The sequence below is a fragment of the Phyllobates terribilis genome, unplaced genomic scaffold (genome assembly GCF_046119375.1).
Source record: "Phyllobates terribilis strain yellow unplaced genomic scaffold, ASM4611937v1 Scaffold_17__1_contigs__length_24005725, whole genome shotgun sequence".
Classification (NCBI taxonomy): Eukaryota; Metazoa; Chordata; class Amphibia; order Anura; family Dendrobatidae; genus Phyllobates; species Phyllobates terribilis.
In genome coordinates, this window is record NW_027362777.1 from 15,727,939 (window position 1) to 15,800,027 (window position 72,089).

The 72,089-nt window shown below is 45.2% G+C and overlaps 1 protein-coding gene across 1 annotated transcript; it reads left to right on the top strand.

Annotated features, from left to right (window-relative positions):
- Positions 1-17,177: 17,177 nt before the first annotated feature.
- On the top strand, positions 17,178-47,506 carry LOC141176115 (uncharacterized). The gene is made up of 7 exons (XM_073660109.1): positions 17,178-17,240; positions 34,788-34,871; positions 35,001-35,180; positions 35,263-35,386; positions 41,640-41,737; positions 41,933-42,023; positions 45,415-47,506. Exons 2-7 carry the CDS (start codon positions 34,794-34,796, stop codon positions 46,917-46,919), a joined length of 2,076 nt encoding a protein of 691 aa, XP_073516210.1. The 5' UTR covers positions 17,178-17,240; positions 34,788-34,793; the 3' UTR covers positions 46,920-47,506.
- Positions 47,507-72,089: the final 24,583 nt, after the last annotated feature.

Here is a 72,089-nt window from a genome sequence, read left to right on the forward strand (position 1 = left end):
AACTTATTCAATATGATGACCTAATGTTATCAAATTCTGTGTCGTACCTCTGGGTTCAAAATGTTCACTATACCCCTTAATAAAATCCTTGAGGGGTATAGTTTCCAAAATGGGGTTACTTGTGGGGGAGCTCCACTGTTTAGGCACATCAGGGGCTCTCCAAACGCAACATGGTGTCCGCTAACAAATTGAATGGAAAATCGGCTCAAATTGTTAGCGGACACCATGTTGCGTTTGGAGAGCTCCTGATGTGCCTAAACAGTGGAGCTCCCCCACAAGTGACCCCATTTTGGAAACTAGACCCCCCAAGGCACCTATCTAGATGCATAGTGAGAACTTGGAACCCCTAGGTGCTTCACAAATTGATTCGGAAAAATGAAAAAGTATTTTTTTTTCCACTTTTTAATTTTTACGAATCAATTTGTGAAGCACCTGAGGGTTCCAAGTGCTCACTATGCATCTAGAAATGTGCCTTGGGGGGTCTAGTTTCCAAAATGGGGTCACTTGTGGGGGAGCTCCACTGTTTAGGCACATCAGGGGCTCTCCAAACGCAACATGGTGTCCGCTAACAATTTGAGCCGATTTTCCATTCAATTTGTTAGAGGACACCATGTTGCGTTTGGAGAGCCCCTGATGTGCCTAAACAGTGGAGCTCCCCCACAAGTGACCCCATTTTGGAAACTAGACCCCCCAAGGCACCTATCTAGATGCATAGTGAGCACTTGGAACCCTCAGGTGCTTCACAAATTGATTAGTAAAAATGAAAAATTGGAAAAAAAAAAACTTTTTCAATCACTTTGTGAAGCACCTAGGGTTCCAAGTGCTCACTATGCATCTAGATAGGTGCCTTGGGGGGTCTAGTTTCAAGCAAATTTTACAATCAAAAAGTCAAATGGCGCTCCTTCCCTTCCGAGCCCTGCCGTGCGCCCAAACAGTGGTTTTTCCCCACATATGGGGTATCTGCGTGCCCAGGGGAAATTGCACAACAAATTTTGGGGTCCATTTTTTCCTGTTACCCCTGCGAAAATAAAAAAAATTGGGTCTAAAGTAACATTTTTGTGAAAAAAGTTAAATGTTCATTTTTTTCTTCCACATCCCAAAAATTCCTGTGAAGCACCTGAAGGGTTAATAAAGTTCTTGAATGTGGTTTTGAGCACCTTGAGGGGTGCAGTTTTTAGAATGGTGTCACTTTTGGGTATTTTCTGTCATAAAGACCTCTCAAAGTCACTTCAAATGTGATGTGGTCCCTAAAAAAATAGGTTTTGTAAATTTTGTTGGAAAAATGAGAAATCGCTAGTCAACTTTTAACCCTTATAGCTCCCTAACAAAAAAAAATTTTGGTTCCAAAATTGTGCTGATGTAAAGTAGACATGTGGGAAATGTTATTCATTAACTATTTTGTGTGACATATCTCTCTGATTTAAGGGCATAAAAGTTCAAATTTTGAAAATTGCTAAATTTTCAAAATTTTCGCCAAATTTCCGTTTTTTTTCACAAATAAATGCAAGTGATATCGAAGAAATTTTACCACAATCATGAAGTACAATATGTCACGAAAAAACAATCTCAGAATCAGGGGGATTCGTTGAAGCGTTCCAGAGTAATTACCTCATAAAATGACAGTGGTCAGAATTGTAAAAATTGGCCTCGTCATTAAAGTGCAAACCACCTTGGGTTGTAAAGGGGTTAATTCGCTGAGGTTATAATATCAAAAATGGAGTCACTTTATGGGGATTTCTACTGCTCTGGTTTTCTGCCATTTTGTCACATTAGGGCTTCTGCAAATGGTGGGTCCCATCTCCTCTGGGACCTGCTCCAGCGACGTCTTCTTCTCTCACCAGGAGCCTTATTCATTCTGTAGGCTGCGTTGGTGATGGAGGAGATGTCAGAACTAGAAGCTCTGGGTGGCGCAGGCTCTGTCCAGCCACTAAGATTAGGGTGCCTGGTACCTGTAGTACTATCCAGTCTGGCAGTATGGGTGTGTGCTGTCCAACTGGATTAATCTGCTCCCTGCTTCAGCCAATTGGAAAGCACCGCACCCTACTAAAGCTGGAAGCATATTGCCGGAAGCTGCCAGATACAGCCTTGTCCTCCTCTGGTTCAGTCCTCTGTGCTCAGCTCCCGGCTTGTGGATTTGTTTCCTGTTGTGATCTCGGCCCGTTTACTGACTACTCTTGTGTCTTCTGATTTTGTATTTTCTCTGCCCTCCTGGTTCTGACCCGGCTACCTGACTATTCTTCTTGTCATCTTACACCACAGAACATTAGATAACACTGTGGCCCAAGCTTAGGGGGTCTCTGTGTAAGTCCAGATCCATGTAGAGGGGTTAAAGGGTGATGAGCAAGGCAATTCGTGGGATCTGGAAAATGAAGTAGATAGCACCAAGCCTGTTTGTGGGGGCCATCTTTTGAACTGCCAGGTGACCATGAACAGTGCCCCCAATACATTGTGCCTGCAAACTATTCAAGCAAGATCTGCATTCAAATAGCTAAATGGCGCTCCTTCCCTTCTTAACCTGCCATGTGCCCAGACAGTAGTGTACAACCATATATAGAGGATTGTCGGATTCAAGAGAAGTTGGTAAATAATTTGTAAGGTCCATTTGTTTCCTATTATCATTTGAGAAGAATTCCAAAGTTATCACCACATAAAGTGACACGCGTCAGATTTGAAAAATGGGGCCTAATTAGGAACACAAAACTGGCTGCGGGAAGGGGTTAAATCAGAGTATTTGGGGAACTAACTACTGTAGTCAAAAACTGTGACTGTAGACAATATCACATCTACTGAAATGATCAAACTCAACACTTCATGAGTAAAAAATGAGTAACTAGTGGTGAAACCTCTCTGTGGTAATTAGAGTATGGGGCTCGACGGCTCTTGGCAATCTAAACTATCGTAAGGGACAATATTTTCTGTCAGATGAGTTTCAGGCTGCGTGCCCACATAGTGTTTTTCAAGCGTTTATGCTGCGGAATTTCCGCAGCGTAAACGCTTGTGAAAAGCTAGGTCATCCGCACCCCATGGTCCCCAAGGGGATTCCGCAACTTCTATGCACATGCTGCGGATTTTTCCGCAGCGTTTATGCTGCGTTCAAAAATCCGCAGCATGTTCATTCTTTTTACGTTTCCGCAAGCGGAATTGCCATTTCCAATGCATTAAAAAACGCAAGGCAATTCCGCATGTGGAAATCGCGCGATAAACGCGTGCGGAATTCCGCATGCGTTTTAACTTGCAGAAATAAAGCAGAAATTTTCTGCTTCATTTCTGCAACGTGGGCACATAGCCTCAAGAAGAAATATTAGACATTCAAAGAGAACTTTTTCTAATAGTGCAGAGCTGAGGTGTCTTAAATTTAGCCCTCGGGCATTGGGAAGACGTAATGGAGACCTTCTTTTAAAGACTACCAGGGAGTTACAGACTCACATAATTGAGGCAGGCCAATCCCACCACAATCAAACTATCATACAAAATGACAATAAAGAAAAAACATCCTCAACAAGAACATATGTATGAAGGGAGAGCTCCAACACTAAACTGGAGTTGCATTCAACCATTGCATGAGCTGGACCATTGGAGCTACCATGAGTCCTGACCAGAAGAGTAGAGAAAGCATTAGCGCCCCCATTTCAGGAGAGATTGTGCAGTAATCTGAATTCCTTAGAATAAAAAACATAATGTAATTTATGACGTGGAGTGATTCCATGAAACCAGGGCTCGAGCCATTTCCTGCAGGCGTGAATAAATGTATATTACAGCCATCAGCCAGGCACAGCTTAGAGATATATCATGGCACAGGTGTAATGTTTTTTATAATAATAATTTTTATTTTTATATAGCGCCAACATATTCCACAGCGCTTTACAGACATTATCATCGCTGTCCCCAATGGGGCTCATAATCTAAATTCCCTATCAGTATGGTCTTTGGAGTGGGGAGGAAACTGGAGAACAAGGAGGAAACCCACGCAAACACAGGGAGAACATACAAACTCCTTGCAGATTTTGTCCTTGGTGGGACTCGAACCCGGGACCACAGCGCTGCAAGGCCACTGTGCTGCCCTTTTTATTTTTTATGAAGTCTTATCACAATCCTCTTTGAAGTTAGTCAGTTTTAAAAGAAATTGAAAAGTATAAAGGGAAACTCTGTTGTTATTGTGCAGAAAATCACAATTGGCCCTCACTGCACATTTAATGTTGTCGATCATAAAAGTAAAGTTTGGTCAGAAAGACTGGACCTGGTCTTGTAGGGACCATATGAGAACATTCAGCAGCACAGAAAGGACTTTCAATGCCCGAAGTCATTTGAACAGTTTTGCTTTGGGTGGAGGAGAAAGTTTTGGTTTAGAAGCAAAATGGTGATCACACGATTGTGATACGGCCGGACTACACCACCGATAAAGCAGCCACAGCCTGTGACTGAGAAGAATCTGTGACTTCTCTGTATTCAGTGGTTACTACTCACCTGGACGGTTATCTGTAGGAATATCCTCTTTACACCGCTCATCACCCCTCACATATGTCTCTGTAGTATTAATATGGGTCAGAGCTTCACCCTGAAACAAATATTGTAAAAGTCACAGACAGATGGAGAAGTCACATCTATGATCAGCTCTAATCCTGCCATCTCCACCGTCCTCATTACACAAGTATAAAACATATAATACTGGTGGATAAAACAAGACTCAACACAAAAGTTTCACGGCCGTATACACATCATAGCGGAGATCTCATGACACCTTCTCTCCATCTACCTGATGATCCTGAGGAACATTGGGATCTTCTTGTTTACAGTCTTGTGGAAGAAGAGGACGGGGATATCTCTCTGGTGTTGTCCTCTTACTGGATAGATCTGGAGGAAACACATACAGGGACTGAATTCATTCTTTACATACAGATAATTATAGGCCGTGTGTATTCAGTCCTGTCTATTACCTGGTGATGTGAGGGGCTGGGGAACCTCCATCATGACGTCCTTGTACAGATCTTTGCGTCCTTCTAAATACTCCCACTCCTCCATGGAGAAATAGACAGCGACATCCTGACACCTTATAGGAACCTGACACATGCAATGATACTGTCACCCCCCCGATCCTTTCATAGCATTACTGTATAATGTCCCAGCATTCCCAGCAGTGTCACCTCTCCAGTCAGCAGCTCAATCATCTTGTAGGCGAGTTCTAGGATCTTCTGGTCATTGATGTCCTCATGTATCAGGTGATGAGGTGGAGGCTCTGTGATTGGGCTCAGGGGTCTTCCCCATCCCTCAGACACAGGGTCCTGAGAGCGTTCACTAGAGGTCTTCTTCACTACTGTGTAATCCTGGTGATGGAGAGACACATTAATAAATCTCACTCCAGACATTTCCAGAGTCCTCACCTCTCCAGTTCTGTCCATCTGTTATTCCCATAGATAAGAATGATGTAATGTGACGCCATCAGAATCTCTCACCTCTCCAGTAAGACGGAAGAGGATCTCTAGGGTGAGGTGTAATATCCTCTCCGCCATCTTGTCTATGTCCATATCCATCTTTGATGGGATAATCAGCAAAATTCTCTTATATAGAAGATCTTCACTGAGAGGATCTGATATTGTAGAGACCTGAATGAGAAGATGATGAGCCGATGTAACATCATAAAAATCCTGTGTAATAATACAATTACTGGAGATAATAAGGGAAACATTTGAGGAGATTTATGTTTTACAGTATTTAGTTTTCGGCTTTACATCTAGTAATAAAACCTATATATTTTAGGCCACAGACAACAAGCAGTTTCTTCCTCGGAGTCTATAGCTGAATACGTTTCTCACAAGATGGTGGTTTGATGGCTTTACGCGATGGTTGTTTGTTCTCGGCCCCGACCCTTTCACAATTCCTGTTTCCTGGTTTAATCGCAAGAGAAACACATAACGAGAACCTGGCTTACACCTCTGGGTTTTCACAAATGCGGCATTGATAAATGTCCACCATGTAAATATGCCGAACACAAGAAATAGATTTAATCACATTAAATAAAAACATTTCATTAAACAATTTATGTGGATGGGAACCAGCTAAGCCGCATTTTGTCCACAGCTATTATGTCACTGTTCACACCACACAGACCCCCTAAAAGAGTCTCCATGTAATGGGGGATCCCCACATACCTCCACCTGCAGAGCCACCACCACATATATGGCTGCTCTGTGCGCACAGGACCTGTGATGAGGTCACAGGAGGGGAGGAGTCAGGGGTCACATGATCAGGGGCCTCAGTGGATGCACAGTGTGAACTGTGCTTCTCCTGTACAGTGATATCCAGAGTGAAGGTGCTACATGGAGACGTCTCCACAGTCAGTGACATTTCCGGCATTATTTGCCCCTCACTACTGGCACAATGACCCCGCTCCGCCATGGACACTTCTCCGGCCAATTGGCGGCAGATTTAAAATAAGTACGCCACCGTCGGGAGACATATTCTAGAATACCCGATGCGTTAGAATCGGGCCACCATCTAGTATGTTATAAATGTGCACCCTTTAGAGCCTTTCATGTGGAACTAAAGGGTGTTTAGCCTAATAAATAATTTAAAAAAACGACATGGAGTCCCCTTATTTTTGTAGCCAGCAAAGGAAAAGCAGACAGCTGAGATCTGATATTATCAGATTGGGAAGGTCTCTGGTTATTGGTCCCTCCTCAACCTAAAATTACTTACGATTATGTCTTTTTGTCTTTGCTCTTCCTGATTGCCCTCATGCGTTGACAATTGGTGTAAAGTGTCTTGGGATTGATGTAAGCTGTAGTTTGTCAAAAATCACAGCTGGCATCAGGCCCTAGTGTTAGTAATGGAGATGTGTCTATCAGACAACCCCATTACTGACCTAGTAAGTGTTAAATAGTTAATTATGGATATTCATTTTATTCTTAAATCTGAGTTCTATACATCAGCCATCGTGTCTAGTTGACATGCGCTATTTGTGTGTGTATTTTTAGTTCACTACCATATGTAGAACAGGTGTGCCATACGACTGACTATAAAAGCCCATGGTGCAGAAAGGGGGGGCTCTCTCTCGCTCTTCCCATTCCACAGAACACAGAAGAAGGATCTGTATGCTGAGGAAGCAGCTGACATGTAGGCCCGGACACGTGCTGGACAAAGATGTGATTTACCAGCCAGGATCCAAGGAAAGATGAATCTCAACAATTAAGCTAATTATGGACAAATGGACAATTACTTTATAACTAATTATTGTATGTACCTGCTGCAATCTGATTCTTTTTAATGGACAATCCAAGAATAAATCGATACATTTTTTTATAAGAATATCGTGATATTGATACTTTGAGAAGTCCTCAGTAGAAAAAATAATACAGAAATGAGTATTATTTAACACTTATGAAAAATATTCCCCACATCCTGCATTGAACTACTGTACCCAATGTATTATATATTTTAGGAGTTGGAGTCGGTCCATTTTATAGCGACTTCAACTTCGACTCCACTAAAATGGGCTCTGTCTCTGACTCCACAGCCCTGGCGAGGACTGCCAAACACACACGGCTCCGCTCCGTACACCTCGTACACGCGCGGCTCCGCTCCGTACACCTCGTACACGCGCTGCTCCGCTCCGTACGCCTCGTACACGCGTGGCTCCACTCCGTACGCCTCGTACACGCGCGGCTCCGCTCCGTGCATCTCGTACGCACGCAGCTCCGCTCCGTACGCCTCGTACGCGCGCGGCTCCGCTCCGTACGCCTCGTACACGCGCGGCTCCGCTCCGTACGCCTCGTACACGCGCGGCTCCGCTCCGTACGCCTCGTACACGCGCGGCTCCGCTCCGTACACCTCGTACACACGCGGCTCAGCTCCGTACACCTCGTACACACACGGCTCTGCTACATCCACACTGTAAACCCCTCCTGACCCCACACATAAACTTCAGCTCATCCAGCACCATGACAACCAGCACAGCAGAGTCCTGCATCCACTGAGGCCCCTGATCATGTGACCCCTGACTCCTCCCCTCCTGTGACCTCATCACAGCTCCTGTGCGCACAGAGCAGCCATATATGTGGTGGCGGCTCTGCAGGTGGAGGTATGTGGAGATTCCCCATTATTCTCTATTATTTCTTCCTCTTCCTTCTATGTCGCCTCCATACTCTGCAGCGCTGTACACACATTGTTATCACCGTCCCTATCGGGCCTCACTCTTTCCTTAGTCTTTCTTCACACGTGTTCACATTTGCCGCCTTCTCCATCTGTGTAATGATGTTTTCATCCATTTTTAGGAATATTTAACCCCTTGGCATCGGGTGATTTAAAGATTTTGTGCTTTAGAACTGAATTCACTTTAAAATGCACTGAAAAAAGAGAAAACCCTTCATGAAATGTCCAGTGTGAATGAGCGGCGATGTGATCCTCCCGGTCGGTGCGATACCGAAATTAAGAAGAATTTATTATTATTTATTGGTTAAAATAAAATTCTGAATTTGGGGAAGAAGGGGAAGGATTTATAATGTTTATTGTTTTTATATATATTTTTATAGATTTTCAGTTATTCCCCATTCGGCCCCTGCGCATCCCCCCTCCCACCTCCATAGGGCTATAACCATCCATGGGGGCCTAGATCCAGGGGCTAGCTGGCACATTATATCCCGGGGTTACAAGCCGTAGCCCATGAGAAGCGGCCCGTCCCTAATGGCCACCATCCACATAGGACTATAGTTAGGTGAATCGATGGGATCCGCCAGCAGCCTAATGTGTATGGGCGCTTTCCTATTCCTATGAAGAAGATGATGTTGGAGAGAAAAGGATACGAAGCTTTGGATTTCCGGAGGCCGATTCTTTTGTTCTCAGGGAGATAAGCGAATGCCGGAGCAGCTCTCTCATAGAGAACACAGAAGCTCGGAGCAGAGACCAATGTTCTAGTGTATGGGGGAGTCACGGAAGATAGATTTTGGATGTATCTGATGTGTTTGGGGCCTTTATCTATTTTCCTTTGGCTGCCTTATAAAGGTAACTGAGTTATTAGACTTTAAAGCAGCCACTATTAACACCTTGATGAAATATGAAGTACTAGGTATGTCAAATGCTAGCTCCCTGACATTCATGCAGGCTCGTAAGACAAGCCCGCGTGTTTGCCAGCAGATGATGGCTGTGATAATCAGCCATCATCTGACCCAGTGTTAAATGCCGCTGTTAATCTGTGACAGTGGCATTTACAGCGCGTCAACAAGGGGGCGCACTGTTCTAACTGTTCATCGGCCCTCCCCCGATGCGATTGTGACACCCCAGGGGTCTGGTTGCCACAGTGATAGAGATATTATATCTGAGAGCAGGTGGGAGGTCCTTTGGTCAGGGATCCTGTGCATGCCACACCTCCTGCCCAGTCTTGGGAGGGGAAGGACTTCCCCTATATAAACCTGGGGCTGAGGCAGGGTAGGGAGTTCTGAGAGGAGAAGACAGGGAGCAGAGCTGCTCTATGGGCTCTGCTCCACAGGCAGGCCCTGTCCAGGGGCCTGAGCCTGGAGTCAAGGTGAGTAGAGACAAGAAACAGCAGAAGCAATACTACTACGAGTCAGGGGCTGGCAGCTGCAGAGCTCGCCCTGACTGAGAAGCTTTCTTGCCGGACCCGGCGTCCGAGGCTGTGGGGACTAACTCTTACCCAGCAGCAGAAGCCGACCGGCAGGGGATTTCAGGTCCTCAGGCCCAGAAACCCGAAGGCACGGTCACACGCATGGGACCAGCACCGCCATCGTGGAGCGGAAGCCATTAGAAGGCCCCGAGTCACCGGCCATACGGGTGAGCACCACACGGTACACTCAGGGACGTGGGCTACTTATATCCGCTTCTAGCAAGGTAGCCAGAAGAGTACAGTCAGTTTGGGAGGCCTACAACTCCGCCTGGCCAGGGGAGATCCCATCTGCTCAAGGACTGACCAGGCCCCGTTCACTAGCAAGTACTCCGGGAGGGTCTATCGTTGTTACCAGTAAAGACCCTGAATTACACCGCACCGTCTCTGAGTGGTTCCTGCTACCCCCATCATCCACATCTGCTGCCCTGAGGCCATACCCCTCCCGTTGGGGGTTATACCATCTACGCTGCACCATCCATCCACCGGCCTCAGCGGACTGTCCTGCAGCGGCAGCTCCATAGCTGCATTCAACGGGTGGCGTAGTCGTCCTACATCTACCGCTGTTACATCGCCGCTCAGTTTGACTCCCTGGGCACGGACCGGGTCACCGCCACGAGACTACAACCCTCAAGAGATCCGGCTCCGGGTAAGCTCCCGCGTGCGCAACGCAGCGCGACACAGGCCCAGGGGCGCGTCAACTTTGGCGTAGTCAGCAGGATCTCGTGCCCGCAACCACCGGGTACTGCGTGCCTGAAAAAGAGACTTTTCAAACTTACCTGTGGTGAAGATTCCCGCCATCCGGCGCCTTCTTCAGCCTTCTTCCCGCCATCGGTGAAGTTTCCCGCCATCCGGCGCCATCTTCTGCCTTCTTCCCGCCCTCCGTGGAGTTTTCCCACCATTGGACGCCATCTTGAGGACGCCGCGCGGGAAGAAGAGGGGCGTGGACTCCGAAAGCGCGCGAGAACTGAAGCCCCGCCTCACGTCCGGACGTTGCGTAAGGTCCTGGAAGGAGCCCAGCAGACGCCGACGTCACAGGAGCGCGACGGAAGGTTCTCAACCCTGACGATCCACTGCGGAGCCGCGGCCTACGGAAGAGGATCATCGCAAGGTAGGCCACGGTCCACTAGGGGGGAGGAGGACACCAGGAACGGACAGCAAGATGGCGGACCGGCAGCAGACTAAGCTGCCCAGCATCGGCAGCGCCCCAGCCGTCGCGGGCCCCGACCAGCACCAGGAGAAGACGCGTGACGCAGGAGCGGTCGCGGGAGCAGGTAAGAGGAGTCTCCCTGTCCCGGACGCTGCCAGCGTCAGCCTGCTCCCGGGCCCCCTGGTGGAGCCGCTGACCCCGGGCGCTGCGAACACCGACCTGCTCCAGCCCCCGCAACAAGCCCTGCGGCCGAGCCCTCCAGCCCTGGGCACCGCCACCACCAGCCCGCGCCCAGGCCCAAAGTCGCACTCTCTGACCCCGGGCGTCATCAACGGCGACCCTCTCCAGGCCCGGTCGCAAGGCCTAGTGAACCAGGGCACCGCTGTTCCAACAGTGCCCTCTACTTCCAAAGCACCCCCGGCCTGGTCGCAAGGCCGAGTACCCCCGGGCGCTGCCGCCCCTACGGCGCCCTCAACCTCCACAGTGCCACCCCTGGGCGCAGATCTTTTCGCACAACATGCCAGCCCGGACGGGCACCGCGGACGTGATCTCTATCCGGGTGATGTGGTTACCTTCACCCGGCATAAGGGTGCCAAAGGACTGTACGCCCTCCATGTACACCGTCTGACTGAGGAGGAGCTGCAGTACTACCAATACGAGGAAGGCCAAGAGGACCCGGACGGGTCTGAAGCCTACACACAAGAAGGAGCAGGAGGATGCCGTTACTGAAGTACGGTAAAGTGGAACTGTACATAGTTACCCGTAGGGGTACTTGTGTTGCTAATTAAAATATGGTCCCCGTTGGGACAAGTGTGAACTGTTCCCGTGTGTCCCCTATCCTTAACCAGGCTGAGGACTGTGAGCAGCCATCCCATCTCCCCACAGGCTGAGGACTGTGAGCAGCCAATCCTTATCCCCACTGGCCGAGGACTGAGAGCGGCCATATCTTGTAAATATTATGTGTTTCCAGTTATTTATAGGAGTCCTTGGTGGATTTACCGGGAATCCTTTGTACAGTTAGTGGAGCGTAACCCAGGATGGACTAAAAGACTGTTAAGGACTCGGGGTAAGACAGACCCCTACCTGGTTACGTCTCCCTGTTTTGGTGAAATGGACACCTTGCTTTTCAAAACTGCACCCGGTTGCGGACACGCCGTAACCATCTTATGTGTTTTTCTTATTGTATTGTTATTGTTATACCTTGTTATGTTTTTCTAAAAAAATATGTTTAGTCCCGGAGTACTAAATTTCACTAGGGGGGAATGTGACACCCCAGGGGTCTGGTTGCCACAGTGATAGAGATATTACGTCTGAGAGCAGGTGGGAGGTCCTTTGGTCAGGGATCCTGTGCATGCCACACCTCCTGCCCAGTCTTGGGAGGGGAAGGACTTCCCCTATATAAACCTGGGGCTGAGGCAGGGTAGGGAGTTCTGAGAGGAGAAGACAGGGAGCAGAGCTGCTCTATGGGCTCTGCTCCACAGGCAGGCCCTGTCCAGGGGCCTGAGCCTGGAGTCAAGGAGAGTAGAGACAAGAAACAGCAGAAGCAATACTACTACGAGTCAGGGGCTGGCAGCTGCAGAGCTCGCCCTGACTGAGAAGCTTTCTTACCGGACCCGGCGTCCGAGGCTGTGGGGACTAACTCTTACCCAGCAGCAGAAGCCGACCGGCAGGGGATTTCAGGTCCTCAGGCCCAGAAACCCGAAGGCACGGTCACACGCGTGGGACCAGCACCGCCATCGTGGAGCGGAAGCCATTAGAAGGCCCCGAGTCACCGGCCATACGGGTGAGCACCACACGGTACACTCAGGGACGTGGGCTACTTATATCCGCTTCTAGCAAGGTAGCCAGAAGAGTACAGTCAGTTTGGGAGGCCTACAACTCCGCCTGGCCAGGGGAGATCCCATCTGCTCAAGGACTGACCAGGCCCCGTTCACTAGCAAGTACTCCGGGAGGGTCTATCGTTGTTACCAGTAAAGACCCTGAATTACACCGCACCGTCTCTGAGTGGTTCCTGCTACCCCCATCATCCACATCTGCTGCCCTGAGGCCATACCCCTCCCGTTGGGGGTTATACCATCTACGCTGCACCATCCATCCACCGGCCTCAGCGGACTGTCCTGCAGCGGCAGCTCCATAGCTGCATTCAACGGGTGGCGTAGTCGTCCTACATCTACCGCTGTTACATCGCCGCTCAGTTTGACTCCCTGGGCACGGACCGGGTCACCGCCACGAGACTACAACCCTCAAGAGATCCGGCTCCGGGTAAGCTCCCGCGTGCGCAACGCAGCGCGACACAGGCCCAGGGGCGCGTCACGATCGTGTAACACCGATGGGTCGTCGTGACAGCCAAGGGTCAGCTGAAGACCCTGTGCCTGTCATGACAGTACTCTTGTGAAAGCCAACCTGTGACCTGTGCCTGCCATTGATAGGAGACTTATCATTTATGATTTTTGCTATACACAGCAATACTGTGGCATTGCTGTATATAGCTCAAGCGATCAGATGATCTCAGGGGGAATAAAACATTTTTATGCAAAAAATGAATAAATATATTTATGTGTGTGTGTGTTCAAATCACACCCCTTTTTGCCTAATTAAAAATTAGGAAATAAAAAACAACAACACCTATTTGGTTGATATCGCTACGTTCATAAAAATCAGATCAAGATATAAAATAAATTAATCCAATCTTGACTGAAAAAAAACAGAAATGTAGAAATTTTTGCAAATTTATTAAAAAAGAAAAACTGAAATATCACATGGTCATAAGTATTCAGACCCTTTGCTCAGTATTGAGTAGAAGCACCCTTTTGAGCTAGTACAGCCATGAGTCTTCTTGGGAATGTTGCAACAAGTTTTTCACACCTGGATTTGGGGATCCTCTTCCATTCTTCCTTGCAGATCCTCTCCAGTCCCATCAGGTTGGATGGTGAACGTTGGTCGACAGCCATTTTCAGATCTCTCCAGAGATGCTCAATTGGGTTTAGGTCAGGGCTCTGGCTGGGCCAGTCAGGAATGGTCACAGAATTGTTCTGAAGCCACTCCTTTGTTATTTTAGCTGTGTGCTTAGGGTCATTGTCTTGTTGGAAGGTTAACCTTCGGCCAAGTCTGAGGTCCATAGCACTCTGGAAGAGGTTTTCATCCAGGATATCTCTGTACTTGGCCGCATTCATATTTCCTTCAATTGCAACCATTCGCCCTGTCCCTGCAGCTGAAAAACACTCTCATAGCATGATACTGCCACGACCATGTTTCACTGTTGGAATTGTATTGGACAGTGATGAGCAGTTCCTGGTGTTCTCCACACATACCGCTCAGAATTATCACAAAAAAGTTCTATCTTCGTCTCATCAGACCAGAGAATCTTATTTCTCATAGTTTGGGAGTCCGTCATATGTTTTTGAGCAAACTCTATGCGGGCTTTCATAAGTCTTGCACTGAGGAGAGGCTTCCGTTGGACCACTCTGCCATAAAGGCCCGACTGGTGGAGGGCTTCAGTGATAGTTGACTTTGTGGAACTTTCTCCTATCTCCATACAGCATCTCTGGAGCTGGCTCTTCTCCCACGATTGCTCAGCTTCGCTGGACGGCCAGGTCTAGGAAGACTTTTGGTGGTCCCAAACTTCTTCCATTTAAGGATTATGGAGGCCACTGTGCTATTAGTAACCTTGAGTAATGCAGAAATTGTTTTGTAACCTTGGCCAGATCTGTGCCTTGCCACAATTCTGTCTCTGAGCTCCTTGGGCAGTTCCTTTGAGCTCATGATTTTCATTTGATCTGACATGCACTGTGCGCTGTGAGGTCTTATATAGACAGGTGTGTGCCTTTCCAAATCAAGTCCTATCAGTTTAATTAAACACAGCTGGACTCCAATGAAGGAGTAGAACCATCTCAAGGAGGATCACAAGGAAATGGACAGCATGTGACTTAAATATGAGTGTCTGAGCAAAGGGTCTGAATACTTATGACCATGTGATATTTCAGTTTTTCTTTTATAATTTGCAAAAATTTCTACATTTCTGTTTTCTTTCAGTCAAGATGGGGTGCAGAGTGGACTTTAATGAGAAAAAAATGAACTTTTTAGAATTTACCAAATGGCTGCAATGAAACAAAGAGTGAAAAATGTAAAGGGGTCTGAATACTTTCCGTACTCACTGTATATATTGTATCAGAGAAAACTTACCGCATAGAAATAATAACAGATCCATACTCGCTATGTAGATACAGTAACACAATCAAGCTTGCTACATTGATACCACAACAATTGTATAATAAAAAGCGTGTGGTTTGGAAACTGCTGTCCTAGTTGTGCTGCATTCAAGCAGCATTGTGATAACAATAGTGAACATTACATGAGGGTCTTAGTAAAGTCCCCACACACCAATTGTTTTTTTTAATTCACCTAAAAAAACTGATAGGTTATGTGTACATAAGTCTCTGAATCATAATGGGGATAATTTGGGAAGTCTGGGGAACCTGACATGATCGAGAGGAGATGAGTTTAATGACAAACATATGAAAACATCATGTCTGCATAACCTGTGATTTCTTACATCATAAGACACAATACGTATATCCACATCATTCCATATAAACAGCACATAATTGACAAAGTTGTATCCTTTTTTGTAGTAGACACATAAATATATAAAAGCACATATAGTGTATGTGCAGACCTTATCATACATACACCCACATATAGACAGGCTTACAGTATATGTAGCCACACAGAGAGTCAGCACTTGTGAGGGAGCCAGCAGGCAGATGCCCCCTTGCCCATCCCAGCCCTGCGGTAATAGTAATACACCCCAACCCTCCCCAATTACCATAGACAATAATAATGCTCAACTTTGTTCCCCTCCACAGTTATTGTGCTTAACAATACTAAGGGCTCATTTAGACGTCTGTGCAATGTATGACCGTGGATCTCCTGACCTGAGCATGACGACTTCATAGAAGTATATACAGCTCCATGGTGAAGTCCCGGTGATAAGAAACAGGGAAGGGTAGATGCAATATTCCCACCACCTGGTGGAGTTGAGCCGGTCAGGCTCAACTGTGATGAGAGAAGTAGCACAATGGTATTCCTCGTATAGACTGCTTCTCCACTGTTGAAGTCATCAGAAGGAGACAAAAAATGAGGAAAAAAAGCTTTATGATGGTCCTAGGAAGATGTCAGATCGATTTTGAAACACATTACTATCTTTTAGTATGTTTGTTGTTTTTCTACACCTTCTCATCCTTGTCTTCAGCATGACAGCGCCCACCATAAAGCTTCTTTTCTCATTTTTTACCTCACAATTATAGAAATATATGAGGCTGTCACGCTCCGGTCAGGAGACTCGCGGCCAGCCCATGCATTGTAGTCTGTACTTGGACATTAGAATGAGCTGTAACGAGGTTGTTTTTATCCTCTTTGCTGTAATGTATAGGACACAGTTCAGACTGAACTTTCGTCAGTCCTCATAGAGCAGAGACGCTTAGCACGTGATACCAATAGAGCTCACAGTATTAGAAATATTTATTTTTTCTCCCACCACATATTCAAAAAACCTCATGGAAAAAAGGCAGCCATATTTACCAAAACCAAGATGCTGTTACACTGACTCACTTTTCACGGACAAGCCGTGAGTCAGGGTAGTCAAGGAGTTCGAGGTCAACAGCCAGGAGAGTACATTATAAAAAGAGGGAAGATACAAAGGCCTAGTCAGGTCACAGTCCAGAGTCAGAATTCCAAGGTCAGCATGTGTCAAGGCAAAAGGGGTAATACAAACTGGAAGTCAATAGGGAAAGCCAGGGTCCAGCAACAGAAGATCAGAATGTCTGAATTCTGAGCATAAAGTGCAGAGGGACCAGACCACATTGAGCTGAAAGCTACGACCAGCAGCTATCGGGGACTTACAGCTCGGCTAAGTAGCTGGGTAATCACTAGGAACAGGGAACACCTGAAGTAAACTCAGCACCTCCCAGTCTCAGATTGGGCGTCTGAGCTGTCAATCAAAGTACCGACAGCTCAGCACGTCCCTGCACTAGATTGGATGACTGACCTGTCACTCACTGCGTCCAAGACACACTGAGCGGAGGAATCGTGACAGACACAATATCAACTACACTGCAGGACACAACAGTCCCCATAATAAAGGCGGAGGCAGCACAGGTGCAATATAGATGAAACAACCACTTACACCGACGGTTCATGGAAGGGCGGCTGCGTAGTATTATCTGTGTGACTGGCGCCCTATATCGGCCTTATCCATCTGCACTTATAAGTGTGGTACATAGTGTCTGGCCTATAGCCTAATAGAGACGCTCACCACACACTTAACACTTATACAGGCTCCATCCTGCAGGGTACAGCAGAGTCCTGTATACACTGAGACCCCTGATCATGTGACCCCTGACTCCTCCCCTCCTGTGACCTCATCACAGGTCCTGTGCGCACAGAACAGCCATTTATGTGGTGGCGGCTCTGCAGGTGGAGGTATGTGGAGATTCCCCATTATTCTCTATATCGCCTCCATACTCCGCAGCACGTACACACATTAATATCACCATCCCCATTGGGGCTCACACTCTCTATAGACTTTATTCACACATTGCATTTTGCAGCTACAAAAACAATTAGATTTTTACATTTGTCTGACCTCCCAACTGTCAGGGAATATAAAGAGGGATAGATTGTACATCATGACATCTTAGTCCACGTCCATAACCATTCCTCCAACCCCTAACCACACCCATTACCATTTAATTCTAACCTGAACACATAAAGTAAATGGACGACCCCTTTACACTTAGGCCGTCTCCTCGGTGTTCCTTTCTATCCTCAGACCATCTCCTCTGCATTTCTTGTCGGTCTTCTCAGCGCTCCTCTTTACTCTCAGGCCATCTCCTCAGCACTCCTCTTTACTCTCAGGCCATCCCCTCAGCGCTCCTCTTTACTCAGGCCATCTCCTCAGCGCTCCTCTTCACTCTCAGGCCATCTCCTCAGTGCTCCTCTTTACTCTCAGGCCATCTCCTCAGTGCTCCTCTTTACTCTCAGGCCATCTCCTCAGCGCTCCTCTTTACTCTCAGGCCATCTCCTCAGCGCTCCTCTTTATTCTCGGGCCATCTCCTCAGCGCTCCTCTTTACTCTCAGGCCATCGCCTCAGCACTCCTCTTTAATCTCAGGCCATCTCCTCAGCGCTCCTCTTTAATCTCAGGCCATCTCCTCAGCGCTCCTCTTTACTCTCAGGCCGTCTCCTCAGCGCTCCTCTTTACTCTCAGGCCATCTCCTCAGCACTCCTCTTCACTCTCAGGCCATCTCCTCAGTGCTCCTCTTTACTCTCAGGCCATCTCCTCGGCGCTCCTCTTTACTCTCAGGCCGTCTCCTCAGCGCTCCTCTTTACTCTCAGGCCATCTCCTCAGCACTCCTCTTCACTCTCAGGCCATCTCATCAGCGCTCCTCTTTACTCTCAGGCCATCTCCTCGGCGCTCCTCTTTACTATCAGGCCAATCTCCTTAGCGCTCCTCTTTACTCAGGCCATCTCCTCAGCGCTCTCCTTTACTCTCAGGCCATCTCCTCAGCGCTCTCCTTTACTCTCAGGCCATCTCCTCAGCGCTCTCCTTTACTCTCAGGCCATCTCCTCAGCGCTCCTCTTTATGCTCAGGCCATCTCCTCGGCGCTCCTCTTTACTCAGGCCATCTCCTCGGCGCTCCTCTTTACGCTCAGGCCATCTCCTCGGCGCTCTTCTTTACGCTCAGGCCATCTCCTCGGCGCTCTTCTTTACGCTCAGGCCATCTCCTCGGCGCTCCTCTTTACGCTCAGGCCATCTCCTCGGCGCTCCTCTTTACTATCAGGCCATCTCCTTAGCGCTCCTCTTTACTCAGGCCATCTCCTCAGCGCTCTCCTTTACTCTCAGGCCATCTCCTCAGCGCTCCTCTTTACTCAGGCCATCTCCTCAGCACTCCTCTTTACTCTCAGGCCATCTCCTCGGGACTCCTCTCTGCCCTCAGTCTGTCTCCTCATCGCTTTTCTATGCTCCCAGGCAGTCTCCTCAGTGCTTCTCTCTACACATAGGCTGTCTCCTCAGTGTTCCTCTCTGCTCTCAAGCTGCCTCCTTTGCACTCATCTCTAACCTCAGGCTGTCTCCTTACCACTCATCTCTTCCTTCAGGCAGTCCTTTTAAGGACTAGGTTACAGCATTTCCTACGACTTTTATCAGGCAGGTCTGTGCTCTTAAATAGATAGATTGTGGGAGTAAAGACTAATTGTAATTGGAGTCCTTTTCAGGACTAGGTTACATCAGTTCCTATCAGTTTTTGCCAGGCAGGTCTGTGCCAGTGCTGTGCAAGTTTTTTTCACAGCATTTGGCTGAATCTAGCAAAGCTAATCCTTTTTGGCCTATTGCAGAGTGTGTTAGTCAGTGGAGTAGCCTATCTGTGTTGCAAGATATACCACCTGTGTATAGAATACCAATTTTTTTACTGCACCTAGTGAAGTAAAATCTTTTGGGCATAGCATCATTCTATTAGTCCATCTATACTGACCTCCATCAGGTTGCAAATTGAATATAATTTTTTTCTGCATCTAGCTCTGAAAAAATATTGGGCTTCTAGCTGTGTGTGGGACTTGTATTAGTCCATCTATACTGACCTCCATCAGGTTGCAAACTGCATATATTTTTTTCTTCATCTACCTCTGAAAAAATATTGGACTTCTAGCTGTGTGTGGGACTTGTTCTATTAATCCATCTATACAGACCTCCATCAGGTTGCAAACTGAATATATTTTTTTCTGCATCTACCTCTGAAAAAATATTGCGCTTCTAGCTGTGTGTGGGACTTGTTGTATTAGTCCATCTATACTGACCTCCATCAGGTTGCAAACTGAATATATTTTTTTCTGCATCTACCTCTGAAAAAATATTGGGCTTCTAGCTGTGTGTGGGACTTGTTCTATTAATCCATCTATACAGACCTCTATCAGGTTGCAAACTGAATATATTTTTTTCTGCATCTACCTCTGAAAAAATATTGGGCTTCTAGCTGTGTGTGGGACTTGTTGTATTAGTCCATCTATACTGACCTCCATCAGGTTGCAAACTGAATATATTTTTTTCTGCATCTACCTCTGAAAAAATATTGGGCTTCTAGCTGTGTGTGGGACTTGTTCTATTAATCCATCTATACAGACCTCCATCAGGTTGCAAATTAAAAATAATTTTTATCTGCATCTAGCTCTGAAAAAATATTTGGCCTTCTAGCAGTGTGTGGGACTTTCTCTATTAGTCCATCTATACTGACCTCCATCAGGTTGCAAATTGAATATAATTTTTTTCTGCATCTAACCCAGCCAATAGTTTTGGCCTAATACCACAGTTTGGCCACTCAGCTCTGCTCGGTTCCCATCCATTGTTTTTTTGTGCAAACAACTCCAGAGTTGTTAATTAGTTAAACACCAAAATGAGTGGAAAAAGGCCTGCTGCTGGTGGAAAGGGGAATAGGCGTGTTGGGAAGGGGAAAAAAGGTTGTGTCCGTGGGGTAGGTGTTAAAGCAACAGTAACATCTGCAGAAGAAAGACCATTTTCCAGCCAAACTAAAATGTCTACTTCTTTTAGCGGACAATGTGATAAGATCCCTTTCTTACGACCACGCCAATCGCTACAAATTCCAGATGAGGCACAAAAACAGCAGGTGCTTCAACGGATATCAAGTGCTCCTTTAAGTGGGCTCTCCTCCACATCAACTTCAACATCACAAATACTCCAGTCCTCAAAGGTGTCACCCCAATCGCACTTGCTTCCTCACAGCTCCCAAATCTCCAGCTGCCCGTCTGAGTATGAGGTAGAACAGATGGTTGAGTCTGCAGAGCTGTTTACTCATACTATAGCCTGGGAATCAGAGGTCGACTCCAGCGCTTCTGTGAATCCAGACGAGGAAATGATCTGCACTGATGCCCAGAATCTTTATGAGTCGGATCCAGGACCAGACGCAGAAGGTTTCTGACCATAATGTAGACCCTCATTCCCAAACTGTAACTCCTGTTGGTGGAGACAATTAGGAAGACGATGATAAGACTCAAATACCTGATTGGAGCGACAACTTTAGTTTTTTGTCAGGGCAGGAACAGGTTGGCTCTGGGGACGACGGGTGTGATAACGCACAGGGTGATGATGATGAGGTTGGAGATCCCACTTACTGTCAACCCACAGTCAGCCAAGAGATGAGGTCAGCAGAGGAGGTGGAGGAAGATGCTAGTGACGACGAGGTCAGGTTGCGCCTTCCTGGACAGAGACGTAGTACTGGAAGCACGTCAACAACTGCATCCTCAAACACAACTCTGCCTCTCACCACAAGTCGTGGTGGCTCTTCAGGTCGCATGGGTGCTAAGCCTTGCATAGCCTGGGCATTTTTTCAGATCGATAAAGATGACCCAACTCGTGTTATCTGTAACATTTGTCAGCAAAAGCTAAGTAGAGGCCAAAAAATACATAGTTTGAGTACTTCATGCATGAACCGGCACATGGACATGAAGCATAAGTTGCAGTGGGAAGCTCAGTGTGCTACAATGCGGCCTAGCCGGCCGGGCCAACCACCGTCTGCCATATCTTGTGCATCCGCGGCCTCTTCATCCTCTGTGACTGGGGGGACAGCAGTCACACCTGTTTTGGGGCGCAGACCTGCCACCTCTTTACCCGCAACAGCCAGCGTGATTGGCAGGTCATCATTTTCTTTGGAGGTGGTAACACCAGCTGGTGTTGAGCGCTGTCCGACATCGATAGCACCACCTTTGGATCAAGGCAACCTAACATGTCCGCCTGCATCTTCCTCACAGACCGGCAGTTTGCCGGGGACACCCTTATCAACAATAGCCAGCCCTCGGTCCCTCAGATGTGGACAAGTAAAAGACCATTTCCTCCTAGCCATGAGAAAGCTAAAAGGTTGAATTTCACCATCTGCAAGTTCTTGGCTACAGAAATGCTGCCTTTCCGCCTGGTGGACACAGAGGATTTTCGAGACCTTATGTCCGTCGCAGTGCCCCAGTACCAGATGCCCAGTCGGCACTACTTCTCAAAGAAAGGTGTGCCTGCGCTCCACCAGCATGTCGCACACAACATCACCGCTTCTTTGAGAAACTCTGTGTGTGACAGGGTGCATTTCACCACAGACACTTGGACGAGTAGGCATGGACAGGGGCGTTACATGTCGCTGACTGGGCACTGGGTAACTATGGTGACAGCAGGACAAGGGGCTGCTGTCCAAGTCTTGCCGTCCCCACGAGTTGTGCGTCAATCCTCTTTATGTCAAAGTTCCTCCACTGCTTCTGCCTCCTCAACCTCCTCTCGGTCTTCCACCTGCACCCAAAGCCTGTCTGGTCATGCCACAAGCTTTCTAACTGCGCAGAAGGGATCCTGCACACCTCCTTACTATGCTGGCAGTAGGGCTCAACGTCATCAGGCGGTTTTTACATTGAAATGTCTGGGAAATGTGAGTCACACAGCTGAGGAGTTGTGGTCAGCTCTGGAGAACCAATTTCATGAATGGTTGTCTCCACTGGACCTGAAACCAGGGAAGGCCGTGTGCGACAATGCTGCAAACCTGGGTGCGGCCCTTCGCCGGGGCAATGTCACACACGTGCCTTGTATGGCTCACGTGTTGAACCTGGTTGTCCAGCAATTTTTAGCCCACTATCCCAGACTAGATGGCCTTCTGCAGAGGGCACGGTCGCTGTGTGCTCACTTTCGCCGTTCGCATCCCGCAGCTCAGCGACTTACATCTCTACAGAAGTCGTTGGGCCTGCCACTTCACCGGCTAAAATGCGATGTGCCTACCCAGTGGAATTCAACTCTGCACATGTTGCAGCGACTGTGGCAGCACCGACAAGCCCTGGTGCAATACGTTCTGACGTATAGCCTGGGCCAACGAGATCCAGAGGTGGGGCAAATCACGCTGGAGGAGTGGTCTCAGATCAGGGACCTATGCACCCTTCTGCACAGTTTTGAAATGGCGACGAAGATGTTTAGTGCTGACGATGCCATTATCAGCATGACTATTCCGGTGATTTACATGCTGGAGCACATGTTAAACAGAATTCGGAGTCAGGTGGTGGCACAAGAGGAGGTGGAGGAAGTAGAGGAGGAGGAGTTGTATGCGGAAGGGCTAACATCTGCAAGGTCCAGACGGTCGGCAGCACCCAGGCGGCAGGCATGTGAGGGTGGGGGAGATGGTTTTACCAGGGCGCATGGTAGCAGCCAAACTAGTGAGGAAGGTGCAGTAGCCCAGGAAGAAGTGGAGGACGAACTGATGGAAGACTCATCAGATGAGGGAGACCTTGATCACATTTCTGTTGTGCGAGGTTGGGGGGAGAGGACAGAGGAAGGAAGCATGATTGTTACCTCGCCACCAACACAACAGGGACTTGGTGCTCCTGGATGTGCAACACACATGAGTGCCTTCTTGCTGCACTACCTGCAACATGACCCTCGAATTGTGAGAATTAGAAATAATCCTGACTACTGGGTTGCCACACTGTTAGATCCCCGGTACAAAAGTAAATTTGCAGAAATTATTCCTGCCATAGAAAGGGATGCACGCATGCAGGAGTATCAGCAGAGACTGTTGCAGAATCTTACATGTGCTTTTCCACAAAATACCAGTGGTGCACGTAGTGAATCTCACAGTTCCAACTTGCCAACCGTGGGACCGTCAAGTGTTCAGCACTCAAACCGTAACAGAACCACAGTATCTGCTGGTAACATCAATTTTGCGGAATCATTTCACCACTTTTTTAGCCCATCCTTTCAAGGCCACAGGAGACAAGAAGTCTGACACATAGTCAACGCCTAGAGACGATGGTACAGGAGTATCTCCAAGTAAACATTGAAGCCACGACTGTGTCACTGGACCCTTGCTCTTTTTGGGCTTCCAATCTGGATAAATGGCCGGAGCTAGCCACTTACGCCTTGGAGATCTTGTCATGCCCCGCAGCCAGCGTTCTGTCTGAACGTGTGTTCAGCGCTGCTGGTGGTGTGCTGACAGATAAGCGCACGCGGCTCTCCACTGATAATGTAGACAGACTCACGTTCATAAAGATGAACAAATCATGGATCCGAAACAACTTTTCTACCCCTGTGTCATCCTGGGGAGAGTAAAAGCTTGATGATTGGTTAAAATCACCCTACCAACCGTTTTAAGCTTTCAAATTACTAATCATGTTTATCTGTATCTTGGCTGGAAAATAATTTGGGCTTTGTAGCAGTGTGCAGCACTGATTCTATTAGGCCATCTATAATAAGCTCCACCAGATTTAAAATTACTAATCATGTTTATCTGTATCTTGACTGGAAAATAATTTGGGCTTTGTAGCAGTGTGCAGCACTGATCCTATTAGGCCATCTATACTAAAGCTTCACCAGATTTAAAATTAATAATAATTTTTAGCTGCATCTAGCCCGGAAAATAATTTTGGGGCTCCGAGATGCGCAAGACACATAAGTGCCTTCTTGCTGCACTACCTGCAGCATGACCCTCATATTGTCAGAATTCGAAGTAATCATGACTACTGGGTTGCCACACTCTTAGATCCCCCAAACTTTTCGATCAACCTTTTCATTTTAATAAAGACCAAAAAAATGGTCATTTTTGAAATTATAAGCATTAGCAGGTTGTTAGAAACTGAAATCAAACAGTTTTCAACTGAAAACTTTATTCTAGGTGATGTTACATTTTCACATAGGACCCCTTGTTCGAAAGGAGCTTCTGAACTCTCTCGTCCATTGAATTTGTCAGGTTTTGGATGGTTTCTGCTTCAATTGTTTTGCATGAGGACAGAATACCCTCCCAGAGCTGTTGCTTAGATGTGAACTGCCTCCCGCCATCATAGACACTCCTTTTAATGATGCTCCAAAGGTTCTGAATGGGGTAGAGGTCAGGGGAGCATGGGGGTCACACCATAAGTTTGTCCCCTTTTGTGCCCATATCAGCCAGAGATGCAGATGTTTTATGTGCAGCATGAGATGGTGCATTATCATGCAGAAAAATGATCTTGCTGTGAAATACACGGTTCTTCTTCTTGAACCATGGCAGGAAGTGCTGTTTGAGAAAATCCACATACATTATGGAGTTCATCTTTAGCACCTTCAGGGATCCTAAAGGGGCCGACAATCTCTCTCCCCATGATTCCAGCCCAAAACATTACTCCACCTCCTCCTTGTTGGCGCTGTAGCCGTGTTTGCGTGGGGTGTCCATCAACCAGCCATCCTCCACTCCATCCATCTGGACCATCGAGCGCTGCACGGCACTCATCCGTGAACAAAACCGTTTTGAAATCAGTCTTCATGTAATGTTTGGCCCACTGGAGCCGTTTCTGCTTGTGTGAAGTGGATAGAGGAGGTCGACAGGATGGCGTATACACAGCTGCAAACCTCTGAAGGACCCTGCATCTTGTTGTTCGGGGGACGTTGGAGGCACCAGCAGCTTCAAAAACTTGTCTGCTGCTATGACAAGGCTTTTTTGCCGCTGCTCTTTCAACCTGACGTAATTGCCTATAGGAAAGAGTCCTCAATTTGCCCTTATCAGCACGCACACGTGTGTACTGTGAATCAGCTACATACTTCTTGATTGCCAAGACACTTCATCCTGATCATCGCACAATGTTGATTGTAGTCATGCCTTGACCTAAACACTCCACAATTTGTTGCTTCTCAGCAGCCGACACATCTTTTTCTTTCCCATTTTGGCAGAAAATGTAGGCTGCTTAATAATGTGAGAGAGCCTTCTTAAGTAGTCTTGCCTTTCATTGGACACACCTGCCAAACTAATTAGCACAGGTGTCTGCAATTGCTTACAGTGATATAAAGAGCCCTGACACACATCACCATCAATGAGTTTAACTGACAAACAAACAAATTCTTCCCTTATCACTCCTAAACACTTTTTGCATAATAATTTGGAACACAGTGTACATGTGCTTTTCCACAAAACACCAGTGGTTCACGTAGTGAATCTTACAGTTCTAACTTGCCAACCGTGGTCTGTATGGAGTTGTTCAATAAAGGGCCCAAAATTAAGATAACATAGATGGGAGAGGTCTCTATGAATAGGAATTACTAAGTATTTGATACCCTGTGAGGGCCAGGCAAAGGGAAAGTTGGACTGGATGGAATCCTATATGGATTTGGGGAGGGAGACATCGAGGGCCTCAGACTTCGCTGCATTGATTTTAAAATTTGACCATGTAACAAAGTGATCTATTTCAGCCATAACAGCATGGATGGATATATGTGATTGAGTGATATATACTAGGACATCATCAGCAAATAGAGAGCACTTGTACTCGGTGCCTCCCACCTTAATCCACCTAATATTGGGGTTATGGCGAATTGATGAGAGCAGGTGCTCCATCACTAGGATGTATAAGAGAGGGGACAGAGGACATCCCTGCCTTGTCCCATTGGTGATTGTGAAAGGTGATGAAAATGTTCTGATGCACCCCCTGGGCCTTGGGACACCCGGAGCTGGAGCCTTTTTGGTGGATGCTGGTGGTTGTAGTCTTCGTGGCGGCGACCCGGTTCCGTGGCTCAGGGCGGTCAAACCAGTGGCGGAACTATTTATGTGGTTTTGATGTTTAAATGTCCGACTACGCCACCCGTGGATTGCGGTCAGAGTGAACCGCCGCTCCAGGGCAGACCGCTGAGGCTGGTGTTGTGGGTGCAGCAGAGCGTAGCATAACTCCCCACGGGAGGAGTATAGCCTCAGGGCAGTGTATGCGGAGGATGGGGGTGATGGTGCAGGGCAGCAGCAGTAACGACACGGAGTCAGTGATGCAGTCCAGGGCCTTTACTCACAGTTCTTATTATCCAGACCACGTCTGCAGGTAACGGCTGCCCACGTCGTACTGTGCTCACCAGGTGAGGGGCTCAGACAACTCCCAGATAACTTTGGAGCGCTTCACAGGACCCCCTTTGTGTGTCCTTTGTCTGGCCTTTCTTACCAACCCTTCTGTCCGGCTGCCTCGGGCCTCCTCTTGGTAAACTTGGCGCCAGTTTCCCTGACCCTATGTGGTGCCTTCCTAGCGGGTGTAGCGAGGGGCTGCGCCACATAAAATGTCACAGCCTCCGGTTTCTAGCTGAGGGTCGTTTCCTGCCTCCAATAGTTTCGGGGACCGGTCTCCCCCTTTGGCCTGACCCCTCCACGCAGGTGGATTCGGGCGTGCGGTGGCGACTCGCCCGTCCGCACCCCTGGGATCCCTTCGTTCCTCGGTCCTGGAGCCTTCTCCGCTCCTCTTCCTTCCTTCTCCCTCTTCCAGGCCTGGGCCTCTGTTACTAGGCCCGCCTCCGGAGCAGAGCTCATGCAGAGCCCCTGCTCCCTGCCACTTCTGCTCAGACTTCTCTGCACTGAACTAAGATGGTCCCCACCTTTTATACTCCCTTCTCAATGCACCCAGGAACTGCTTCCTCCCTGCTCCTGCACTACAGGGTTCCCCTTCCTCAGTGTTCCCTCCCCCCACTCCAGCCAGGGACAGGGACTGTCGTGCCCATCTCAGAGGCATATTGGTCGCCCTGCCCCACGGCAATGTGGTGTAATGCATGCAGGTGTCGGGTCCTGATCCACACTCCATCCTTACCTGAGAGTGAGATATCACACCACTGGGTGAGGTGCAATACCTCTGTAGCAACCGAGCCCTCAGGGTGCTACAGTTCCATTTATCTTCAGCCTAGGTGACGTATTGTGATACAGGGCCGTGATTTTGGCTATAAAAGGGTCCCCTAGACCCCTACCCCAAGCTTTTTAAGAGAATCATATATGGCGTGCCAGGAGACTCTATGGGATGCTTTCTCAGCATCCAACGAGAGTATCTAATTACAAATTTTTAACTGCATCTAGCCCAGGAAATACTTTGTGCCTAGTAGCAGGGTCTGCTAGTCAGCGGATTATCCCGGCTGTTAAGCAAGCTACACCACCTGTAGTTTGGACACTTAATTTTTTCAAAGGAAATGCTTCGGGACCACGGGATACTCAGTGAAGAGCATCAGGAGGCACCCCAAGGCATAGGGGCTGGGACTGGCAGTAGGATGCCTTGCGGTGGACAGCCGAGCTCGATCCTTATAAAAGCTTTTTAACTGCAGCAGCTTTAGTGGACGCTACTGGAGCTGGAATTACGCGGCTGCTGGCATGAGACTTGCCCTCCAATAGATCCTTGTAAATGGATTTAAAGTGTATTCATTCAAATTAGAGAGACAATTTAAATTAAAAAGCTTAGAGCTGCCTCCACCACAGGGGGGCTCGCTCGACCCACCAGCGGACAGGCACCAGTATTGGGAGAGGGGGGCTGGCCGTCAGGGTTCACCGCGGCTCTGGCACAAACCCGGCGACACGGAGGTGGCACGGGCAGGAGCGGACTGAACGTGTCGGCTTCTCACTTTTTGGATTTTAGAAGGGCATGACATGCCTATATCTGTGTCTCCCCCTCCTTTTACTCCTCCACCTCTTTTCTTTTCGCATGACTATATGTACTTGTCACTTTTCCATGTGTTAGTTGTGTCTTCTGAGCAGTTTGTCAGCTTTTGGACACCTTTGAAGGTGTTTTCTATGTGTTTCTATGTGTTTTTGTTTGCCTGCCATTGGTTTTAACGGTGTTCGACGAACAGTTCGACGAACAGTTCGGCGAACACACGGGTGTTCGACGAACCGAACCGAACTCGAACACTACGGGGGTGGCTCAACACTATACACAATCTATGAGCCTGTGTAACAAATACTATAATCAGCATTACTCACCTTCCCCTGCTCCAGTGCCGGCTCTCTGCTGCTCGGGTCTTCTTTATAGGCTGCAGTGGTGATGTCATGTCTTTAGCGTGTGTGACAACTGCAGCCAATCACTGAGCTCAACTGTTCATACTGAATATATTGGCATCAGTTCTGAGATCAGTGGTTGACTGCAGCGGTCTAATGCGCTACAGGTGTGATGGACTCTACCAGGCATGTAGAGTCCATCTGTTCACCTTTTCTGCGTCGCACAAAGACACGGTGGTTGGAACCAAAGATCTCAAATTTGGACTCATCACCGTGTCTTTGTGCGAAGCAGAAAATGTGAACGGATGGACTCTACATGCCTGGTTCCAACCCTGAAGCATGGAGTAGGAGGTGTGATGGTGTGACGGTGCTTTGTTGGTGACACTGTTGGGGATTTATTCAAAATTGAAGGCATACTGAACCAGCATAGCTACCACAGCATCTTGCAGCGGCATGCTATTCCATCCGGTTTGCATTTAGTTGGACCATCATTTATTTTTCAACAGGACAATGACCCCAAACACACCTCCAGGCTGTGTAAGGGCTATTTGACCAAGAGGGAGAGTGATGGGGTGCTACGCCAGATGTCCTGGCCTCCTCAGTCACCAGATCTGAATCCAATCGAGATGGTTTGGGGTGAGCTGGACCGCAGAGTGAAGGCAAAAGGGCCAACTAGTGCTAAGCATCTCTGGGAACTCCTTCAAGATTGTTGGAAGACCATTTCCAGTGACTACCTCTTGAAGCTCACCAAGAGAATGCCAAGAGTGTGCAAAGCCGTCATCAAAGCAAAAGGTGGCTACTTTTGAAGAACCTAGAATATAAGACATATTTTCAGTTGTTTCACACTTTTTTGTTAAGTATATAATTCCACATGTGTTAGTTCATAGTTTTGATGCCTTCAGTGTGAATGTACAATTTTCATAGTCATGAAAATACAGAAAAATCTTTAAATGAGAAGGTGTGTCCAAACCTTTGGTCTGTACTATATATAATATAATATATATATATATATATATATATATATATATATATGGGCAGAGGAAGTGGGGGGTTAGGTAAGGTTGCAGCTGGACACGTTGTGGATGAGGGGAGGTATGTGTTCCCGAGGTACCAAGCTTCGGTGATGTAGGACCCGGAGAAGCAGGCTCCAGCACACATAGTGCTGAGAGGGAGTTAATGGGCCCGGATTAAAGGGCTGGGTTTTATGAGCAGCTGAAAGAGCTGGGGGATCAGCTGCTCACTTACCTCCAGTCCAGGTCTTGGAAGGCCTGACTTAAGACAGCTGCGCCTGTCTCAGTGTGCTGTGTGTTGTGCAAGGTGAGCAGACCTTGCATGTGCTGCTCAGAGTCTGCTGGAGGCAGAGAAAAGCATCTGCATTTAAACGGCTGAGGCCGCGCTCTATATGGACCTGCTATTTTATGTTTTGTTCTGTTATACCTTTTTGGAACCTGAAAGAGGCTGTGATATTTTTGTCTCCTGCCTGGTTTATGGACATTTAATAAACCACCAGTTTGTTTGAACCTATGGACTGCATCCCTGTGTGAACCAGCGCCTACCGTAGAGCTGACCCCTCACAATAAATAAATATATATATATTTTTTTTTTCATTACTCTCCTTAGGTGTCCTGCCTATTTTTCCCACTTACACATAGTGCTATAACCATCTATAGTGCCCTATAAAGTAATAGCCCCCCCCTTCTCATTGCCTTATACAGTAATGATCCTCATCTTTGTTACCCCATAGTTTTAGTGCCCCACACCACTAATAGGTTTCTTCTCCTCTTTTGCTGTATTCTACAGGATATGGTTGTAATCATTTTTTTTTGTAACACCTGAGCATTCACTTCACCGTGCTAGGTGCCACCATGCCAGTGTTTCTTTTTGTATTACCATAAAAAAACAGTGCACCCCTAATACACATTGAAATAACTGAGAGATTTAAACTTGCTTATAACATATCATAATCACAATGGAGACAAGCCTCAGAATATTGCCCAACTATTTTCACTTTTTGGCTTTGTCAGGGGTGAGATGTGGAATCCACATTCTATGGATTGAGGGATGATTCCTGAACATTGCACCCATAGCTTATAGCAGGTGAGAATAAAAAATAGTTTTCTTGATCACTTTGAAACATACACTGTGCGTGCAATTATTAGGCAAGTGAATATTTTGACCATATGATCATTTTTATGTAGATTTTCCAAATACAAGCGGTATAAACTTAAATGTTTAGTGGATGAAGTAGATCAGCTGATGTGTATTGTAGTGAGGGGTGTGTGGCCTATGGATATTGAAACCCTTTATCAGGGGTGTACAATTATTAGGCAGCTTATTTTTCTCCGGCAAAATGGGCCAAAAACTGTTTTAACTGACTATAAAAACTCAAAAATAGTTAAGTCTTACAGAGTGATGCAGCACTCCTTAAATTGCTCAGATATTGGGTGTGATCACAGAACCTTCAAAAGTGTATAGGGTCACAAAAGGAAAAAAAGAATAGCATTAGCTGCAAAAGATTTCAGAAGACTCAAACGTGAAGCGACCAGGAAGATATTATCCTCCAGTGCTGTCATATTCCAGAACTGCAGCCTTCCTGGAGGCCCAGAAGTGCAAGATGTTCAGTGCTCAGAGACAAGGCCGAGGCTGAATACCGACCACCACTGAATAAGACACAAGAAAAGACTTGTCCAAGAAATATCGGAAGACAGATTTTTCAAAGGTTTTATGGACTGATGATAGTGACTTTTGACGGACCAGATGGATGGGCCCGTGGCTGGATCAGTAATGGGCACAGACCTCGACTTCGACTCAGATGCTACCGACGTGGAGGTGGGAACTGCTATGGGCTGGTATTATTACAGATGAGCTAATTGGACCTATTCAAGTTGAAGATAGATGCAAAATCAACTCCCAAACCTTCTGCCAATTTTTAGAAGACACTTTCTTTAAACAGAGGTACAGAAAAAATCTTCATCTTTAAAAAAAAACAGGATTGTTCTGCAGGACAATGCTCAATCGCAGCATCAAAGTCTTCACTGCTCAGTACCTGGAAAGGTCTTAAAGATGAAAGACTAATGACATGACTTTTTCCTCTCTGGACCTAAACCTTCCTGAGAACTTTCGAGCTTTTCTTAAACTCGAGATTTATGGTGAAGGAGAACAGTCCCCTCTCTGATCAGTGTCTGGGACTATGGTTGGTGCTGCCCACAAAGATGAATGTCAACAGAGTAAGAAACTAATTGACTCCATGGATGGGTGGCTTATCACTGGTGTTGAGAAGAATGGTGGCTATATTGGTCACTGATATATATTTATTAAATGTCAGAAATGTATACTATAACAGATGAAAATAAACAATTAAGATGGAAAATTTACATTTTTCATATAGTTGCATAATAATTCTGGACACAGAGATATTCTGCTAAGACAACACCTCACTTTTACTTTCTTAAATATTCAGGTTTCAGGTTTATTACCCTTTGGATTGACCAACAACACTGGAGATGTTAAGGCTGTGTGCCCACAATGCGTTTTTTAAGCGTTTCCGCAGTGGCAAAAACGCTGCAGAAACACTTAAAAAACGCATGGTAGAAGGCCTGCCATGTTCCCAAATGATAATCCGCATGTGCTGTGCACATGCTGCAGAAATTTCCGCTGCGGATTATCATTGCGGAATAAAATGCAGCACTACCAATTATTTTGCGGAAGTGCTGCGTTTTCGCCGCCATTGACTTGCACTGGAACGCATGTATTCCGCTTCACTAGATAAGCACATGCGTTCAATGTGCGGATGGTACCCGGGTGTGGAGGACAGGAAAAAAAAAAAAAAGAATAAAATAAAAAATAAATGTTATACTTACCTTCTGACGGGCCCCGCTGTGCTCGTCCTCCCATGCCGGCAACTCACGGTGGACTGGAGGACCTGCGCTGACGTCATAGTCATGTGACGGCAGGTCCTTCAGTGTACCGCGATCTGCCTGCAGCCAGGATGGAGCGAAGCAAGACTGCTGGGCCATCAGAAGGTAAGTATAGATTTATTTTTTTAATTTAACATTCTTTCGGTCACACTATATAAATCCATGCTGTTTGCATGGATTTATATAGTGTGACCAAGTTGTCAAGCACTTTCCAAGTGATGCTAAAATCGCCTGGAAAGCGCTTGGCAACCCGCATGTGAAAATGCATGTGAAGAACGCTTCACATCCGCTTGTCCCTGGCAGGAAAAATGCATGTACAATCCGCATGTACAATCCGCATGTACAATCCGCATGTGTTTTTTCTGCTAGGGAGATGCAGAAATGCTCAGGAAAAATCCGGAGCATTTCTGCATCGTGGGCACATAGCCTAAATAATAAAAGTAACGATCAAAAATAGAAATTGCCTAATAATTGTGCACACAATGTAGAGTAGCCGGTGGAGATAGAAGCACTTTCCAGAACTTATCGTGGAGTAGTGAGATGTATACAAATAAACCATTAACATATTTTATTGGCTGTACAAAGACTGTTGCGTTCTTTATATTGTTAAATTACCTGAATTATTTTATAACTTCCGTAATCCCAACGGATAGTGTGGCGCCCCTGCGGGTTCAGTCGCCACAGAGGTACTGCATCTCACCCAGAGGTGTGGTATCTCACTCTCAGGTAAGATACGAAATGAGGGGTCGCTCACTGTAAAATTGGGTGCTCAGAGGTAATGTAAAGTCTAATAATATGGAAGAAAACCTCGACACACCATTGGAAAAATAGGATATGGACAATGCAGATTGTGCAACAAGAATATAGTTTATTCAGCCGTCCTTTTAATAGTCAAAAAAATTGCTATACACAAACATATACCATCCTTTAGTTATTCATAGTCCAAGAATATTGTGATCAAGCATTCACTCTCAGGTAAGGATGGAGTGCTGCCCGGGACCCTAACACCTGCATCCAACACACCACTCCAGGCCAGCCGGGGGGAGTGCAAGATGTCTCTGGTTCTTGCTGAGCCACTTCCCTTGGCTGGAGTGGAGGGGAACCAAGTGAGGGGGAACCATGTAGTGGGTGTGGGTGGAGGACGTAGATTAGGGGAGCACTTCAGTAGCTGTATAAAAAGGGGAGCCATCTTAGAAAGACAGTTCAGTCAGAGGAGGAGAGTGTGTGGAGCAGAGGGTCTGCAGGAGCTCTGCTCCAGAGCGGGCCTAGTGAGAGGCCCAGGACTGAGAGAGAAGAAAGAGAGAGAGGGAAGACGAGCGGGAGCAAGAGAAAGGCTCCAGGAACAGAAGAAGGGATCCTAGGGGTACGGGAAGTGCTGGAGGCCACCCGTACGCCCGAATCTGCCAGGCGGTGAAGGGATCAAGCCGCAGAGGGGACCGGCCCCTTAACTAGTGGAGAACTACAAGGATCAGCTAGGAACCGGAGGCTGCTATACTTGCAATGTGCACTGGCCACATCCGCAATTATATCGCCGAGAAGGTGGCCACAGAGGGTCCAGGGGACTGCAGGTCGCCCAACAAGACCCGAGGCTACTGGATTGGGACACTGATTGTGAGGCGCAGGGCAGGAGGGTGAGAGCCAGTGCAGGAAGACGACTGAGAAAGGCACACAGAAGGGGGTCCTGTTAAGTGCTCCTGAATTATCTGGGGGATTGCTGAACCCCTGCTTGGTGAACGCAGCGCGACGTGGGAGGCTGTAAGCTGGACAGTGCAACCTGAGGAACTTAAGAACTGTGAGTAAACTTGGAAGACTGCACCCCACTGTCTCTGTGATTATTGCCTGCACCATCACCCCCTGCACTACAGCGCCCAGCATAACCTATAACATCAACACTGCCCTGGAACTAAGCTCTACCTGTGGAGAGCCACACCATCCCTGCTGCAGTAACATCAGCTCCAGAGGACCTGCTCCGCAGCGGCAGCTCCTTTAGCCGCATTCCACAAGTGGCGTCATGAACTTTGTACATAAATCCCCTGTAAATATTCCCTTTTTGAATGACCGCCCTGGGTCACGGACCGGGTCACCGCCACTGTGACATCTCTCATAGCAACAACTGGCCCGGCACCGAGTACCCCACGTCAATAGCACATCGGTATCTCTGTATGACCTGAAGATGTATGAAGTGCTCTACCACATTATTGCTTTATACCGGCATCACAATGCTATTAATTATTTTTATTACACAGAATTTTATATATTTTAAACCAACTCATCTTCAATCCACTCAGATTCCCACAATATGAGATACTAATAATTTATCTATATAATTTTCCTAGAGAAGAATGGATAGAGACAGAAAGAAGATGGTGGAGAGGATATTACACCTCACCCTAGAGATCCTCTTCTGGCTTACTGGAGAGGTGAGAGATTCTGATGACATCACATTACATCATTCTTATCTATGGAAATAACAGATGGACAGAACTGGAGAGGTGAGGACTCTGGAAATGTCTGTAGTGAGATTTATTAATGTGTCTCTCCATAACCAGGATTACACAGTAGTGAAGAAGACCTCTAGTGGGCGCTGTCAGGACCATGTGTCTGAGGGATGGGAAAGACCCCTAAGCCCAATCACGGGGCTTCCATCTCACCACCTGATACATGAGGACATCAATGACCAGAAGATCCTAGAACTCACCTACAAGATGATTGAGCTGCTGACTGGAGAGGTGACACTGCTGGGAATGCTGGGACATTATACAGTAACGTTATGGAGGGATCGGGGGGTGACGGTATCATTGTATGTGTCAGGTTCCTATCAGGTGTCAGGATGTCGCTGTCTATTTCTCCATGGAGGAGTGGGAGTATTTAGAAGAACACAAAGATCTATACAAGGACGTCATGATGGAGGTTCCCCAGCCCCTCACATCACCAGGTAATAGACAGGACTAAATACACACGGCCTATAATTATCTGTGTAACATACCTGGCGGCGTCCTTGCATGGTGGTCCATCTCCCACTGTGCAAGAGCGCGCACTTGATCTCCAGTCCAGAATGTCTCTCTGGCTTCCCTCCATGCTGTCTGTTTGTGTCTGTTTCTGCTGCTTAAGGGCGGCGCCCGATCACTTCCTGCTTTTTGTACCTGCTGTGGGTCACACCCCTTGTGCGTCCTCAGCCTATTGCTGTCTGTCACCTGGTATATAGCTCAGCTGCTCCCATCTATCCCTGCCTGAGCATAGTGTTTCATTCAGTGTGTGCTTGCACTCTGAAGGTGCCAGGTCCCGTTCTTTGTCTCCTGTCTTGCGGTATCAGTTCCCGTGTCTGAACTGAGTCCTGTCTATGTCTCCTGCCTTGCGGTATCAGTTCCCATGTCTGAGCTGAGTCCTGTCTTTGTCTCCTGCCTTGCGGTATCAGTTCCCGTGTCTGAACTGAGTCCTGTCTGTGTACTCTTGCCTGCTGCCTTTCCTGGAGGCTGTATTTCCAGGCCTGTCTGAACACGCTCCTTGCCTGTTCCTCCCGCCTTCTAGGGGCCGATTACCTAGATCCGTTCCTGTATCTTGTCTGTCCTCTCTGAACACGCTCCTTGCCTGTTCGTCCCGCCTCTCTGGGGGCCGATTACCCAGACCTGCTCCTGTATCTTGTCTGTCCTGTCTGAACACGCTCCTTGCCTGTTCGTCCCGCCTCTCTGGGGGCCGTATTCCCAGACCCGCTCCTGTGTCCCGCTGCAGTGTCGGTCTCGTCCGTACACTCAGTTCCAGTCTGTACTCTCTCCTATCTTTCATCTGTCTTTTCTCTATGTCCGTTCCTTTCCTTTTTCTGCAGAGTCTGAACTCGTACCTAATTCCTGCCTGTTGTCTCTGTACTCCCGTTTGTGAGTTTGTGGTCCACTCGCTACTTCACTGCAAGTACCCTGTGGGTGTCTGGCTCTGCCTTTCCCTTCCTGTCTGTTCCGTGTGAACAGAGCCCTGTCCCCCCTACTCAGCCTTGCCTGCTCTGACTCCTTTGCTCACTGCTCCGGCGGTTCTAGCCTGCTCTGACTCCTTTGCTCACCGCTCCGGCGGTTCTAGCCTGCTCTGACTCCTTTGCTCACCGCTCTGGCGGTTCTAGTCTGCTCTGACTCCTTTGCTTACCGCTCCGGCGGTTCTAGCCTGCTCTGACTCCTTTGCTCGCTGCTCCGGCAGCCTTGCTCCGCTCTGACCCTTTTGCTCGCTGCTCCGGCAGTCTCGCTCCACTCTTGCTCACCGCTCCAGGTGGCCTCGTCCTGCTTTACTCTTGCTCACTGCTCCGGCAGTCTCGCTCAGCTCTGATCCTTTGTTCACCGCTCCTGGCGGCCTTGTCCTGCTCTACTCTTGCTCACCGCTCCAGGCGGTCTTGTCCTGCCCTGTTCTCGCTCACCTCTCTGGGCGGCCTCACTCTGCTGTGTTTGTCCGCCACATCTGTGGTTCTGTTCCTGAGTCCCAGTGTGTACTGGGTCCTATCCCGCCAGTGTCCCTACCTGCTAGTGCCTCCCTGTCTGCACTCTAGCTGTGCTTGCCTGTACCCCTCTGCCTGTATTGTTCCTGAGTCCCAGTGTGTACTGGGTCCTATCCCGCCTGTGTTCCTACCTGCTAGTGCCTCCCTGTCTGCACTCTAGCTGTGCTTGCCTGTACCCCCCTGCCTGCATACCCGCCTGCCTGCATACCAGTCGTGCCTGCCTATACCCACCAGTCTGTGTGCCAGCCTACCAGTCTGTTCCTGTATTCCCCTGTGTGGGTCAACAGCTGTGTCCGGGGTTTGTCCTGGAGTAGCACCTGGTCCCTCTGCTCGGTTCCTCCTTGGTGCACTGGCGTCATATGCCGTCGTGCGACCCTGGTCGGATCGGGTGAATACCTAGTTAAGCCCCTCCAGGCATTCACTCTCCGGCACGGTCCAGTGGAATCACTACAATCACACGCACACGCCACTCAGCCCGGGCGTGTGCATTACAGCATGCTCAGGCCATGGTTCCCGTTGAGCCCCACGGCCTTCGCTCTCTGAGAAGTTTTCCAGCGAATACATGCATTAAAATAAATAAATAAATTTTTTTTTTTTCCTTAGCTGAGTTCCAGGCGAATTACGAACCGTCCAGATGGATCTATCAGCTCTCATTCCTGCGGATCCGCCACGTTACTATGGGGATCCAAGACAGTGTCGTGCATTTGTGGAGCAATGCATGCTACACTTTAAGGCCTACCCTCTCTATTTTCCTTCCGATTGGGCTAAAGTGGTCTTTATGATTGACTACCTAGCGGGTGATGCCTTGAAATGGGTCACCCCCCTATGGGAAGCATGGGATCCTGTCGTCCTTGACCTGCAGGCCTTCCTGGTGGCCTTTCGTATGGTCTTCGAGGACCCTAACCCTGAAGCCCCTGCTGAAGCTTCACTTCCCAATATCCCGGAGCAGCCCCGACGTGTAATGTGTGTGGGTAGCGCAATAGTCCTCCAGCCCAATGAGACTACTGCCCACCCAGAATCCTCACAGAGTGACTACGCTTTCCGGAATACTTCTCCCAACCTCAAGAGGCAGTCCAGACATGCTAGACGTAGAGGCAAGCTGTCACGCCAGGGTCTGTCCTCCCTGAGACCTCCTGACCCCAACCTTGAAGTCCCTACTGAAGCTTCATCTCCCTGTATCCCGGAGAAGCCCCAACGGGTAATGTGCGTGGGTAGTGCACCAGTTCTCCTGCCCGAAGAGACTTCTGCCCATCCAGACTCCACACAGGAGAACTTCCTGCACCCGGCATCAGATGCTTCACCCACTTTAACCGGTGTGCATGTCCAAGGATGCTCCAAAGCTGTGGTTACCTCAGAGTCTGTGCACCTTTACTACCTGGTGGAGGACCCCCTGTTGCCTCCTGAATCCTCCGGGATACCACTCGATGACAAATGGAGAGAGACTTCTCTACACCCAGTACTCGATACTTTGTCCGCTTCGTCCTGTGAGCCTGACAATGGGTACCCCAAAGTGGTAGTTACCCCCGAGTCTCTACACCCCTCCGACCAGGCGGAGGACCTCCAGTTGTCTCCTGAACCCTTCGGGGTGCTACCTGGTAGCGAAAGGACAGAGACTCTCCTATACTCTGTACCTGATACCTCGCTCGCTTCGTCCAGTGAGTCCAACCTAGTGTACTCCGAAGCAGAGGTTACTCCCGAGTCTCTACACCCCTCCGACCAGGCGGAGGACCTCCAGTTGTCTCCAGAACCCTTCGGGGTGCTACCTGGTAGCGAAAGGACAGAGACTCTCCTATACTCTGTACCTGATACCTCGCTCGCTTCGTCCACTGAGTCCAACCTAGTGTACTCCGAAGCAGTGGTTACTCCCGAGTCTCTACACCCCTCCGACCAGGCGGAGGACCTCCAGTTGTCTCCAGAACACTTCTGGGTGCCACCTGGTGGTGAATGGACAGAGACTTTCCTATATCCTAGATCTGATACCTCGCTTGCTTCGTCCAGTGAGTCCGACCTAGTGTACTCTGAAGCAGAGGTTACCCGTGAGTCTCTACACCCCTCTGACCAGGCGGAGGACCGCCAGTTGTCTCCAGAACCCTTCGGGGTGCCACCTGGTGGTGAATGGACAGAGACTTTCCTATACTCGGTACCCGATACCTCGCCTGCTTCGTCCAGTGAGTCCGACCTAGTGTACTCTGAAGCAGATGTTTTCTCTGAGCCTCTGCACTCTTCTGACCCGGCGGAGGACCTCCAGTTGTTTCCTGAATCCTCCGGGGTACCACCAGATAACAAAGAGACAGTGACTTTTCCTCATTATGTACCTGATAACCCGTCTATTTCTTCCTGTGAGCTTGACAAGATGTACCTCGAAGCAGAGATTACCCCCAAGTCTCTGTCCCCCTCCAACCCGGTGAAGGACTTCCAGTTGTCTCCTGTACCCTCTGGGGTGCCACCTGAAAATATGTGGAGAGAGACTTCCTTGTCTGCTGTTCCTGGTACTCCACCCGTTTCGTCTGTTGCTGAGGATGGCTGGATAGGAGGTAGCATCCTAGCTAACCAGATGAGATCAGTTTTTCCTGTGGACAGTGGAAGTGATCTCCTTGAAGTGAACGACTGGTCCTCGAATTCCCTGCGGAAGATTCTGGCAGGCCTGAAGAAGAGGGGGCGTAAGGGGGGGGGTACTGTAACATACCTGGCGGCGTCCTTGCATGGTGGTCCATCTCCCACTGTGCAAGAGCGCGCACTTGATCTCCAGTCCAGAATGTCTCTCTGGCTTCCCTCCATGCTGTCTGTTTGTGTCTGTTTCTGCTGCTTAAGGGCGGCGCCCGATCACTTCCTGCTTTTTGTACCTGCTGTGGGTCACACCCCTTGTGCGTCCTCAGCCTATTGCTGTCTGTCACCTGGTATATAGCTCAGCTGCTCCCATCTATCCCTGCCTGAGCATAGTGTTTCATTCAGTGTGTGCTTGCACTCTGAAGGTGCCAGGTCCCGTTCTTTGTCTCCTGTCTTGCGGTATCAGTTCCCGTGTCTGAACTGAGTCCTGTCTATGTCTCCTGCCTTGCGGTATCAGTTCCCATGTCTGAGCTGAGTCCTGTCTTTGTCTCCTGCCTTGCGGTATCAGTTCCCGTGTCTGAACTGAGTCCTGTCTGTGTACTCTTGCCTGCTGCCTTTCCTGGAGGCTGTATTTCCAGGCCTGTCTGAACACGCTCCTTGCCTGTTCCTCCCGCCTTCTAGGGGCCGATTACCTAGATCCGTTCCTGTATCTTGTCTGTCCTCTCTGAACACGCTACTTGCCTGTTCGTCCCGCCTCTCTGGGGGCCGATTACCCAGACCTGCTCCTGTATCTTGTCTGTCCTGTCTGAACACGCTCCTTGCCTGTTTGTCCCGCCTCTCTGGGGGCCGTATTCCCAGACCCGCTCCTGTGTCCCGCTGCAGTGTCGGTCTCGTCCGTACACTCAGTTCCAGTCTGTACTCTCTCCTATCTTTCATCTGTCTTTTCTCTATGTCCGTTCCTTTCCTTTTTCTGCAGAGTCTGAACTCGTACCTAATTCCTGCCTGTTGTCTCTGTACTCCCGTTTGTGAGTTTGTGGTCCACTCGCTACTTCACTGCAAGTACCCTGTGGGTGTCTGGCTCTGCCTTTCCCTTCCTGTCTGTTCCGTGTGAACAGAGCCCTGTCCCCCCTACTCAGCCTTGCCTGCTCTGACTCCTTTGCTCACTGCTCCGGCGGTTCTAGCCTGCTCTGACTCCTTTGCTCACCGCTCCGGCGGTTCTAGCCTGCTCTGACTCCTTTGCTCACCGCTCTGGCGGTTCTAGTCTGCTCTGACTCCTTTGCTTACCGCTCCGGCGGTTCTAGCCTGCTCTGACTCCTTTGCTCGCTGCTCCGGCAGCCTTGCTCCGCTCTGACCCTTTTGCTCGCTGCTCCGGCAGTCTCGCTCCACTCTTGCTCACCGCTCCAGGCGGCCTCGTCCTGCTTTACTCTTGCTCACTGCTCCGGCAGTCTCGCTCAGCTCTGATCCTTTGTTCACCGCTCCTGGCGGCCTTGTCCTGCTCTACTCTTGCTCACCGCTCCAGGCGGTCTTGTCCTGCCCTGTTCTCGCTCACCTCTCTGGGCGGCCTCACTCTGCTGTGTTTGTCCGCCACATCTGTGGTTCTGTTCCTGAGTCCCAGTGTGTACTGGGTCCTATCCCGCCAGTGTCCCTACCTGCTAGTGCCTCCCTGTCTGCACTCTAGCTGTGCTTGCCTGTACCCCTCTGCCTGTATTGTTCCTGAGTCCCAGTGTGTACTGGGTCCTATCCCGCCTGTGTTCCTACCTGCTAGTGCCTCCCTGTCTGCACTCTAGCTGTGCTTGCCTGTACCCCCCTGCCTGCATACCCGCCTGCCTGCATATCAGTCGTGCCTGCCTATACCCACCAGTCTGTGTGCCAGCCTACCAGTCTGTTCCTGTATTCCCCTGTGTGGGTCAACAGCTGTGTCCGGGGTCTGTCCTGGAGTAGCACCTGGTCCCTCTGCTCGGTTCCTCCTTGGTGCACTGGCGTCGTATGCCGTCGTGCGACCCTGGTCGGATCGGGTGAATACCTAGTTAAGCCCCTCCAGGCATTCACTCTCCGGCACGGTCCAGTGGAATCACTACAATCACACGCACACGCCACTCAGCCCGGGCGTGTGCATTACAATCTGTATGTAAAGAATGAATTCAGTCCCTGTATGTGTTTCCTCCAGATCTATCCGGTAAGAGGACAACACCAGAGAGATGTCCCCATCCTCTTCTTCCACAGGACTGTAAACAAGAAGACCCCAATGTTCCTCAGGATCATCAGGTAGATGGATTGAAGGTGTCATGAGATCTAGCCCTATGATGTGTAGACGGCTGTGAAGGTCTTGTGTTCAGTCTTGTTTTATCCACCAGTATTATGTGTTTTATACTTGTGTAATGAGAACAGTGGAGATGGCAGGATTAGAGCTGATCATAGATGTGACTTCTCCGTCTGTGACTTTTACAATATTTGTTTCAGGGTGAACATATGACCCATATTAATACTACAGAGACATATGTGAGGGGTGATGAGTGGTGTAAAGAGGAGATTCCTACATATGACTACCCAGGTGAGTAGTAACCACTAAATACAGAGAAGTCACAGATTCTTCTCAGTCACCGGCTGTGGCTGCTTTATCGGTGGTGTAGTCCAGCCTTGTTATAATCGTGTGATCACCATTTTACCTCTAGACCACAACATTTTCCGCCATCCAAAAATGTTCACATTACTTTGTGTAATTGTGAAAGAACTTTTCTGTAGAATTTACAACCTGGAGGATCCACCTACCCCCTGGGTTTAGTAAACGCTGACCATTACCTGCCCAGATCTGTAAACTACAAAGCCAAATGACAGCATACGTAGAATGTGCTGACAAGTGAGAAAATTACTTGAAGAAAAATTATGATGGACCTGTAAGAGAAAGCGGAGGGTAATGATGGTGTTGGCTTCCTAGAACCCTGATATCTTCTTGGATGAATCTCCCTTCTCTCCCTTCTGTGCTGCTGAATGTGCTCATATGGTCCCTACAAGACCAGGTCCAGTCTTTCTGACCAAACTTCACTTTTATGATCGACAACATTAAATGTGCAGTGAGGCCAAGTGTGAATTTCTGTCCAATAACAACAGAGTTTCCCTTTATCCTGAGTTTTCAATTTCTTTTCAAACCGACTAACTTCAAACAGGATTGTGATAAACTATACAGAAAACATTACACCTGTGCCATGATATATCTCTAAGCTGTGCGTGGCTGATGGCTGTAATATACATTTATTCACGCCTACAGGAGATGTGTTGGCTCGAGTCCTGGTTTCATGGCTTCACTCCGCGTCATAAATTCCATTATGTTTTCAATCCTAAGGAATTCAGATTACTGCACAATCTCTCCTGAAATGGGGGCGCTAATACTTTCTTTACTCTTCTGCTCAGGACTCATAGTAGCTCCAGTGGTCCACCATAAATGAGTGCGACTCCGGTTTAGATCTGAAGTTCTCTCCCCTGATAAATACGTTGTTGTTAGGGATGTAACATATCTTTTATTCTGTATTTTTTTCCATGTTCATTTTGTATGATAGCTTTATTGTGGTGGGATTGGCCTGACTCACTTATGTTTCTCTGTAACTCCTTGTTAGTCTTTAAAAGTAGGTCTCCATTACCTCTTCCCAATGCCCGAGGTCTAAATTTAAGACACCTCAGCTCTGCACTATTATGAAAAGTTCTCTTTCAATGTCTAATATTTTTTCTTGAAAGTCATCTGACAGAAAATATTGGCCCTTATCATAGTTTAAATAATGAAGAACCACCGAGTCCCATACTATAATTCCCAATACCCACAGTTTCAAGTGGACCCTAAAAACCCATTTCATTGGACTGGCGTATCGCCTCCACACACTATCTGTCCATCCCAGTTGTCCGTCCCAGTTTTCCCCCATATTAAAATCTTCTTCAATTTCAGGATCATACCAACCATGCGCTTAATAGCCTCGGTCAGGACTGCACACATACTGGCAGGCGACCAGTCCATGTATTATTTATCCTATTTAGTATATTAAGGCTGCATTATACAATATATGTACATTCTACCTTTTGTGTCTCCCCCATTTCCTCATAGACTGTAAGCTTGCGAGCAGGGCCCTCATTCCTTTCGATATGAGATATGCTTATTTTGTATTGTTGTATAAGTCCCCCCTAAAATTTGTAAAGTGCTGCGGAATATGTTGGCGCTATAAAAATAAACATTATTATTATTATTATTATTACCTCAGAGACGTTTCACCACTAGTTACTCATTTTTTACTGATGAAGACTGTTGAGTTTGATCATTTCAGTAGATGTGTTATTATCTATAGTCAGTTTTTGACTACAGTAGTTAGTGCCCAAAATACTCTGATTTAACCCCTTACTGCAGCCAGTTTTCTGTTGCTAATCAGGACCCATTTTCAATTCTGACGTGTGTCACTTTGTGGTGATAACTTTGGAATTCTTCTCAAATGATAATAGGAAACAAATGGACCTTACAAATTATTTTCAATGTTTTTTTGGATCTGACAAACCCCTATATACGGTTGTACACTACTGTCTGGGCACATGGCAGGTTAAGAAGGGAAGGAGCGACATTTAGCTATTTGAATGCAGATCTTGCTGGGATAGTGTGCAGACACAATGTATTGGGGGCACTGTTCATGGTCACCTGGCAGCTCAAAAGATGGCTACCACGAACAGGCTTGGCGCTATCTACTCCATTTTCCAGATCCCAGGGATTGCCTTTCTCATCACCATTTAACCCCACTACATGGATCTGTTCTTACACAGAGTCCCCTAGGCTTGGGCCATGGAGTTACCTGCTGTTCTGTAGTGTGAGATGGGAAGAAGAATAGTCAGGTAGCCGGGTCAGAACATGGAGGTCAGAGAAAATACAAAATCAGAAGACACAAGAGTAGTCAGTAAACGGGCCGAGGTCACAACAGGAAACAAATACACAAGCCGGGAGCTGAGCACAGAGGACTGAACCAGAGGAGGACAAGGCTGTATCTGGCAGCTTCCGGCAATATGCTTCCAGCTTTAGTAGGGTGCGGTGCTTTCCAGTTGGCTGATGCAGGGAGCAGATTACTCCAGCTGGACAGCACACACACCCATACTGCCAGACTGGATGGTACTACAGGTCCCAGGCTACCTAATCTTAGTGGCTGGACAGAACCAGCGCCGCCCAGAGCTTCTGACGTCTCCTCCATCACCAGCGCCGCCTGCAGGATGAATAAGGCGGCGCCTGGTGACAGAAGCAGATGTCCCAGGAGCAGGTCCCAGAGGAGATGGGACCCACCATTTACAGAAACCTTAATATGACAAAATGTCAGAAAACCAGAGCAATAGAAATCACCATAAATTGACTTCATTTTGGAAATTATAACCGTGAGTGAATTAATCTATAGCAGTAGCGATTATATTGACTTCAGGCACCTTCTGGAAATTAGCACGCAGTGGATGGTGGAGAGTGAAAATTGCAAATATACTATTTTAATACCCAACACATAGTGTCCAGATTGTGCTCCAGGAGACACACAGCGTAAATTAAGTGGGTTCTTCTCACTATAGTAATGCCAAATACATGGAGGCTGAATGTGTTTTGGGCGCGCTGCAAGGCTCAGAACGAGCGGGAGATTTGACTTTGGCAGAGCGGATATTGCTGGATTGGTTTATTGATGAGTAGAAGTTTTTATTGGTATCATTTTCGCCTACATAACATTTTTTGGTGGCTTCTTATTCCATATTTTGGAGGCTGAATGAACAAACAGTTCAACACTACGCTCCACTGGTTTATTCTATGAGGTTTTCTATTAGACTGTGAACTGTCATTCTGTCAATAACTTGTCATTTCTACCGACAATTTTAAGTAGAAATGGTAAAAAATATAAATTTCAAGGATATTTTATTCAAAGTTAATAATTGTTTTTTTTTCTTGGCAGACGACTGTACCAGGAGATCAGAGGGACAGGAGATTTTTAAATCGGATGATCTTGAGATCCCACAGGATACAATTGAAGTGAATATCATTACTCCAGGTTTACCATCATCCCTTCACAGCAAAGATCTGTCATCTGATCCTATGAAACAGGTCCTATCTTCTGATTCATTTCCGACTACTAAGGAAAATCAAAATAAAAAAATAAGCATTAAAAAACGAGCTGCTCCTAAAGCAAAGAAGGCATTTTCAGAAAATGGAAATAGTTTTACCCTCGAAAAGTCTATTCTTAAACATCAAAAAATTCACACAGTGGACAATAGATTTTTTTGTTCCAAATGTGGGAGATGTTTTAACCAGAAATCAGATTTTGTGAAGCACCAGAAAACCCACACAGGGGAGAAGCCTTTTTCATGTTCAGAATGTGGGAAATATTTTAACCATAAAACAAGTCTTGTTACACACCAGAGACTTCACACAGGGGAGAAGCCTTTTTCCTGTTCAGAATATGGGAAATGTTTAAACCAGAAATCAGCTTTGGTTAAGCACCAGAGAACTCACACAGGGGAGAAGCCTTTTTCATGTTCAGAATGTGGAAAATATTTTAATCGTAAAATGATTCTTGATAGCCACAAGAGAACTCACACAGGGGAGAAGCCTTTTTCATGTTCAGAATGTGGGAAATGTTTTAACCAGAAATCAGCTGTTGTTATACACCTGAGAACCCACACAGGGGAGAAGCCTTTTTCATGTTCAGAATGTGGGAAATGTTTTAGCCATAAATCAGTTTTGGTTAACCACCAGAGAACCCACACAGGGGAGAAGCCTTTTTCTTGTTCAGAATGTGGGAAATGTTTTAACAATAAATCGGTTTTGGTTAATCACCAGAGAACCCACACAGGGGAGAAGCCTTTTTCATGTTCAGAATGTGGGAAATGTTGTAACCAGAAATCAGATTTGATTAACCACCAGAGAACCCACACAGGGGAGAAGCCTTTTTCATGTTCAGAATGTGGGAAATGTTTTAACCATAAATCAGATTTTATTAAGCACCAGAGAACTCACACAGGGGAGAAGCCTTTTTCATGTTCAGAATGTGGGAAATGTTTTAACCATAAATCAGCTTTGGTTAATCACCAGAGAACCCACACAGGTGAGAAGCCTTTTTCATGTTCAGAATGTGGGAAATGTTTTAACCATAAATCAGCTTTGGTTAATCACCAGAGAACCCACACAGGGGAGAAGCCTTTTTCATGTTCAGAATGTGGGAAATGTTTTATCCAGAAATCAACTTTGGTTAATCACCAGAGAATTCACACAGGGGAGAAGCCTTTTTCATGTTCAGAATGTGGGAAATGTTGTAACCAGAAATCAGATTTGATTAAGCACCAGAGAACTCACACAGGGGAGAAGCCTTTTTCATGTTCAGAATGTGGGAAATGTTTTAATCAGAAATCAGCTTTGGTTAATCACCAGAGAACTCACACAGGGGAGAAGCCTTTTTCCTAATCTTTTTCTTTTTAATCCAATACATTTGAGATTTTTTTCATTAGCTTTTTTTTTTTTTACAAAACAAGAAACCAGTTCATACAATAATAAAATAACATACCATAGGGATGACATACATGCATCTCTCCTGTATATCCTTTCAGCTTGCCCATTACCGTCTGATAACTTTCAGTCACTATATCTTACAATTAACATTCCACATTCTTGAAATCTCTTATATAACCATAGTATTGTAATAAACATTATAATCCTATACACATATAGGTGTGCTATATTACCCATACCACATGTATATTGGAATTCCTTAACATTACAATGAAACATTAGACCTCGCCAATACTTCTCCCAAAAGTCATTGTCTCTCCAACAATAACCCCCTTGATGGTATTCCAGGTTTATCCAACCATAAGCCCCATATTTTCTCAAACGTATTCATTCAGTTATGTTTTTTATATACCCCTTTTTCTAATCTGATAATATTATTTATCCTATTTTTGAGTTCACTAATTTCTGGAGGTGAGGGGTGCAATCCATTTGGATGCAATATGTTTCCCAGCTTGAAATAAAATATGCAGCATTTGAAACAACGGATACCGGAAGCCTGTGCTAGCATTTCTTCTGCGGTGTTGCTGTCAGTGTGTCAAGAGTGGGATAAGAGGGTTGCATTGACATTCCAACACAATGGGCAGCACTTTGAACACATTTTATAAGTGGTCATAAACTTGTAAAAAATTCATGAAAGAATAAAGTTATGTTAAAAGCAAGCTCACCATTGTTTTTCTTATGAAATTATCAATAAGTTTGATGTGTCACATGACCCTCTTCCCATTGAAAAAAATAAAGTTGGATCCAAAATGGCAGAATTCAAACTGGCCGCCATGGTCACCACCCATCTGGAAAAGTTTTCCCCCTCCCATATACTAATGTGCCACAAACAGGAGGTTGATATCACCAACCATTCCCATTAAATTTAGGTGTATCCAAATAAATGGCCCACCCTGTATATATCAGTAAATCGTCAGCATAGAGTGAAACTCGTTCATCTAAGATACCATATTTAAAGCCTACACTATCCGGACTAGCACTCAACATACAGGCCAAAGGTTCAATGGCCATCGCGGAAAGGAGGGGAGACGGGGCATCCCTGCCGTGTGCCCCTCCCCAACGTGATTGTAGCAGATAAGAGACCGTTAGTTCTTATTTTAGTCTGAGGTACAGAGTACAAAACCTGTATGTATGATAGGAATTTGGGACCTACCCCAAACCTTTTCAGAACCTCCCACAGGTATTTCCATTCTACGCCATTGAATACTTTAGCTGCATCGAGAGAAAGAAAGAATAGCTTTATGTCCTATTATTACATCTGATTTCTGAATATTCAAAAAAAGCCTTCGTAAATTTATTGCTGTGGACCAGTTTGGCATAAATCCTGATTGATCCTGATGAATAATCTCTGTAATAATGTGAAATAATCTATTTGCCAGGGCCTTTGCAATAATTTTAGTGTCTACCGATAGAAGAAAAATGGGACGATATGACAGCATAGATTTTGGCATGTGACCAGATTCTAAAGCTTCATTAAAAGTATCTAATAGTTTAGGGATTAGGAGATCCTTATATTCTTACATAGCAGTCGATCAGAGCCGGTGCCTTTTCATAGGCAAGGGACTGTAATGCATCCTCAAGATCAGGCATTGTCAGTGGGTTTCCTAGGTAGGAGCTACTTTCCTCTTTAAACTTAGGTAATTTTATATCCTCAAGAAACAATCCAAGTTCGTCCTCATTTCCTCTAAATCTTGATTCATAAATACTAGAATAGTAAGTATGAAAGGCATTTAGCACATTATTGTTTCCTGTTGTGGTGTCTCCATTTTCCGTGACGTAAGCTGGACCCTCCTGTGATTTATCTACGGTAGAGAGAAGATGCCTCACACTTTCCCCCTGTTCAAACTATTTTTGCTTTGTAAAGAACTGCTTGTTTTCCACCTTAGAGATAAAGTGATCATGAAATAATCTCTGAGCTGCCTCTTACTCCCACCCATTACCATCTGACGGGTTTAGGGTGTATTGCACCTCAGCCTGTTGTACCCCATTTTGGAGATCTTGTGTGAATTCTTTAATTTTAGCTTTGTATCTAATAATATGTCTTATAAGTGTTCCTCTACCATAGGCCTTCATGGTATCCCATAGTATTATTATTATTATTTTTTTTTTTTTAACATTTTATTGGTTTTATTGTAAAGATAATACAAAACACATCCAAACATAAACACAAGAAGAAATCAATCCAAATGGGTCTTGCTGTTGATTCTTGAGCTTTCAGCCATACGTTGTGGCATAGACCAATCCTTCCTTTCTAATTTGTTCTTATTCTCATCCTCCTTCCTTTCCCTGATCTGCATGCTATTGATTATTAATCTTTGTCTAACCATTTCACACCTTTATGCAAGTTGGTTTCTCATTATGTTCTAATATCTGTTACTTTTCCCAATAGATTCTTATGTATCAAACAATATTTGCAGAACAAGAATACAAAAAGACTTAGGTATACTAATAGATCATAGACTGAACATGAGTCAACAGTGTGATGCAGCAGCAAAAAAGGCAATTACAATTCTGGGATGTATTAACAGAAGCATACAGTCTAGATCACGTGAAGTCATTATCGCACTTTACTCCTCTTTGGTCAGACCTCATCTGGAATACTGTGTCCAGTTTTGGGCACCACATTTTAAAAAAGACATTGACAAACTGGAGCAAGTTCAGAGAAGAGCGACCAGAATGGTGACCGGTCTGCAAACCATGTCCTATGAGGAATGGTTACAGGATTTGGGAATGTTTAGCTTGCAAAAAAGAAGACTGAGAGGAGACTTAATAGCTGTCTACAAATATCTCAAGGGCTGTCACATTGTAGAAGAATCATCTTTATTGTCATTTGCACAAGGAAAGACTAGAAGCAATGGGAGGAAACTGAATGGGAGGAGACACAGATTAGATATTAGAAAAAACTTTTTGACAGTTAGGGTGATCAATGAGTGGAACAGGCTGCCACGAGAGGTGGTGAGTTCTCCTTCAATGGACGTCTTCAAACAGAGGCTGGACATACAGTACAGACCAAAAGTTTGGACACACCTTCTCATTTAAAGATTTTTCTGTATTTTCATGACTTTGAAAATTGTACATTCACACTGAAGGCATCAAAACTATGAATTAACACATGTGGAATTATATACTTAACAAAAAAGTGTGAAACAACTGAAAATATGTCTTATATTCTAGGTTCTTCAAAGTAGCCACCTTTTGCTTTGATAACTGCTTTGTACACTCTTGGCATTCTCTTGATGAGCTTCAAGATGTAGTCACCGGAAATGGTTTTCACTTCACAGGTGTGCCCTGTCAGGTTTAATAAGTGGAATTTCAGGTTGGGACCATCAGTTGTGTTGTGCAGAAGTCAGGTGGATACACAGCTGATAGTCCTACTGAATAGACAGCTGCTTTTTTCTTGCCATAATACAAATTCTAAGTAAAGAAAAACGAGTGGCCATCATTATTTTAAGAAGTGAAGGTCAGTCAGTCCGAAATATTGGGCAAACTTTGAAAGTGTCCCCAAGTGCAGTTGCAAAAACCATCAAGCACTACAAAGAAACTGGCTCACATGAGGACCGCCCAGGAAAGGAAGACCAAGAGTCACCTCTGCTTCTGAGGATAAGTTTATCCGAGTCACCAGCCTCAGAAATCGCAGGTTAACAGCAGCTCAGATTAGAGACCAGGTCAATGCCACACAGAGTTCTAGCAGCAGACACATCTCTATAACAACTGTTAAGAGGAGACTTTGTGCAGCAGGTCTTCATGGTAAAATAACTGCTAGGAAACCACTGCTAAGGACAGGCAACAGGGAGTTAGACACGCTGTCCTCCGCCTCCATATGAACGGCCATACCTGGGACCACAGCACCAAACGGAAACGCAGGAGCACTGCACCGCACCATAAGTGAAGTCCCCTATAGGCTGTTAAGCACAAGGCATATGAATGAGGTACTGGTCTTCAAAACTTCCCCCTCCTACTTGGGACTCTGGCATGTTTCTAATGCACATCCCTTGCCATTACAGTGTCATTTAGGATTTCTTATAATCCTTCCACTAAATTCCTTCCGGCACATATCCACATCTCAACCTATATAAGTAGCGCGACTTAATGAATAAGGCCTGGATTAGGCCGAAACGTCTACTTACTGTCGCCACTACATGATACTGGTTTGATGTTATGCCTATATTAATAAATGAACACTGCAACTAAATCTACGAGTGTACGATGATATAATTCCTTGTAAGGACAGGCAACAAGCAGAAGAGACTTGTTTGGGCTAAAGAACACAAGGAATGGACATTAGACCAGTGGAAATCTGTGCTTTGGTCTGATGAGTTCAAATTTGAGATCTTTGGTTCCAACCACCATGTCTTTGTGCGACGCAGAAAAGGTGAACGGATGGACTCTACATGCCTGGTTCCCACCGTGAAGCATGGAAGAGGAGGTGTGATGGTGTGGGGGTGCTTTGCTGGTGACACTGTTGGGGATTTATTCAAAATTGAAGGCATACTGAACCAGCTTGGCTACCACAGCATCTTGCAGCGGCATGCTATTCCATCCGGTTTGCGTTTAGTTGGACCATCATTTATTTTTCAACAGGACAATGACCCCAAACACACCTCCAGGCTGTGTAAGGGCTATTTGACCAAGAAGGAGAGTGATGGGGTGCTACGCTAGATGACCTGGCCTCCACAGTCACCAGACCTGAACCCAATCGAGATTGTTTGGGGTGAGCTGGACCGCAGAGTGAAGGCAAAAGGGCCAACAAGTGCTAAGCATCTCTGAGAACTCCTTCAAGATTGTCGGAAGACCATTTCCGGTGACTACCTCTTGAAGCTCATCAAGAGAATGCCAAGAGTGTGCAAAGCAGTCATCAAAGGAAAAGGTGGCTACTTTGAAGAACCTAGAATATGACATATTTTCAGGTGTTTCACACTTTTTTGTTAAGTATGTAATTCCACATTTGTTAATTCATAGTTTTGATGCCTTCAGTGTGAATGTACAATTTTCATAGTCATGAAAATACAGAAAAATCTTTAAATGAGAAGGTGTGTCCAAACCTTTGGTCTGTACTGTACATCTGTTTGAGATGATTTAGTTAATCCTGCTATGAGCAGGGGGTTGGACCAGATGACCTAGGAGGTCCCTTCCAACTCTACCATTCTATGATTCTATGAATCATCTGTTGGGTCTTGTAGGAAATCAATATGTGATTTCTCCTTGATTACAGTGTTTTTCAATAAAAGTTTTCCATTTAACAAAGTATTTGCTCATGAGTTTATTTTTTCTGCTTCTATTCTTTCTAAATATAATAGATTTTTTAATTGTAAGGTGAAATCCTGTAAAGTTGGGATTGAAGGTTCTAACAAGCAGCCTAGTAACATACGCTTTGCCAATAGAACCAAAGCATAGAATAATGGAGGGTTCTTAAACGAGGAACTTCCTACTTTCGTTTTCTCTCTAGGCCAGTAGTAAAACAATATCATCGTAAGAGGGAGTTGTGTTTTAAAGTTCCACATTTCTTTAATGCAATCTAGAATAGCCCCCAGAAGATGCGTAGTTTTGGACACAGCCAAAAGTCCATGTAACAAGTCCGTAGAAGGGGTTTTACATTTAGGACAATAAGTAATTCTATCAGGTTTAATGTGCGTTTTGGGGAGATCAAAGGTATCTTGCTTTATGAATGATCTTAAATTGGGTTTCCCTCCACATCTCATTAGTTATTGCTTTACAGGTTTTCCCCAACCTTCTCTTATTCTTAACTCCAATGTCTTGATCATTAAATTGTTTCTCCCAGTGTTTGAAAAAAAATTCAGTATTTACTCCCAGCATCACATCCCTCATTGCATTGTATAAGAAAGAGATAGATGATGACGTCCCCGTGGCCCTCACAAAGCAATCAAAGTCATTAGTAGTAATTTCTAGGGAGGTGTCTTTCAGATGACTCATGATAGTGTCTAATTTGTTCCAATTGTAATGTCTGATTAGGGCTTAGATGAAATTTCTCAATCCACTCATCCATCTTGATTTTTGATGTCGATCCCTCGTTTATTTAAAAAAAGTCTATGATATCCTCTTTTAAAGAATTACCCACCAACATTAGCCAATATGGTTCAATTATCACGGGCATTTCATTGCCCCCTCTATTCCCCCGTTCTCAATTGCGCACATATCGGAGAATGGTCTGAGATTCCCCTGGGTAACTATTTCACTTCATGAATTAATGGGTTCAGAGATTCTGTTCCAATTGCCAAGTCAATCCTTGACAAGGAATGGTGTGACATTGAGTAGCATGAATATTGTCTAATTGAAGGATTTCTCTGTCTCCAAATATCCACGTACCCAATTTCTGAAAATAATCTAGCCATCCCCGTAGAGAAGGCCGAGTCAGGTATGTTACCCATATGCAGCCTATCCCAATGCGGGTGGAAATAATTATTGAAATCTCCCATCAACAAAACTGGAGTCGTAGGAGATTCCAATGTAAAGTATAATACGTTTTTAATAATTTTATCCTTATATGTAGGAGGTTTATATAAAGCTTCTAAAATTATTTTAATTCAGTATATATAGCCTATTATACCAATATACCGTCCTTCAGTATCCATGACAGTTTTAAGACATTTAAATGGGATTGATTTATGAATCAAAACAGATACCCCTCCGGCATGAGAAGAAAATACTGAATGAAAAACATGGCCTATCCACGACCTATGAATTTGTTTTGTTTCATAGGTCAAATGTGTTTCTAACAAGCAGACAATAGCTGGTTGGTATTGATGTAACCAGTATATACCGCACACCTCTTAGTTGGTTCTCCAATGTCCCGCACATTTCACGCTATAGTATTTACAAGCTCAGCCATATGTGCGCAGGGAAACAGAATAACCAGTAGACTGTTTTGAGCTGTTCCTCCACCCTCCCTTATTTTTTGCATGTACTTCTTTTTAACACATAACATAAATAACTTCTAACATTGCAATACAACCAATCAAACATTACAGACATTTCTTCCCGGAGGGGAGATTGGGAGCCTTTATAAGTCCAAAACCTGACATAAAAAGAAAAGCTCTTCTTCAAAACCTTTTCAGATAGTCCCGCTGTCCATATCAAATGGCATCAAGATTCAAAAACCACCAAAGCAAAAGTGTTTTGATTTTTATGGAGGTCCGGATTTATCCGCTTTCAATTTAGCTTCGCTGATGTCCAGCCATTGTGTAGTTTCCTGGGGAGATTCATGGATGAGCACCTTTCCTGAGACTACAATCCTCAGGTGTGCTGGATACATCACAGAATATGGGAGTAGTAAGTCTCGCAACCTTTTCTTTACAGATGTAAATGGTGCTCTGCGTTTCTGCACTTCAGCAGAGAAGTCAGGAAAGATGGCCACCTTTGGTCTTGGATAAGTTAGGATAGTCATGTGATTGTATCTCTATAATGCAGTAACTTCAATACAAAGGGTGGTGGCGGAGCTCCTGGTGGAGGGGGTCTGAAAGCCACCCTATGAGCACGCTCTATTGCCAACATAGGAGACAGAACCTCTCTTCCAAACACATCCCTGAACCAGGTCTCCATAAATTCAACCGGGTTTTTGCCTTCAGATCTTTCTGAGACTTCTATAAGGAGTAGATTGTTTCTACAGGGTTTCTTTTCCAAGTCATCTGTTTTATTAATCAGATTTTGCTTGTATGTTTCAATATCCTGTATAGGAGACAATTGATCCTCAATATTACTAATTCTGCCCCCTGTTTCTTTAATTCTTTCAAACGCCCTTTGAATGTCTCTCCTTATAGATGACATATCTTCCTTCATAAATCCCGTATGGGTGGTAATGCTGGTCAGGGACTTGTTGGACATATTGACCTCAGATAGCACATCCCTCATGGTGGGTTCCTGATTTGTGGTATGCTCTATGTTTACTGCCAGAGCCAAGTAAATTCCTTCACTTGATACCCAGGAAAGTTGCTGCTGATTTTTTTGCTGCGTCATCTGCTCTTTATCAGGAACACACGCTTCTCCCTGCTCCTCCTGTTCCTCCCCACGCTGACCTTTAGGAGAATCCTCTACAGTCGCCTCTGTCACCCGGGCAAAGCGTCTCAGACGAGATGCAGCCTCCAACATCTTATTTCCCTGTTGTGCTTCTTCGGCCGGCGCCATGTTGGGCTGGCTGTCCTCCTTGCCAGTGCGGCTCTTTTGATGGGTCATTCTCCTCGGGGGCCCCCAAAATCAACTCCTCACAGGTCCTGGAGTGTGTTAGATGGTAGGATCATTGGTATAAATCTGTTTTCTGTCGGTGTAGGCTGGGATTACAGGATTATGAGCGGGAGCTCTCAGTCCGTGTGTCTGCTCACATCAAGCCTCAGGCCATGCCCCCTGCCTTGTTTTTTAATTATTTTTTACGGTGTTCACTGAAGGGGTTAACTAGTAGGACCGTTTTATAGGTCGGGTCATTCTGGATGCGACGATACCAAATGTGTGTACTTTTTTATATATTTTTTTCCATAAAAAATATTTATCGGTACAGTGTGTATATATATATATATAATATATATATATATATATATATATATATTACTATTATTTTGTCATTTTTTTTAAAAAGTTTTTACTATTTTGTATTGTACTTTTTTTTTTTACTTAGTCCCACTATGTGATGTTCACTTTCACAGCTGTGATTACAGTTATAAAGCATAGCAGCAATGTAAGAGCTTCGCTATGCTTTATAACTGTCGGTGCTGCACTGACACCAGTTAGGTAGATCGTGCACTATGCACGACCTAAATAACTTGTTAGCTCTGGTCACCCGGATGTCATCATGACGACATCGAGTCACCATGGCAATGATCGGCCCCTGAGGTAACTAGTTTCTGATGACATATGGGACATCACCGCTTTCAGGAGAAATTGTGCAATAAATTATGGGGTCCAGATTCACCTATTAACCCTTGTGTACCTGACAAATTTGCAGCAAATACAAAAATTGCATTTTTACCACTAAAATGTCATTTCCACAACCCAATGTTAAAAAATTCTGTAAGGCACCTATGGTTCATAATACTCACTACACTCCTAGATTGATTTCATAGGCAGTGAAGTTTCCAAAATGGTGTCACATGGGGAGGGGGAACGGTTCTGCCACCTCAGGGTGGCTTTTAGACATCTGCGTTTTAAAAGCCAAAATCCAAAGCAGAAACACAGAACATGACGTCATGGAAGACGTTTCTGTTTTGGGTTTTAGCTTTTAGCTATTGCTCCACACTCGGTACCCTGGACCACTTAGAGCAGAAGTATAAGGCATATTACCTATCTTGTCTGATTGTCTACAAGTTTTGACCTGGCCCTCATGTTGAACACGACCTCTAACATCTAACCAGCATCTTCTGGGCACTTCTCTCCACAGCCGGTCATTAAGCCCCTTTCTTATATATAACGCTGTCTGCCATTGATCTGGTGTTGTGTCCATTGTTTCCCTTCCCCCCCTTCCCTCTCTTTGGAATACTCCGTACCTTACATTACACTTCCTTCATTAGTCATTGACTCTATTTAAATTTTTACAAGAGGGATTCATTCCCTGGTCCCATCAGTTGGCTCGCCGCCTGTGTAGGACCACTTTATATCTATAATCCTCTTATGCTATACAGTTAAGCTCATCTATATGTTATTATTTTTAGGCTACCCCAGGATCATTGACATGCTGCACTAGGTCTATTGCTTTATACGCTTGGCCTCATTCTACTTGTACATATTTGCTCCTTTGTGGTTCAGGATACTTGTGTGTGTAAATATATATATATATAGTGTGGTCTCCCGCTTCTGAGGTGCCACCATGTAACCAATTGCTTGTGAAATAAAGGTTTTTGACTGACCTCATGATTGGTGTTTCTGCTTTGGGTTTCTGATTATTGTTCTCAAACACTAGTGTGCAACCACATATGGAGTACTGCCACATTTGGGAGAAATTGCTTAACAAATTGTGGGGTCCAGTTTCTCCCATTATCCCTTGTGTAAATTATAAATTTGGTGCTAAAACAGTATTTTAGTGGAAAAAATATATTTTTTGTTCTCACACCTAAATGTTATGAAGTTTTGTGAATCACTTGTAGGTTAGAAATGCTCAGCACACCCCTAGGTGAATTCATTGGGAGGTTTCTTCTGTTTTTCTATGTCAGGGGCTCTCCAAATGCGACATGGCATTCATCTATTCCAGACAAATAGTTCTCTTTCCTTTCCTAGCCCTGCCATGTGCCCAAACAGTAGTTTTTGACCACATATGGGGTATCATCGCGTTCAGTAGAAATTGCATTACAAATTATGGGGTCCGTTTTCTCCTGTTATCCATTGTGAAAATTACAAATTTGGGGCTAAAACAACATTGAAAAAATTAAAATTTTCAATATGTCGACCTAATGTTATCAAATTCTGTGTAGTACTTGTGGGTTCAAAATGCTCACTATACCCCTGTAAAAAAATGTTTGAGGTGTGTAGTCTCCAAAATGGGGTCAATTGTGGGGGGTTTCTGCTGTTTGGGCACCTTAGGGTCCCTGCAAATGCGACATAGTGTCCACAATTTATTTCACCCAAATTTGTGTTCCAAAATTCAAATAGTGCTCCTTCCCTTCCGAACCTGGCCATTTGTCCACATTAAATGTCTAACAAATTTTGGTGCGCTATCCCTTGTAAATTAAAAAATTGGGGCTAAAGTAACATTTTAGAGGCAAGATTTAAAGGAATATTTTTTTAATTCCACTTTGCATTAATTCCTGTGTAGCACCTGAAGGGTTAAAAAATTTCCTGACAGCAATTTTGAAATATTTGAGGGATGTCGTTCTTAAAATGGCATCACTTTTGGGGAGTTTACGGTATATAGGCCCCTTAAAGTTCTTTGAAATCTGAATAGGTCCTTAAAAAAAAAGGTTTTGAAAATTTCTTGCAAAAATGAGAAATTGCTGCTAAACTTTTAACCTTTCTAACATTCTAACAAATTAAAGTGACGTTTGAAAAATGATGCAGATGTAAAGTAGACATATCGGAAATTTTATTTATTAATTATTTTGTATGGCAGAACTAACTGGTTTAAGGATATAAAAATTGAAAGTTTGAAAACTTTCCCCAAACTTCTGATATTTTCACAAATAAATGCAAAAATATATGGACCCAAATTTACCATTAACATAAAGTAAAATGTGTCACGGAAAGCCGTCTCAGAAGCACTGGGATCCGTTGAAGCGTTCCAGAGTTATCACATAAAGTGACACTGGTCAGATTTCAAAAATTTCACCTGGTTAGGAAGGTGAAATTTGGCTCGGTCACTAAGGGGATAAATGTTTTAGATTTATGTGAATATTCACAAGTTTTCTATATGGTGCGAAATATATTCCACTACTACCTTGTTTAACAGTAAGATTAATATCTAGAAAATTAATTTTTTTTAATGAGAAAAATAAGTGAACCTTGAAATGAAAAGCTTTTTATTAATGTAGTCTACAAAGTTCTCTATTTCCTCTCGTGTACCCTACCAGAATATCAAAATGTCATCAATAAAACAGGCGCACCACATGATACTTGATTGAAAATTACAGTCTCCATATAAAAATTGTTCATCCCATTTGTACATGACTATATTAGCCAGGGAAGGTGAAAATTTGTCTCCGATGCCAACTTCTTGTCTCTGTAAAAAATCCCTAATGTTCATGAATAGATGACTGGGATCATTGTCATCCCAGTCATCTATATATACTATTTTTGGGTATATATTTTTTGTGTTTTTAATTTTAGGTACCAGCTGACAATCTCCAATTAGCCCCTGACATGGGTCACATTCAAAGAGTGCATAGACATATCATATATAGGGAGCTAGAAGTATCATGTTCAGACGATGAATAAGGCTTATTGCTGAAAAGCGAAGGTCCGTCCCGATACCTATTTTATCTTTCTGACCAGCCAGTTACTGCACCTGGATGTTTTTAATGATGAAATACAAGTAAAGCTTTATATACTTACCTGGAATGATGTCTCACTGCTGGATTCCTCCTCTCTTGTACATATGAATCTTGAATATGTTTTGGTAAACCGATAAAATGCCAAAATTTGTGTCACTGTCCAAATATTTAGCAGACCCAACTAAAGGTGCTATTCACATGAAATTCTCAGCAGATGACGGTAACAACCAATGCAATCCAAACAGGCAAAGAAATCAAACCATAGATGTCAGTAAATTAAGTTCTGAGAAATGACACAGGGAAAAAGTATTGAACTCGCTGTCTGCAATTTTTTTAATACTACATACAAAAGCCTTTGTTGGTGATGACAGCTTCAATACACCTTCTGTATGGAGAAACTAGTCTCATGCATTGCTCAGGTGTGATTTTGGCCCATTCTTCCACACAAGCACTATTCACATCCTGAAGGTCCCGTGGGCTATTTCTATGAACTCTGAGTTTTAGTTCCTTCCATATATTTTCTATTGGATTCAGGTCAGGTGATTGGCTGGGTCATTCTAGCAGCTTTATTTTTTATCTGAAACCAATTGAGAGTTTCCTTGGCTGTGTGTTTGGAATCATTGTATTGCTGAAATGTAAACCCTTAGGCTATGTTCACACACGTTGTGTTTTTTTTCTGCTGCTATCTTTTCTCTGGCAGGAAAACAGCTGCGTAAAAAACGCAGGTTTTGGTGCGTTTTTTGTTGCATTTTTCCTGCGTTTTTTTGACCACCCATAACTTCCTATGGGTGAAAAAACAAAGCAAAAATGCAGCAAAAAACATAGGTTCATTTTCTGCTGCAAAAACACTGAAAGAAGTGACATGCTCTATTTTCCAAAAACACAACCACCAAGTCACAAAATACGCAGTAAAAAAAAAAACATGCGTGGACAGAGAATTCTGGTTTCTCATAGAATTTGCTGGTACTGCAAAATGCAGCTTAAAATTTGCATAAAAATCTGCAGCAAAATACGCTGCAAAACCCAACATGTGTGAACATAGCCTTATTTCAGCTTCATCATCCTGGTAGATGGCAGCAGACTTTTATTAAGAATGTCTCAGTACATTTGTCCATTCATCCTTTTGTGACGACACAGCTTTTTTTCTTAATTATGCCAGACATACTTTCTGATGGCCAAGAGCAATATACCTTTATTTTTATGTTGACTTTTTTTAACCTGTGTTCTTCTTTGGTTGCTCAACACAGACTATTGTTTAACAAGTAACAATACGGAGAAAAACAAGAGAGCACTCACCGGTCTAAAAAATCCTCCTTTATTTCATCTGTTAAAAATCCATAGCAGGGGGGTTGATGGTACACATTGTCCTTTAATGCGTACCACCGACCCCCCTACTATGGATTTTTAACTGATGAAATAAAGGAGGCTTTTTTAGACTGGTGAGTGCTCTCGTTTTTCTCCGTATTGTTGCTTGTTGTACTCACTTTTTGTATTTGGAGTAGCATCCGGTCTCCACAGGATGAGGTGCCTCAGCTTAACTTAAACGGCAACTGATTATAGACTCTATAACAGTACTTGGTGCTGGCTTTCACTTCTTCTTCCCAATTTACAGACTATTGTTTGTATAAATCTGAATGCTGATCATTTGAGGTGATATTGGTGATTGATAAATGTCTGTTATCTACATCTTTCATGAGCTCTTTTATGAGCTTTTACAATGTATCGTCTGCCAAACAGGGACTCTTAACCAGGGCTGTGGAGTCAGTAAGTCAAACCTCTGACTCTGACTCCTCAATTTCCATGACTCCTACTCCCTCATACATGGCTCATGTTTAAGGGATAAATGTACTGTACAGATTCATCTCATCTAAAAGTCTAGACCCTTAGATCAGGAATAGGACAGATATTTATAGGACATTTCATAACTTTCCCAAATTCTTATGAAAAAATATTCCCCACTGCATTGAGCTGCTGTACCCAATTTATTATATATTTTAGGAGTTGGAGTCGGTCCATTTTACACCGACTCTGACTCCACCAAAATGGACACCGACTCCGACTCTACAGCCCTGCTCTGAACAATGAATGTTTGCTAAGATATGTTAAATACCATTGTAGGGTGTTTTACAGCCAACATTGGGGGGGGGGTGAGCTGTGGATATTCGAGCATTGTAAATTAATATCATGATCCCTGACCCTTGACCTGTGAATGATGGCTTGAAAGGACAAATGTGAACTACAAAAAGGGGTCTCTGCATCTGTTTAGGGGAGACATTACAGGATGAGAGCCTAAGGGACCACAGCCCTGGCTGGAAAGATACAGAACTGTTCCATTGATCACTGCTGAACTCTGAGATGATGTGAAGAATCCAAGTTGGGACAATCAGGTCACCTGGCCACATATCTCACGACTCTAATCCCGGCAGGCCAGCGGAAGGGTGAGACTGTGTAATTTTGCACCATCTTGTGTATTTGCTGGTACTGTCTTATGTTATTAATTGCTGGTGGTTCAATAAATTATTGGCACACTGTTTACCATCACCCTGTGTTGTCTGAGTAGTGTTCTGCCCACGGAAGACTCCGTGTCTTCACACCTTCCTTCAATTATATGAAGTTTACCGTTAGACAGCCCCACATCATGGTGTTCCCACTTCCAAACTTCACTATTGGTATGGTGCTTTGGGGTGATATGCAGTGCCCTTTGGCCTCCAAGCATGGTGTGTATTATGGTATCCAAAGAGTTCAATTTTTAGTCTCATCTGACAAGACTATATTTTTCCAGTATTTCACATTCTTGTCTAAATGTTGTTGAACAAACTTTAACGCACTTGAACATGCTTTTTGTTCAGCAATGGAGTCTTGCGTGGCAAGTGTGCATACAAGCCATGGAGGTTGAATGCATTACTTATACTTTTCTTTGAAACAATTGTACCTACTGATTCCACGTCTTTCTGTAGCTCTCAGGTATCCCTTTCTTTAGGGCAATTTTTTGGATAATTCTTTTCACTCCTCTGTCTAAAATCGTCTAAAACCTGGTTGTGGCCGGTTTTTGGTGAAATTCTGTTCTTTCAACTACCGGATAATTGCCTCAGCAGTACTCACTAAAACCTTCAGCAGTTTAGAAATTCTTCTGTTACCAATGCAATCAGTATGTTTTGCAATAATAAGGCTGCAAAGGTCTTGAGACAGCTCACTGGTTTTACCCATCAAGATGCTTCCTTTGTGGAATTCTGGTGGGAATTTCTTGTCAATAGCACCTTTAGATATATATCTACTTAGAAAATTGGTGACGTGTTTAATACTTATTTCACCCGCAGTATAATAATGTGAAATATTAACTGCACATTAAATATTGCTTTTTATTATTTGAATTAAATAATTTAGTAACTGCATATATTTTTAATTCTAATATACTGTATTTTTCAGACTGTAAAACACACCTAATCATAAGACGCATAGAAAGTTTAGACAGCAGAAAAAAGGAAAAACATTTTTTCTACTAATTAAATCTTAACTGATGGTGTTAAGTGTAGTACTGGTGTGTGTACTCGTGACGACAAATTAAAATCTGGCCACTTGTAGGTGGAGGGGTGTGAACTACTCTTAATTATGCCAGAGGTACTATTCTTTTGTTCAGTAAGTCAAGGGACATGAACCGTTGTTTCATGCAAGACTGTCCGGTGCCCCTTTTTGTATGCTAATTGGTGGAATATCGTCGCCTGGCGGTGTACTAGACTGCATCATTTGGACGATAATAATGCAGTCTAATTAAACAATTGAGCAATGAAGGAATAGCCATGAACACCCCCCCCCATTCCTGTAGGGCAATGAACTGCTATGGAAGCTGACTGTTATAAAAAGGGTCTGGTCCTGTCACCGGTGTGATTCCACAGGACTTCAGCCTAGGGACCATGGTTCCAGCTGCTGGATTACAGAACTCCTCCACTGCCCAACACAGAGCCCACAAATTAATTTGGATGATCCAGGTTGGGACAACTCGGTCACCTGGCCCCATAGCTCTCTGTGCTCGGTCAGCTTCCTAAGCTTGCCACTACCTCCTCTTTGTAGATGCCCACCAAAAGAGGGGGCTTCTGGTTGGAGTAATTGGTCAGGTGGAAGGTTTTTCAGCTGCTCACTCAGGATGTGCAGCCTCTGTGCAGGTCCAGGTACCTTACTCTTCTGCTCTGCACCAATCAGATAAGCATAAGGTTGAAGGAGAGAGCGAACTTATCTCAGTGATCAGGAAGGACACTGTCTCAGCGTTCGCCACTGTCACAGTAAGCAGTCTCAAGTCAATAAGATGCACTTTTTTCTTGCTAAAAGTGTGTCTTAAAGTCCAACAAATATGGTAAGTTCTAAAGTAATTTCCCTTTCTCACTTCATTGTATGACTGTTTGTTGTATGTTTTTGTACAATTTGTTAATAACATATATAGATTCTCCCTGTCTGAGTTAATTTTGATGGTCAACAAAATACGATTTTCCAATAATTAATTTTTCACACTCTTGGTATGTTAATGGCTCCCTGTGTGGGATTATTGATATTTAAAGGTGTTGTCCAAGTAGTGGACAAACATTTTTATATGTTTGATCCGGTTAAAAGGAATCTGTCACCACTTTGGAGTTATCAGACCTCTACTATGGGCCATACAGGTATGTTTAGATTTACTTTTCTATACCCTATACCCTGTATGCCCATAGTAGAGGTTTGATAACTCCAAAGTGGTGACAGATTCCTTTTATCAGACCTCTACTATGGGCATACAGGGTATAGGGTATAGAAAAGTAAATCTAAACATACCTGTATGGCCCATGGTAGAGGTCGGAATGCAGAGATATATAGTTTTATCTCCTTGGTTTTTCACAGGCTTGGTGTTCCACGGACGCCAAGCTATCCCCGCCCATCTGCTTATTATTCCACCAATTCCCCATTTATGTTCACGTTTACTATATTTACCCCCCTCCCCGCACGTCACAGGTCCCTGTGACGTGCACTTTCTTCCCTCACCTCCCGGCACATGCGCAAAGCGCAGCTCACAGGGAGCTCGCTTTGTTTCCTCTTGGGCCCATTTGGCTGAGCACAGTACCACAGTGCTCTATTGCGCAGGCGCCGGGGAGGCACTGTGGACTCCCCGGCACCTGCGCAATAGAACACTGCGGCACTGTGCTCAGCCAAACGGGCCCGGGAGAAAACAAAGCGCGCTCCTTGTGAGCCGCACTTTGCGCATGCACCGGGAGGGGAGGGAAAAAAGCGCACATCACAGGGACCTGTGACGTGCAGGGAGGGGGGAAAATATGGTAAACGTGGACATAGACGGGGAATTGGGGGAATAATAAGCAGATGGACGGGGATAGCTTGGCGTCCGGGGGACACCAAGCCTGTGAAAAACCAAGGAGATAAAACTACATTTCTCTACATTCAGACCTCTACCATGGCCATACAGGTATGTATAGATTTACTTTTCTATTCCCTGTATGCCCGTAGTAGAGGTCTGATAACTCCAAAGAGGTGCCAGATTCCCTTTAAAATAAAAACAATTCTTGACAAGAGAATTTCACCTTTTACCATGTGAGATAGGAGATCATCTGAATTCCGGCGTAAAACTCTATTTATTTTGTTTGTTAAAGAGACAACAAGGGAGATGCTCAGCAGGCTGTCTGACGCAAATACATTTTGATAATATTTACATAGACAATGTAAAATATAGACAATCAGATATGAGAGGCAGTTAAAACTAGTTCTTGCAGACTATAGATAATATTTTAAGCATACTGTGTTTTAAAAGATACGGTTACTGCTTCTACACACATCTCAGAATGTCAATTGTTTCTGACCGCAAAGATACCATCTGTCTACTTTTCAGTCATGCTATGATCTTTTGGTAAACATATTTATAATTTATATATAACTAAGGTTTTAAATCTCTAGTATTCAACACATTGAATATACAGTGGTGGCCAAAAGTATTGGCACCCCTGCAATTCTGTCAGATAATACTCAGTTTCTTCCTGAAAATGATTGCAATCACAAATTCTTTGGTATTATTATCTTCATTTAATTTGCTTGCAAGGAAAAAACACAAAAGAGAATGAAGCAAAAATCAAATCATTGATCATTTCACACACAACTCCAAAATTGGGCCAGACAAAAGTATTGGCACCCTCAGCCTAATACTTGGTTGCACAACCTTTAGCCAAAATAACTGCGAACAACCGCTTCCGGTAACCATCAATGAGTTTCTTACAATGCTCTGCTGGAATTGTAGACCATTCTTCTTTGGCAAACTGCTCCAGGTCCCTGATATTTGAAGGGTGCCTTCTCCAAACTGCCATTTTGAGATCTCTCCACAGGTGTTCTATGGGATTCAGGTCTGGACTCATTGCTGGCCACCTTAGAAGTCTCCAGTGCTTTCTCTCAAACCATTTTATAGTGCTTTTGGAAGTGTGTTTTGGGTCATTGTCCTGATGGAAGACCCATGACCTCTGAGGGAGACCCAGCTTTCTCACACTGGGCCCTACTTTATGCTGCAAAATTTGTTGGTAATCTTCAGACTTCATAATGCCATGCACACGGTCAAGCAGTCTGGTTCCAGAGGCAGCAAAGCAACCCCAAAACATCAGGGAACCTCCGCCATGTTTGACTGTAGGGACAATGTTCTTTTCTTTGAATGCCTCTTTTTTTTTCCTGTACACTCTATGTTGATGCTTTTTCCCAAAAAGCTCTACTTTTGCCTCATCTGACCAGAGAACATTCTTCCAAAACGTTTTGGCAAACTCCAGCCTGGCTTTTTTATGTCTCGGGGTAAGAAGTGGGGTCTTTCTGGGTATCCTACCATACAGTCCCTTTTCATTCAGATGCCGACGGATAGTATGGGTTGACACTGTTGTACCCTCGGCCTGCAAGGCAGCTTGAACTTGTTTGGATGTTAGTCGAGGTTCTTCATCCACCATCCGCACAATCTTGCGTTGAAATCTCTCGTCAATTTTTCTTTTCCGTCCACATCTAGGTAGGTTAGCCACAGTGCCATGGGCTTTAAACTTCTTGATGACACTGCGCACGGAAGACACAGGAACATTCAGGTCTTTGGAGATGGACTTGTAGCCTTGAGATTGCTCATGCTTCCTCACAATTTGGTTTCTCAAGTCCTCAGACAGTTCTTTGGTCTTCTTTCTTTTCTCCATGCTCAATGTGGTACACACAAGGATACAGGACAGAGGTTGAGTCAACTTTAATCCATGTTAACTGGCTGCAAGTGTGATTTAGTTATTGCCAACACCTGTTAGGTGCCACAGGTAAGTTACAGGTGCTGTTAATTACAAGAATTAGAGAAGCATCACATGATTTTTCAAAGGGTGCCAATACTTTTGTCCACCCCCTTTTTTAGGTTTGGTGTGGAATTATATCCAATTTGGCTTTAGGACAATTCTTTTTGTGCTTTTTCATTGAAGTCAAATTAAATGAAGATAATAATACCAAAGAATTTGTGATTGCAATCATTTTCAGGAAGAAACTGAGTATTATCTGACAGAATTGCAGGGGTGCCAATACTTTTGGCCACCACTGTATACATAATGTATAAATGATATTCTTTTAACACAAATTATTGTTAGAATTATGATAAGGTATGTAAAGCGCTGCGGAATATGATGGCGCTATATTAAAATAACGATTATTATTATTATAATCCTGCAATGCTGGTGCCGTTCCAGCGGTATCAGCATGTGTCTTCCCGGGGCTCATGTTAAGTTGTTACGCCATGTGAGCCCTGTGCCCAATCATCGCTGGCATCACTTTTAACTATGACAAACATGAGGAATGACAAAGGGTTGTCCTAGAAGTGGACAACTCATTTAAGAAGGTACAATTTTCAGGTAAAACATTTCCAACATTCTGAACATGAAAATGGCTTCTCCCCTGTGTGACTAGAAAGAGATGATTTCTTCACAAAACATTTTCCTCATTCTAAACTAATATGAGATGGGGAATACATGACCAGAAAAAAATATGCAGTATAAGAATTCTTTTGAGAACCTGCTATTAGAAATGGAAATAAAGAACAAAAACAACAAATTCTGAATGAAAATAGAAGAGCAAGAGAAACTGACTACAAACTAAAATGTGTCTATACAAATACACAGAGCATGAGAAACAAACAAGGAGAATTGGAGCTGCTAACAAAGGAAGAGAGATATGATGTCATAGACATCACTGAAACTTGGTGGGATGATACACATGAATGGAATACAGCGAGGACTCAGACTTTAACCCCTTAACAACATTTGCCGTACTAATACGCGTCTGTGCCCTGGGACTTAAGAGCCAGACCCGTATTAGTACGTCATGGCGATCGCGCGCGCACACAGGCTGTGCGGGCGCGATCGCCGCCGGGTGTCAGCTGATTGTCACAGCTGACACCCGGTACTATGTGCAGGGAGCGGTCCTGCACCGCTCCCAGCACATTAACCCCCGCGATGCTGCGATCGAAGTCGATTGCGGGGGCAAGGGGAGGTGATCGCCGATACTCACCTCCTCTTCCGGCTTCCAGCGCAGTCTGCAAAGGCTTCCCGGGTGTTGCCATGACGACCCGATGTCGTCATGACAACATCCGGGTCACCAGACAGCAGGAAGATTGCTTGGACATGCGCAGTGCATCTCCAAGCAATCTTCACACTGTGCATTTCTGACAGCTTGCATGGCATAGGGATGGTGCTCCATTCCTATGCCATGCAGGCGATCAGAGACAAAAAAGTGAAAGTCCCAGAGTGGGACAAAGTAATAAAGTGTATAAACTGTGTGAAAGTGGAAAAAAAAAATAAAAAAAAAATTTGAAAAAATATTAAAAAAAATAAAAAAAATAATCCACCAAAAATAAAAATATAATGTACCCATCAATAAATATTATTATTAAAAAAAAAAAAAAAACAATAAAAGTACACATTTGGTATCGCCGCGTCCGGAACAACCTGACCTATAAAACTGTCCCACTAGTTAACCCCTTCAGTGAACACGGTAAAAAAAAAAAAAAAAAAAACGAAGCAAAAAACAATGCTTTATCACCATACCGCCAAACAAAAAGTGGAATAACACGCGATCAAAAAGACGCATATAAATAAAAATGATACCGCTGAAAATGTCATCTCGTCCCGCAAAAAACAAGCCACCATACAGCTCCATCAGCCGAAAAATAAAAAAGTTATAGCTCTCAGATTAAAGCGATGCTAAAAAATATTTTTTTCTATAAAATAGCTTTTATTGTGTATAAGCGCCAAAACATAGAAAAATGATACAAATGTGGTACCGCTGTAAACGTACTGACCCGAAGAATAAAGCTACCTCATCAATTTTACCACACGTGGAACAGAATTAAAAAAAAAAAAAAAAAAAACAATTCCTGAATTGTTGGTTTTTGTTTATTCTGCCTCCCAAAAATCGGAATAGAAAGCGATCAAAAAATGTTACGTGCCTGAAAATGGCACCAATAACAACGTCAAGTCATCCCGCAAAAAACGAGCCGTCACATGACTGTCTGCCAAAATCTGGAAAAATTATAGCTCTCAAAATATGGCGATGCAAAAACTAGATTTTACAAAAAATGCGTCTTTTAGTGTGTGACAGCTGTCAGTTATAAAAACCCCATATGATTCTGGCATTGCTGTAATCACACCGACCCGAAGAATAAAGTCGTCTAATCACTTATACCGCACAAGGAACAGCGTCAAAAATAAACTCTTGGGTTAGGATTGGGCTAGGGTTAGGGCTGGGTTTGGGGCTAGGGCTGTGCTGGGGCCAGGGTTGTGCTGGGGCTAGGGTTGTGCTGGGGCTAGGGTTGTGCTGGGGCTAGGGTTGTGCTGGGGCTAGGGTTGTGCTAGGGCTAGGGTTGTGCTAGGGCTAGGGTTGTGCTAGGGCTAGGGTTGTGCTAGGGCTTATAAGCCCAGGTCTGCTAGATAGATACCATGTGGCTAGGGTTGTGCTATGGCTTATAATGGGCCTACATACAGTATAATGGCCCACACTAGCCCTCCAAACAGTATGATGGACCCCACACAAACCTTCACACCGTATAATTGCTTTCATACAGTATAACGGCCCCCCACATAGCCCTCAAAATATCATAATGGCCCCACATAGACTTCCATATAGTATAATATGCCACCCATAATCCTCCATATAGTATAATGCACCCTCCAAAATCCTCCATATAGTATAATGCACCCCCCATAATCCTCCATATAGTATAATGAACTTCCCATGGTCCTCGATAGAATATAATGCACTCCCCATAGTCCTCCATACAGTATATTTCACACCCCAAAGGGTAAAATGCAGCCCCCATATAGTATAATGCACCACACAGTCCTGCAGTATTATGGGCACCACGTACTCACTGATTTTAAAATACTGTATGTTTTAAATAAGACGACCCGAGTATAAGCTGAGGCCCCTAATTTTACCACAAAAAAACTGGGAAAAAGTATTGAGTTGAGTATAAGCCTAGGGTAGGAAAGGCAGCAGCTACTGGAAAATTTCACCATCCTGGTATGTATGGCACCCCTCATCACCAATCCTGGTATGTATGGCACCCCTCATCCCCCAATCCTGGTACATATGGCACCCCTCATCCCCCAATCCTGGTATGCGTGGCCCCCTCATCCCCCAATCCTGGTATGTGTGGCCTCCTCATCCCCCCAATCCTGGTATGTGTGGCCTCCTCATCCCCCAATCTTGGTATGTGTGGCCTCCTCATCCCCCAATCCCGGTATGTGTGGCCACCTCATCCCCCAATCTTGGAATGTGTGGCCTCCTCATCCCCCAATCCTGGTATGTGTGGCCTTCTCATCCCCCAATCCACTGGTGTGTGTGGACCCCTCAACCCCCAATCCTGGTATGCATGGCCCCCTCATCCCCCAATCCTGGTATGTGGGGCCTCCTCACCCCCCCAATCCTGGTATGTGTGGCCCCATCACTGCACATTGTCTGTCATCACTGTATTCCTGTGACAGCCAGCCTGTTGCTAGTGTTCATAGGAGACCGTGATTTCTGCTATATATAGCAATGCTGTATATAGCACAAGCAATCAGATGATCGCAGGTTCAAGCCCCCTAAAGAGACGAACAAATACAGTGAAAAGTAAAAAAAAATGAAAAAAGTATAAATGTTCAAATCATCCCAGTTTTCCCCCCATTAAAAATTAAGAATTATAAAACATTTTAAAAAATACACATATTTGGTATCGCTGCGTTAGTAAAAGTCAGATCCATCAAAATATAAAATAAATTAATCCATTTAGTAAACGGCGTAACTAGAACATTAAATAAAATGCCAGAATTACAGATTTTCAGTCGTTGCAACAAGAAAAAAATAAATAATAACAGGCAATCAAAACATTGTATATACCCCAAAATCATATCAATATAACCGTCAGTTTGTGGTGCAAAAAACTAGCCCTCACGCAGCCCCATTCCCGAAACATGAAAACGCCGCGGCTTTCAGATCTCGGAAAGTGGCGACACGAGCAAATTATTTTTATTATTTTTTTTACAAATTTCAGATTTTTTTTTCATCACTTAAATATAAATCCTATAAATCGTCAGTTAAGTAGAACAGATGAAGCTTTACTACCTCCTGCTCCAGCTCCAGCACTTCACCGCTGCCGCTGATCTTTAGTTACTGGCTTCAAGGGTGACATCATGACTGCAGCTCTGCAGCCAATCACTTGGCTCAGTGGGCCATGCTGACAGAGCTTCTAAGCTCAGTGATTGGCTGCAGCAGTGATGTGTGCTGAAGTTGAGCCATCACCGCTGCAGCCTGTCACAATAGACCACAGGAAGCGCTGAAGATCCAGAGCTGGAGCAGCAGGAGAAAGTAAAGCTCGGTGTGTTTTCTCTACCACTGGGAACCTCCTATATATTACATAAAAACATTCCTGAAAACCCCTTTAATCTGACTTTATAGAAAAAGTCTATATCCGGCTACTGTCCTCCCCTCATGAATCACAAAATATGCCAAGTGTGAACAACTCCTGTCCCCAAATGAGGACTTGCAGGCGATCAGTTGATAGTCGGGGGTCCGGCAGTGAACACCCTCAGCAATCAGCTGTGTTTTGCTGGACGTAGTGGCCTCTCCAGGACACATGTGGTATTACATGGTTCGCTTTCAGAATAATATGTAATATGTAATACATGATATCTTGAAGTCTTCCAGAAGAAGATATTGGCAGACAGGTAATGACTTATTACCTACCAGCCATTGTCTCCTTTATCACTCGCTAGTTCTTATACACATTTAGATGATTTCACATCTTCGTTGGAAGCCGTATTAGGAACCTCCATCGCAGATTTTATCATACAGGACGAGTTCTCAGCCAACAGCTATTTGGCCATTGTTCACATGATGTAAGCCTATGTTATATACAGCAATATGCAGCAGGATACACGAGGTCCAGGGAAATATCCAATCGCCAGAAATGGGGTCAGGAATGGTATGTGTGACCTCCTCATCCCCCCAATCCTGGTATGCATGGCCCCCTCATCCCCCAATCCTGGTATGCATAGCCCCCTCATCCCCCAATCCTGGTATGTATGGCCTCCTCACCCCCCAATCCTGGTATGCATAGCCCCCTCATCCCCCAATCCTGGTATGTATGGCCTCCTCACTCCCCAATCCTGGTATGTGTGGCCCCATCACTGCACACACAAAAAATAAACACTTATACTCACCTTCCTTCCTCACCTCTGCTCCAGAGCTGCTGTGTTCTGTCTGCCAGCAGCTCATGTTGGTATCTGAGCAGCGCGCGCTCTCAGTTGCCGAGGTGAGCTGCTGCTGCTGCCAGCATATTCACTCCTCTCCACGCCGGGACTATGAGCGTTGACAAGCGTGAATATGCATTCTCTTTGCCCGCTACTAAAGAGAATGAATATTCCCTCTTCTCCACGCCCATGAGAGTGGAGAAGAGGGAATATTCATGTCCCTTTAGCAGCAGGCAAACGTGGTAGCTACTGTATAGAGTCTTTTCCAGGCACGCAATACCCATTTGTGGCGGGTTGGTCACAATTCTGCCTACTACGCCAAAGCTGACTCGGCCCCTGGGCCGTGGGGTACACGGAACCGGGCCTTCTAGTGTACGGTGCTGATGGGGGTAGTAGTG

Bases quoted from the DNA above. Each gene is read 5' to 3' on its own strand.
- LOC141176115 (XM_073660109.1), top strand. From the start codon at position 34,794: ATGGATAGAGACAGAAAGAAGATGGTGGAGAGGATATTACACCTCACC. The intron at 35,181-35,262 runs GTGACACTGCTG...TGTATGTGTCAG, and splicing joins TTGAGCTGCTGACTGGAGAG to GTTCCTATCAGGTGTCAGGA. The intron at 42,024-45,414 runs GTGAGTAGTAAC...TTTTCTTGGCAG, and splicing joins TCCTACATATGACTACCCAG to ACGACTGTACCAGGAGATCA.